Source organism: Eptesicus fuscus, chromosome 15 (assembly GCF_027574615.1).
Source record: "Eptesicus fuscus isolate TK198812 chromosome 15, DD_ASM_mEF_20220401, whole genome shotgun sequence".
Lineage (NCBI taxonomy): Eukaryota > Metazoa > Chordata > Mammalia > Chiroptera > Vespertilionidae > Eptesicus > Eptesicus fuscus.
The window spans coordinates 5,129,462-5,201,550 of record NC_072487.1 but is presented as its reverse complement, the minus strand read 5'-3'; the positions used below and the strand labels follow the sequence as shown (position 1 = coordinate 5,201,550).

At 43.7% G+C, this 72,089-nt stretch overlaps 2 pseudogenes; both read left to right on the top strand.

The window, feature by feature from the left end:
- The first annotated feature begins 21,741 nt into the window (after positions 1-21,741).
- On the top strand, positions 21,742-43,879 carry LOC103297905 (protein SET-like; annotated as a pseudogene).
- Positions 43,880-64,585: 20,706 nt separating this feature from the next.
- LOC103297904 (peptidyl-prolyl cis-trans isomerase A-like) lies at positions 64,586-65,398 on the top strand (annotated as a pseudogene).
- The last annotated feature ends 6,691 nt before the right edge of the window (positions 65,399-72,089 follow it).

Below are 72,089 nucleotides of genomic sequence, written 5' to 3'. Positions count from 1 at the left end.
CAACATAAAATAATGAACAAAAATAGATCCAGAGACATAGAAGCATCAAACAGACTGTCAAACCTCAGAGGGAAGGTGGGGGAGGGTAAGAGATTAACCAAAGGACTTGTATGCATGCATCTAAGCATAACCAATGGACAAAGACAGTAGGGGAGTGAGGGCATGTGCTGGGGGTTGGGAGTGGCCAGGAAGAGGTCAATGGGGGGAAAAAGGAAACATATGTAATATTTTAAACAATAAAGAATTTAAATTAAAAAAAAAAAAACACACACACACAAACGTCTCAACATAGAAAAGCCCAGAACAAAATGATTTCCTGGTGAATGCTACCAAATATTAAAAGAAGTAATACTAATCCTTCTCAAACTCTTCCAAAAAAACTAAAGAGGAGAGAACACTACCAAACTCATTTTATGAGACCAACATTACCCTGATGCCAAAGCCAGATAAGGACACTACAAGCAAAGAAAACTACAAATATCCCTGATGAACATGGATGAAAATATCCCCAATAAAATACCAGGAAACAAAATTCAACAGTACAGTAGAAGAATTGTATACCATGTTCAAGTGGGATTTGTCCCAAGGTTGCAAGAATAATTCTATATATGCAAATCAATAAGTATACACCATATTAATAGAATGAAAGATCAAAATTATATGATCATCTCAATAGATGCAGAAAAAGCATTTGACAAAATTTACCAGCATTTTATGACAAAAACTCTCAACAAACTGGGTGTAAAAGAAATATACCTTAATACAATAAAGACCATGTCTGATAAACCCACAGAAAACATCATACTCAATAGTGAATGACCAAAAGTTTTGCTGCTATGATCAGGAACAAGACACCACTCTTATCTGACATAGTACTGGAAGTTTATTCAGAGAAATTAGGTAAAAAAAAAAAAAAAGGCATCCAAATCGAAAAGGAAGAAGTAAAACTTTCTATTTGCAGTTTTTTATATGTGGAAAACCCTGAAGAGTCCACCAAAAACTATTACAACTAATAAATAAACTTAGTAAAGCTGCAGGATATAAAAATCAATATGCATTCAAATGGAAACAAAAAGTAAGTTGAGGTAGCAACACTTCAGACAAAATTGACATCAAAACAAAGGCCATAACAAGAGATAAATAAGGTCCTCACATGACACTAAAGGGATTGATCCAACTAGAGGATAGAACCCCTGAAACATCTATGCACCAAAATATATGAACACAAATATATAAAGAACATCTTGGTGGACTTTAAAGGAGAGAGCAATAGCAATACAGTCGTGGTAGGGGATTTTAACACCCCGCTGTCATCACTGGATAGATGTTTCAGACAAAAAAATCAACAAATATCGACCTTAAATGACACATCAGATCAAATGATTTAATTAATATTTGCAGAACATTCATCCCAAAGGAGCACAATATACATTCTTCACAAGTGCACATGGAACATTCTCAAAGTAAGGCCACATGTTAAGACACAAAAAAAGTCTTAACAAATTCAAGAAGATTGAAATCATATCAAGAATCTCCTCAGATCACAATGGGCATTAAACTAGAAATCAACTACAATAAAAGAAAACCCTCAAAAACATTCAAACACATGGAGGCTAAATAGCATGTTATTAAATAATGAATGGGTTACCAATGAGATCAAGGAAGAAATAAAAAATTACCTGGAAACAAATGAAAATGAAGACACCACAATCTCATATCTTTGGGACACAGCAAAGTAATCCCAAAAGGCATTTCATAGCATTACAGGCCTACCTCAAAAAGAAGAAAAAATCTCAAATAAATAATATAATTCTACACCTAAAAGAACTGGAAAAAGGACAACAAATAGCCCAGAGTAAGTACAAGAAAGGAAATAATAAAGATCAGACTGGAAATAAATGACATAGAGACTAAAAAAAATAAATAAAAAAAAAGACAAAAGATCGGTGAAACCAACAGTTGGTTCTTTGTAAAGATTAACAAAATTGATGAACCTTTAACTAGACTCATCAAGAAATAAAAAGAGAAAACCCAAATAAATAAAATAAAAAATGAAAGAGGAAAGGTAACAACTAACATCATAGAAATACAAAGGATTGTAAGAAAATAGCACGAACAACGATATGCCAACAAAATGGACAACCAGGACGAATGAACAAATTTCTAGAAACAAACAATCTTCCAAAATTCAGGAAGAATCAGAAAACCTAAATAGACTGATTACAACTAAGGAAATTGAAGCAGTAATAATAATAATTTAAAAAAACCTCCCAGCAAACAAATGTCCCAAACTGGATGGCTCCACAGGAGAATTTTACCAATCAAAGAAGAACTGATACCTCTCCTCCACAAACTATTAAAAAACAACAACAACAACAACAAAAAAACATGAGAAGGGAAAACTTCCAAGCTCTTTTAACAAGGCCAGCAGTTTTCCTAATTCCTAAACCAGATAAAGATACTACAAAGAAAGAAAATTATAGACCAATATCTCTGAACATAGATGCTAAAATCCTCAACAAAATACTAGCAAATTGGATCCAGCAACCCATTTACTAGTAAAAAATCATACACCATGATCAAATGAGATTTATTTTGGGGATGCAAGGTTGGTACAATATTGGCAAGTCAATAAATGTGATACATCATATAAATATAATGAAAGATAAAAATCATATGGTCATATCAACAGATGCAGAAAAAAACATTCAACAAAATCCAACACCCATTATATATATATATATATATATATATATATATATACTCTCAGCAAAGTGGGAATAGAGGGATCATACCTCAACATAATAAAGGCCATATATGGACAAACCTACAATGTCATACTCAACGAACAAATACTAAAACCATTGCATGTAAGAACAAAAGCAAGACAGGGATGTCTGCTTTCACCACACTTATTCAACATACTAGTAGTACTGGAAGTCCTAGCCACAATGATCAGACAAGAAGAAGAAATAATAGGCATCTAAATTGGAAAGAAGGAAGTAAAACTGTTATTATTCACAGATGACATACTATTGTATGTGGGGAATAAAAACCTAAAGACTCCACCAAAAAACTACTAGATCTAATAAATGAATTTGGCAAAGTAGCAGGATAAAAAATTAATATCCAGAAACTGGTGACACTTTTATACACCAAAAATAAACTACCAGAAAGAGAAACAAGAAAAACAATCCCATTTACTATTATAACAAAAAATAAGGTACCTAGGAATAAATTTAATGAATAAGGTAAAAGACCTATACTCAGAAAATTATAAAGTATTGAAGAAAGAAACTGAGGAAGATACAAATAAGTGGAAGCATATACCATGTTCATGGATTGGTAGAATTAACATCATTAAAATGTCCATGCTACCCAAAGCAATCTATAGATTCACCACAATTCCTAACAAAATACCATTGACATATTTTACAGATCTTGAACAAATATTCTAAAAATTTACAGGGAACCAAAAAGGACCCCAAACAGCCTCAGCAATCTTGAAAAACAAGAACAAAGTTATCAAAATATACTACAGGGCCATTGTAATCAAAACAGCCTCCTATTGTCATAAGGAGAGGCATAGAGATCAAAGGAACAGAATAGAGAACCCAGAAATTGACCTAAGCCATTATGCTCAATTAATATTTGACAAAGGAGGCAAGAGCATGCAATGGATTAAGAGTCTTTTCAATAAACGGTGTTGAGAAAATTGGATGGATACATGCAAAAACTTACACTATATACAAGATCACCAACTTACACTATACACAAGAGTAAACTCAAAGTGGACAAAGGGCTTAAATGGTTAAGTGACAACACCACAAAAATCCTAGAAGAAAACATAGGTAGTAAAATCTCAGACATGTCTTATACCAATATTTTTGCCAATATATCTCCTAGGGCAAGGGAAACAAAGGAAAAAATAACCAAATAGGACTACATCAAATTAAAAAACTTTGGCACAACAAAAGAAACCATCAACAAAATGAAAGGTAGAACATATTTGGTAATGATAAATCTGATAATTTATTAATATAATTTCCAAAATATATAAAGAATTTACACAACTCAACAAAAAGAAGACAAACAACCCAACTTAAAAAAAGGTCAAAGGACCTAAATAGACACTTCTCCAAAGAGGACATACAAAGACTAGTAAAAATAGCTCAATATCACTAATCATCAGAAAGATGCAAATGAAAACCACAATGACATTTCACCTCACACCAGCTAGAATAGCTACCATCAATAATCAACAAACAACAAGTGCTGGTGAGGGTGTGGAGAAAAGGGAACCCTCGTGCACTGTTGGTGGGAATGCAGACTGGAGCAGCCACTGTGGAAAGCAATATGGAGTTTCCTCAAAAAATTAAAAATGGAACTGCCATTTGACTCAGCGACCCTAATTCTGGGACTATATCCTAAGAATCCTGAAACACAAATTCGAAAGAATATATACACCCCTATATTTATAGCAGCATTATTCCAACACTGGTTTCATGTGAACTAACTCTATTTGAAGTGTTTCTGCAGTGTACAATAGCCAAGATCTGGAAACAGACCAAGTACCCATAAGTGGATGAGTAGATAATAATAAAGCTGAGGTACATTCACAATGATCTGCTATGTGGCAGTTAAAAAAGAAGAAACTCTTACCTTTTGCAACATGGATAGACCTGGAGATTATTATGCTAAGTGAAATTATCTAGTCAGAGAAAGACAAATAAGTATATGTGGAATCTAATGAACAATATAAACTGACGGACAAAATAGAACCAGAGGCATGGAAGCTTGCAACAGACTGAGAGCTGTCAGAGGGTGGGAGAGGGAGTACTGGATGAAAGAAGGTGAAGGAATTAACCATGAACACCAACAACAGTGTAGTGATGGCCAGAGGGAAGGAGTTGGTGGAGGCTGGGTAGAGGAAGCACTGGGGGAAATGGCTACATCTGTAATAGTGACAACAATAATAATAAAGGGAAAAAAATTTTGCCAACCAAAATGTTAACTTTCATAAAATATATTTAGCAACTAAGCAATAAATGTTAACATGGTATTTTTTAAAAATCAACATCCAAATGTTAGTTGTTTTTCTATATACTAACAATGAACTACATGAACAAAAGATAAAGAAAACAATTCCATTTACAATAGCATCAAAAATACTTAGGAATAAATTTAACCAACAAGATTATCTATACATTAAAAATTATAAGACATGAAGGAAATTGAAGAAGACACAAATAAATGTAAAGATGTTCTGTGCTCATGGATCAGAATTAATATTGTTAAAATATCCATACTACTTGAAGCCATCTATCCCTATTAAAATTCCAATGATATTTTTCACAATAATAGAGTGGGGGAAATCTTAACATTTGTGTGACACAATAAAAATCTCAGAATAGCCAGAGCAATCCAGAAAAAGAACAAAGTTTGAGGCATCACAATTTCTGATTTTAAACTTTAGTACAAAGCTATAGTAATCAAAACAGTATGCTACTGGCATAAGTAGACACATTTATCAATGGAACAGAATCGAAGGCTCCAAAATAAGCCCATTGCATATACAGTCAACTAATATATGACAGAAGAGCCCAGAAGACTCAATGGGGGAAGGAGTGTCTCTTCCATAAGTGGTGATGGGTAAAGTGGGTAACCATAGGCACAAGAATGAAATTGGAACCCTATCTTGCACCACTCACCAAAATTAACTTGAAATGGATAAAAGACCACATGTAATATTCAAAAATTATAAAACAACTAGAAAAATATACAGGGAAAATGCTCCTTGACATTGGTCTTTGCAAATATATTTTTTTACATAACACTAAAAGTGGAAGCAACAAAAGCAAAAATAAACAAGTAGTGCTGCATCAAGCTAAAAATCTTCTGCACCACAAAACAAACAATCATCAAAACAAAAAAGCAACCTACAGAATGGGAGAAAATATTTGAAAACCATCCATCTGGTAAGGGGTTAATATTCAAAATATATAAGAAACTCATATAACTTAATAGCAAAAACACAACAACACCAATGTGATTTAAAAAACGGGCAAAGGACTTAATAGACATTTTCCTAAAGAAGACATAAAAATGATCAACGCAGTACATGAAAAGGTGTTCAACATCACTAATAGTCAGGGAAATGCAAATGAAAACCACAATGAGAAATCACCTCACACCTGTTAGATTGGCAAGACAAGAGTTTATAAAAAAGACAAGAGAAAAGTGTTGGTGAGGTTATGGAGAAAATTAATGTTGGTGGGAATGTAAACTGGTACAGTCACCATGGAAAACAGTATGGAGTTTCCTCAAAAATTTTAAAAATAGAACTACCATATGATCTAGCAACTCAACTTCTGGGTATATATTTGAAGGAAATGAAAATACTATTTTGAGAAATGTCTGCATCCTCATGTTTATTGCAACATTGCTTACAATAGCCAAGACTAACAAACAACCTACATGCCTATTAATGGATAAGTGAATAAAGAAATGTGATATACCTATAATTCAGCCATAAAAGAAGGAAATTCTGTCTTTTGAAATAACATGGGTGGACTTTGAGGGCATTATACTAAGTGAAGTAAGTCAGACAGAATGGGCCTGAAGGGTGGGATAGATGGGGAGATATTGCTCAAGGGTACACATATCCAGTTATAAGATAATTAAATTATTGGGACCTAATGTACAGCATGGTGACTATAATTAACAATACTACATTATATACTTCAAAGTTGCTAAGAAAGTAGATCTTAAATATTATCACCAAGGTAATTATGGGAGTGGATAGAGGCGTTAATTAATCTTATTGTGGTGATCACTTTGCAATGTATACATGTATCAAATCATCACATTGTACATCTTAAACTTATATATGCTATCTATCTATATATATAAAAGCCTAATATGCAAATTGTCCCCATGGGAGTTCAACCAGGAGACTGATCACTTGCTATGATGTGCACTGACCACCAGGGGTTGGCGCGGAATGAAGGAGGGCCCCGGTAGGTAGGTGGAAGGCCCTGATTGGCTCTGATTGCCGGCCAGGCCTAGGGACCCTACCCATGCACAAATTTCATGCACTGGGCCTCCAGTATGTCAATAATCCTATCTAATAAAGACAGAATATGTAAATTGACCGTCAGTCCATGACAAAGATGGTGGCACCCATAGCCACAAGATGGCGGTGCCCAGTCCCCTCAGCAACACTGGAGTTCCCCACTCCTTTAAGCCCTCGCCGCGGGGGCAAGGGGCAAGCAGTGCCCCAGTTCCCTGCGGCAAGCACACAGCAGGGTGCTGCTTGCCCCCCTTCGTGGTGGCGAGGGGCAAGAAGTCCCCTGTAGCAAGCACACAGCAGGGTGCTGCTTGTCCCTCACCGCCAAGACAAGGGGCAAGCAGTCCCCCACGGCAAGCAGACAGCAGTCTCCCACGGTGAGCACACAGCCAGGCCCAGCTTGCCCTTGCCGTGGCACCGAGGGGCAAGCAGGCCCCCGCAGAGAGCAGACAGCAGGGCCTGTGGTGGCATTGAGCAGGCAGGTCCACAGAGAGCAGAGAACCACAGGGAGCGGGCCTAAGCCATCAGTAGGACATTCCTGAGGGCTCCCAGATTGGAGAGGGTGCAGGTCGGCCTGAGGGACAACCCTCCACCCCCCCCCCCCCGGCACGAATTTTGTGCACCGGGCCCCTAGTATCTCTATAAAGCTGGGAGAAAATTGCAAGGCATACAATTGATGGATCATATGGTAAGAAAATGTTAGCTTTCTAAGAAACTACCAAATTGTCTTCCAAAGTGGCTGTATTATTTTGCATTCCCACCTGCAAAGAATGAGAGTTCTTGCTCCTCTACATTTTCATCAGCATTTAGTGTTGTCAGTATTTTGTATTTTAGCCATTCTAATAGGTGTGCAGTGAAATCTCATTTTCTAATGTGCAATCCAGTAATTATGTATGATTTTGATCATCTTTTCATATACTTACTTGCCATCAGTATGTCTTATTTGGCAAGTTGTCTGTTCAGATCTTCTGCCCATTTCTCTTTTTTAAAAATTAACTTCTTTATGTTTGTTGTTGTTAATCCCCACCCCAGGATATCTTTTTCCATTACTTTTTTTTAGAGAGTGTAAGAGAATTGAGGGAGAGGGAGGAAGAGAGAGAGAGAGAGAAAGAGAGAGAAAGGAAGGGAGAGAGTGAGAAGCTTCGATGTGAGAGAGACACATTGATTGGTTGCCTCCCATATGAACCCCAACAGGGGCCAGGAATCTAACCTGCAACTGAGGTTCATGCCTTTGACCAGGAATCAAACCCTCAACCCTCCAGTGCACAGGTTGACACTCTCTAACCATTGAGTCACTGGCCAGGGCTTCTACCCATTTCTAATTTGAGTTGTTTTCTTATTGAGTTTTAAGGGATTGTTGTGTATTCTAGATGCAAATCCTTTATCATAAATTTTTCACATATTCTCTCCTAAGTCTGCAACATGTCTTTTCATTCCCAGAATGGTGTCTTTCACTGATCAAAAGTTTTTTACTTTAATGGAATCTAACATAAATTTTTTCTTTCATGTATCATGCATTTAGTGTTGTTACTAAAGAATCTTTACCAACCTAAAGTCATCTAGATTTTCTTCTATGTTATTTTCTAGAAGTGTTATTATTTTTCATTTTATATTTAAGTCTATGTTCTATTTTGAGTTAATGTTTGTGAGAGGTATAAGGTCTGTGTTTATATTATTTTTTTTGTAGGTGGATGTACCATGTGTTGAAGACTGTTCTTTCTCCATTGAATTGCCTTTGTTCATTTATCAAGGACCAGTTTACTGTATTTGTGTCAGCTCATTCTAGACTTTCTATTTTTTCCCATTGATCCATTTTTTCTATTCTCTCATCAATACCATACTGTCTCAATTACTGTAGCTTTACAATACAGGGTGGGTGTAAAATTGTTCACATGGAAAATACTACAATAATCCTATATAATAAAAGCCCAATATGCTAAGTGTCTGACCATTAGTTCAACCGTTTGACCAGTCACTATGACGTGCACTGACCACCAGGGGGTAGACACTCTAACCGGTAAGTTAGCTTGCTGCTGGGGTCCGGCCAATGGGGACTGGGCGAGATGGGCTGGACCCGCCCTGAAGCCCTCCCGCAGTCCCTCCTGGCCTCTAAAATATTTCTTCTAATTAATTTCCTTAAATGTTCACGAATCTGTGCACTGGGCCTCTAGTAAATAAATAATAATACAAGAATAAACTCACGTTTTGTGTATTCACAACTGTAAACCTACTTTTGCCCCACCCTCTATGTCTTTAAGTTGGATACTTTCAATTTTTTATTCATTATTGTACTGGCTACCAGGGGTCTCTTGCCATTCCATATAAGGTTTGTCAGTATCCACAAAATAACTTGTTGGGATTTGATAGGATCCCAAAATTGGATCTAAAGGTCAAATTGAGAAGAACTGACATTTTAACAATATTGAGTCTTCCAATTCTTATACATGGAATATCTTTCCATTTATTTAAAACTTTTTTGAGTCTTTCATTAGAGCTCTGTAGTTTTCCTCATATAGGAATATGCTGTTTTCCTCTTATAGAAATATTTTATATACTTTGGTTAGATTTACGCCTAAATGTTTAATTTTATAGTGCTGATGTAAATGATGCTGTTTTTAATTTGAATTATTCATTGCTGGTATATAATAATGCAATTGACTTTTACGTATTAACTTCATATTTGGAACACTTGTTATTATTGCTTATTGGATCCAGGAGTATTTTTGTTCATTCTTTGGGATTTTGTATATTATCTGTGAACAAATGCAGTTTATCGTTATCCCTTCAAAACCTGTATATTTTTATTCTTTTTCTTGTTGTTTTTGTTTTTTGTTTTTGTATTAGTAAAACTCCAGTGTGATGGAAAAGTGAGAGAGGACATTCTTCCTTGTCCCTGATCTTATAGGAAAGAATCTAGTTCCTCACTCTTAAGTATAATGCTAGCTAAATTTTTATTCAGATGTTCTTTAGCAAGTTGAGAAAGTTCCCCTCTATTTCCAGCTTGCTGAGAGTATTTTTTGTCATGAATGGGCATTTAATTTTATTAAATTGCATTTCTGCATCTATTAATACAATTTTATATTCATTATTTAGCCTGAATTACATTAATTAATTTTCAAAGGTTGAACCAATCTTTCATTCCTGGAATAAATCACACTTAGTCATGGTGTATAATTCTTTTTATACCTTGTTGAGTTTGATTTGTAAATGTTTTACTGAAGAATTTTACATAGATGTTTGTGAGAAATAATTGATTTGTAATTTTCCTGTCTGTTAATATTGTTATCTGGTTTTTTATTTAGGGTCATGCAGGCCTCAGAAAATGAATATGAAGTGTTCTCTTTGCTTCTATTTTCTGGAACAGGTTGTAAAGAATTGGAATTATTTATCCCTTAAATGTTTGGTACAATTCACCAGCAAATCCATCTGAGCCTGGTGCTTTCTGTTTGGGAGGTTATTATTGATGCAATTTATTTAATAAATTGTCTATTTCTCCTTGTGTAGGTTTTGATAGAATGTGTATTTCAAGAAATAGGTCTCTTTCATCTAAGTTATCAAATTTGTGGGCACAGAAGTGTCTATAGTATTTCTTTATTACCCTTTTGATGTCCACGGGATCAGAAGTGATGGTACTTCTTTCATTTATGATATTAGTAATTTGTGTCTTTTCTCTTGTTTTTCTTCTTTACACTTGCTATAGATTTATTCCTTTCATTGATCGTTAAAACACACACACACACAAACAAACAAAAAAACAGCATTTGATCCTCCTCAAACTATGCCAAAAATTTAAGAGGAAGAAAGACTTCCAAAATCTTTTTATGAGGCCAGCATTATTCTACTTCAAAAACCAGATAAAGACACTGCAATGAAAAAACTTACAAGCCCATGATGAACATAGATGCTAAAATCTTCCACAAAGTGTTAGCTAATCAGGTTCAGCAAAATATTTAAAAGATCATACATCATGACCAAGTGGCATTTATTCCAGGAATGTGAGGCTAGTACAATATTGGCAAATCAATAAATGTAATATATCAGATAAACAAAATAAAAGATAAAAAGCCCACGATCATATCAATAGGTGCAGAAAAAATTTAACAAAATCCAGCACCCTTTTAAAAAATATTTTTTTATTGATTTTTAGATAGAGATGAAGGGAGAAGGAGAGAGAAAAATTGATGAGAAACATCAATCGACTGCCTCCTGCACGCCCCCTACTGGGGATCGAGCCAAGAGCCAGGGCATGTGCCTTGACAGGGAATCGAACCAGTGACCTGTTGGTGTATGGGACAATGCTCAATCCACTGAGCTGCACCAGCCGGGCCCAACACCCATTTTTATAACAATTCTCAGCAAAGTTGGAATAGAGTGATCATATCTCAGCATAATAAAGCCCATATATGACAAACCTACAGCCAACATCATACTCAATGGGCAAAACTACAAGTGTTTTCCTTTAAGATCAAGAGCAAGACAGGGATGTCTGCTTTCACCACTCTGAATCAATGTAGTAATGGAAGTCCTAACCACAGTGATCAGACAAGTACATGAAAGAAAAGACATCCAGATTGGATAAGAAGAAGTAAAATGGTTACCATTTGCAGATGACATGATATTATACCTAGAAAACCCTAAAGACCAAAAAAACCACTAGATTTAATAAATGAATTCAGCAACATAGCAGGATACAAAATTTATGGCATTTTATATGCCAATAATAAACTCTTAGGAAGAGACACAATCTCATTTACCATTGCAACAACAAAAAAATAAGATACCCAGGAATAAACTTACTCAAAGAGATTAAAGACCTGTACTCAGAAAACTACAGGACATTGAAGAAAGAAATAGAGGAAGATACAAACAAGTGGAAGCATATACTGTGTTCATGGATTGGAATAATTAACATCATTAAAATGTCCACACTACCCAAAGCAATCTATAGATTCAATGCATGTGTCTCATGGTTCAAACATGTAGGCATGTGTTTCATGCCTACTAAAATACAAACAGGATATGTCACATATCTAGAATACTCCAAAAATTTACATGGAATCCACAAAGACCCCAAATAGCCATGGCAATCTTGAGAAAGAAGAAGAAAGTTGGAGGGATCATAAGAGTGGGTATCAAATTATACTACAAAGCCATTGTAATCAAAACAGTCTGGTACTGGCACAAGAACAGGCATATAGATCAATGGAGCAGAACAAGAAAACCCAGAAATTGACCCAAGCCATTATACTCAATAATATATAACAAAGGAGGCAAGAGCACACAATGGAATAAAGACTCTCTTCAATAAAAGGTGTTGGAAAAATTGGAAATGTACATGCAAAAAAAGAAAAAAAACTAGACCACCAACTTACACCATACACAAGAATAAACTCAAAATGAATAAAAGACTTAAATGTAAGTCATGAACCCCAAAAAAATTCTAGAAGAAAACATAGGCAGCAAAATCTCAGACATCTTATGCAGCAGAATTTTTGCTGATACATCTCTTAGAGCAAGATAAACAAAGGAAAAATAAACAAATGGGACTACATCAAACTAAAAAGTTTCTGCACAGCAAAAGAAACCGTCCTCAAAATGCAAAGGGAACTCACGGGATGTGAGAATACATTTTCCAGTAAAACATCTGATAAGGGATTAATTTCCAAAATACACAAATAATTCATACAACTCAACAAAAGGAAGACAAACAATCCAATTGAAAAATGATCAAAGGACTTGAATAGACACTTTTCCAAAGAGGACATACAGATGGCCAAGAGACATATGAAAAAATACTCAATGTCATTAATCCTCAGAGAAATGCAAATTAAAACTACAATGAAGTATCACCTCACATCTGTCAGAATGGCTACCATCAACAAATCAACCATCAACAAGTGCTTGTGAGGTTTCAGAGAAAAGGGAATCTTAGTGCACTGGTGGTGGGAATGCAGACTGGTGCAGCCACTGTGGAAAACAGTATGGAGTTTCTTCAAAAAATTAAAAATGGAACTGCCATATGACACAATGATCCCACTTCTAGGAATATATCCTAAAAATCCCAAAACACCAATCGGAAAGAATATATGCATCTCTATGTTCATAATAGTATTATTTATAATAGCCACTTTCTGGAAACAGCCCAAGTGCCCAGCAATAGATGAGTGGATAAAAAAAAACTGTGGTACATTTACCCAATGGAATACTAGGCAGTTGTAAAAAAGGATCTCTTACCCATTGAGACAGCATGGAGGGACCTGGAACATATTATGCTAAGCAGAAAAGCCAGTGAGAGAAAGACAAATATCACACGATCTCACTTATATGTGGGATCCAATGAACAAAATAAACTGACAAAGTAAATAGATCCAGAGGCATGGAAGCATGGAACAGACTGAGGAATCTCAGAGGGAAGGGAGGAGGGAAGGTGGGAAGAGATTAACCAAAGAACTGATATGCATATATACATTGCCCACAGTCACAGACAATAGTGCAGTGAAGGCCTGGGGTGGAGCAGGAACCAGGTGGAGGGAGGCTATGCAGGGGGGGTGGGGGGGAGCAGGAGGACCTCTGTAGTACTCTCAACAATAAATATAAAAATATAAAATAGAATAAAATATAGGGAAAAATCAGAAAGTTTTTGGTTTTGATTTTTCTCTATTGTTTCCCTTTTTTCAATGGTATCGGTTTCTGCACTAATATTTATTATTCTTTTCTTTTGATGACTTTGGATTTAGTTTGCTCTTCTTTTTCTAGTTTCCAGAATGGAAGTATATTGATTTTAGACATTTTCTAATATATGTATTTAATGTTATAAATTTTCCTTTGAGCATCCCACAGATTTTGATATTTTGTTTTTATTTTTATTTAGTCTAAATATTTTTAAAATTTCTCTTGAGACTTCTTTGACCATGTGTTATTTAGAAGTGTGTTGTTTAATCTCCAAATACTTGTAAATTTTTCAGCTTTGTTTCTGTTATTGATTTACTAGAGGCCTGGTGCATGAAATTCATGCACGGGTAGGGTCCCTAGGCCTGGCCGAGATAGGGCTGATGGGGCCTTCCGGCTGCCCGGGGCCTCCCTTCTCTGGCTGCTGGTTGCCGGCCTGGGGGCCTTCCTTCCCAGGCTGCTGGCTGCCGGCCAGGCCTTCCTTCATTCCGCGCCACCCCCTGGTGGTCAGCACATGTCATAGCGAGCGATCAAACCTGTTCTCCCAAACTCCTGGCCAAGGGGACACTTTGCATGTTAGCCTTTTACATATATGGATAATTAATTCCATTGTTCTCTGGCCACATAATTTATATAATTTTTACTCTTTTAAACATGTAGAGGTGTGTTTCATGGCTCAAAATATATTCTATTTTGATTAATGTTTTACGTGAGTTTTAAAAGAATGTGTATTCTGCTCTTGTAGGGTCAAGTAGCCATTAGATGCCAATTATATCCAGTTGATTGATAATACTGTTTTGTTCAACTATATCCTTATGATTTTCTTCCTACTGAAGCTGTGAATTACTGATAGAGGAGTAAATGTTTTTAATTCACCAAATATAATAGTGGAATTGTCTATTTGTCCTTTCAGTTCTATCAGTTTTTGCCTCACATATTTTGATGCTCTATTTTAAAGTGCAGACGCATTAAGGATTGTTATGCCTTTTTGAAGAATTGACTCCTTCATCATATGTAGTGTCCCACTTTATCCATGATTATTTTCTTTGCTCTGAAATCTGTTTTTCTTTAATTAATACAGAATTCTAGCTTTTTAAAATTAGTGCAATCACGGCATATCTCTCTCCTTCCCTTGGTTTTTGCATCTGTATCTTTATGTCTGCATCTCTGTATTTCAAGTGGGTTTCTTGTAGACCACATATAGTTGGGTCTTAATTTTAATCTTCTCTGATACTTTCTACCTTTTAAATGGTATATCTAGACCATTCATAGGTAAAATAATTATTTATATGTTTGGATTAACAAATACCATATTTTGTAACTGTTTCCTATTCATCGTCATTGTTTTGTTTTGTTTTTGTCTTCCACTCTCTTTCTACTTTCTCTGGTTGTAATTGAGCATTTTATATAATTCCATTTTCTCTCCATTTTTAGTATTTAATTATACTTCTTTTGAAATAAATTTGGTAGTTTCCCTAGAGTTTGCAATATACATTTACAATTAAATTAAGTTCACTTTCAAATAACACTATACTGTTTCATGGGTAGTGCAGGTACTTATAAAATTGCTGTCATTCATTTCATTTTTTCATAGGGTATACTCAGTTGTTGCTATTATATTTTAAACAAACTGTCATGTGTTACATCAATTAAGAATAAGGAAAAAAGATTTCATTTTAACTTCGTTTGTTTCTTTTCTAACAGTGTTCCTTTCTTCATGGAGATCCAGGTTTCTGAACTATATCAGTTTTCTTCTCCCTGAAGAACTTTATAAATATTTCTTGTAAAGCAGAACTACTGACAACTAATTCCCTCAATTTTTGTTTGTCTGAGAAAGTTTTTATTTATTTTTTACTTTTGAATAATATTAGTCTGGTGTTTTTTCTTTTAATACTTTGTGTAGTTCACTTCACTCTCTTCTTGCTTGTATGGCTTTTGGGAGGGAAAAAACACAAACAGTGTAATTCTTATCCTTGTCCCTCTACAGATAATTTGTGTTCCTCCCCTTCTCCGTGACTTCAGTATTTTCTTTTTATCTTTGATTTTTTGAAGTTTGAATATAATATGCCTAGCTGTAGATTTTTTTTTTGGGGGGGGGTATTTGCCCTATTCGGTTTTTTCTAGCTTTCTGAATCTGTATCATGGTGTTTGCCATTAATTTTGGGATAGTCTCAGTTAACTATTACTTTAAATATCTCTTCTGTTCCTTTTACTTTCTCCCCCTATTCTTATTAGGCAAAAGTTACAGTTTTTGTAATTGTTCCACAGTTCTTGTATATTCTGTTCTATTTCTTTCATTCTTCTTTCTCATTGATTTTCAGTCTTGGATACTTTTATTTTCATACTACAGGCTCACTGCACGAATATGTGCACAGGTGTGGTCCAGCCGGCCCACCCCCAATTGGGATGGGGGGGGGGCAATCAGGGGCGGGGCTGGCCAGGGGGAGTTATTAGTGTCAAAGATCTTTGCAGGGTGTATGCATGTTTGCTGTTGGCTTTCAGATGAGTTGAAACTTCAAAGGCGCTTTAGTGTCAGGGACACTTACAGCTTCCATTTCTAAGCCTCTCCCTAGACAGGTAATGTGGTTTAGTTCCCTGCTGACAAACCCTCTTGAGAGAGGCTGTGGTGTGATGTGGCTGCCCTCTTTGGTAGTAAGCAGTGGAGAGAGAACACAGGAAGATGGTGGTTGTGCTGGGCACCTCTCCTGGACACCTGATTGACTGTCCAGACTGTGAGCAGTTTTCCTCCTGATCACTCGTCATTCAGGTTCCTGGTCTATGAAGGCTGGAGAGCGTTTACTTACTTAGAATCACTGAAGGGCACACTTCAGTGATGTGGTTGAGGGGCCGATTGTGGTTGAGGGGCAGGGGGGAGGGGCCTCGGGTGGTTAGCTGGCTGGCCCCGCCCCCAGTCTGACCGGTTGGCCATTGCAGTGTGCATCATAGCCACCTATCGTTCTAGTTGTTCCACCATTCCATTGCTTGGCTTTTATATATATAGATTTTCACACTCAGTAATATTTTTCCTCAGCCATGTTCAGTCTAATGAATCCATCAAAGGCATTTTTTTTTGTTACAGAGTATTTGATTTCTAGATTTTTCTTTTGATTTTTTTCTTTGAGTTTTTTTAATCTCTCTGCTTATATTACACATCTGTTCTTACATGGTATTCACTTTTTCCATTAAATCCCTTAACCAATTAATCATATTTACTTAAAATTCCTGATCTATAATTCCAAAATCTCTGCCATATCTAAGTCTGATTATTATGCTTCTTCCTTTCTCTTCAGACTGTATTTTTTTGTTTTTAGTATGCTTTGTAATTTCTTATTGAAAGTTGAACATTATGTTCAGGGGAAAGGAACTGAGATAAGTAAGTCTTTAGTGTGAGGTTTTAAATTTATCTGTCTAAATACTGGGCTGTGTTTACTGTTGGTTCTAACTATAGGTGTCAGAGGCTCACATTTTCACTGTTGTCCTTGTTTTTGACTCCCCCATTGTTGTCATTTTTTTGTAGTTTTCTTAGAGACTTACTTCTTAAGTAGATCTGAGTCTTGCAGTTTTTTCAGCTGTAATCCCATGTTACTATACAGGAACCCTACTGATTAGTGATAAGGTGTGGGGATAGGGGAAGCATTCTATAGTCCTTTGATAGATATCAGCTGTTTAGCAAGTCCATGTCCCCAGGCTGTGACCTTCACTAGGCCTTCTCAGCTTCACCTCTTTACCTGAAACGGGAAGCCTAAAATGGGCTGCAACTGGGTATTTCCATTCCCTCAAGTTTGTGAGTCTTGAAAAAATCAAGTTGGCTAAATTCTGGTAAATAGTTTCCTTTGAGGGAAATCCTTTGTTGGGGAAAAAAGAATGCCCTGGGTTGCATTTACCCTTTCCCTGCTAAAATTATGAGGGTATTTTCATCCTGAGAACCTGGTAGGGCTCCTACAGATAGAATTCATAAAAGTGAGGCTCCGCCTACATCTGGACCTCCAGGAGTTTTTTTGTTTGTTTGTTTGATATATGCTTATTGATTTCAGAGAGGAAGGGAGTGGGAGAGAGACAGGAACATCCATGATGAGAGAGAACCACTTTCTGCTGCCTCCCGCGCGCCCCGCACTGGGGACTGAGCCCACAACCTGGGCACATGTCCCGACCGGGAATCGAATCGTAACCTCCTGGTTCCGAGGTTGACGCTCAACCACTGAACCACGCTGGCTGGGCACCTCTAGGAGTCTTAATCTCTCAAGCTAGTGCATGCCCAGTCTCTACTAATTAATCACTTCCCCCAAGTGTTCCTACCAGCTGCTGACTCCAGCTCACAGTAAGCTATGAATCACATATCTTCCTCACCTTCCAGTTCTCAGGGCAGCCATTTTTCCTGTGACCACAGATCTTTTTACTGATCCATAGTTTCACCTTTTCCAGAGTATCATATAGTTGGAATCATACAGCAAGTTATTTTTTCAGATTGGCTTCTTTCTCTTAGGGTTTGCATTTAAGTATCCTCCATGTCTTTTTTGGGCTTGACTGATCATTTTTTCTTCTTTATAACTGATTCGTATCCATTTAGTGAATGTACCACAGTTTGTTTATCCATTTACTTATTGAATGGCATCTTGGTTGCTTCCAGTTTTGGGCAGTTATAAATAAAACTGCTATACACATTGGTGTGCAGGATTTGGTGTAAACATAAGTTTTACATTTGAGTAAGTACCTAGGGAAGTAATTGCTAGACCATATGATAAGAGTATGTTTAATTTTGTAATAAACTGCTAAACTGACATCAAAGGTGGCTGTAACATTTTGCATTCCCATCAGCAATGAATGAAAGTTCTTGTTGCTTCCCATCCTTGCCCTCACTTGATGTTGTCTTTACCTTCATTTTCAACAATATTTCTCTGGGTATAAAATTTTCCTGGGTTAAAAAGTCGTCTTATACACCAGAAAATATGGTACCTTTTGGTTTGAAGAGTTTTTGACAAGAAATCTGCTGTTTTTCTTAGCTATGTACTGCATGCAATGTTTCTTTTACTCTTATGATTTTTCCTTTACAATTTTTTTTAAAGATAAGATTATGATATGTGAAGATATGTTTTGAAGTTAGAGCTATCAGGTTATTGATGATGGATCAGATATGGGGATTCAGGAGAAAAAGCATCAAAGATGTTGCCAAGAGTTTGATCAACTGGAAGGATGACATTCAATTGTTGAGAAGGGGAAGACAGCTGGTGCAAGACATGAAAAATCACAGTTTGGCTGATTCAGAGATAAAGAAACCATGCCCCTTTGGCTGTCTCAGAAATAGAGCCATGAACAAGGAACAGTGCAAGTAACATATTTAAGAGGTGATCTCAGGCAGCACCAAAAGGGGAGAGGGACATGAGACAGGGAAGGGAAGCAAGACAAACAGAGGACATGTTTTCAAGAAAGTTACCAGTATAGGCACCTGACTCTTACTCCCACTGGAAAATTCTGGGAGCCAGTGTAGAACATGCTCCTTCCTCAGAGGTAGCCAACCCAAGGGAGAGAGGAGATGGTGTATTGATCCCCTAGCTCCCATCATTCATTGATTGAGGGCTGATCCTGAGGGTTAGTAGTCTTCAGACACTTCTGGCCTGCCTCACAAAGACAGAGCAAGGCTCTCAGGGCACACAGCCTCAGGTGAACACTCAGATGCTGGCAGTGGGTGTGAGCTGTTGAGGTCTAAGAGGGTAGGGGCAAAGATGAGCGGTGAACCAGAGGACAGTCCCCTATCAGCCACTCATGAGCCAGGTTTTCCTAAATTTGGGAGTGAAAGAGATCACCCACGATACCTTCTGATGGTGTGGCTGTTTGCCTCAAAGCTCCTCTGCCATCTCTTTTAACCCTTAGTGTGTACTGCGACTCTTTGCCAAGAACAACAGCAGCCAGCATGGCAAGGCTCTCAGCCCCCAGCCCCACTGCATCTGAGAGATTGCAGGCAGAGAGATCTGCACTCATCATGACATCCCATCTTCACCATGCACTTGGGAGTTGGTGGCATTCCCATCTACATTTCATAAATTGTCTTCTGAGGATCAGAGAAGTACAGTGACTTATGCAAGACCAGACAGCGAGGACGCTAGAATCAGCACTGACATTGACTTGCCTTTCCCCTACCTGGGTCACTGCCCCTCAGGAACCCAACCCCGCTTACACTGTCCAGAAATGAGTGTTAGACACAGCGGTGGCTCCTATTCATCACCACATCTTATGAATTAAAAACAATGTTCATGAGGTCATTTCCATGGGCTTTGGGGTTGGCTTTGTAAATATTTGGCCGTTAGGGCTCTTCACAGCCAAGCTCCTCAAGGTGCTGATGTTAAACACACTCCTTCAGGAAAAATGCAATTGGTCTCAGGAAGCCCCTGGGGTCCAGCTCTCAGAGGGTGTCTGCTCAGGCTAATGTTTGACAACACAAAGCCCATTTTTCCTATGACTTTTTCTCATTTAAGACAAGAAAGATTGCCCTCTGCTCGCCAACACACGTACTCACCAGTCATTAATACGCAGGCATTTAAAAACATTTGTGATCAGAAAGGTCTGTGTTTTCTCATTTCTTTACAGAGTCAGGGGGGTTGAAAACGAGTGGGGAGGGGTGGGGGAGACAGAGAAAGACAGGGAGAGAAGGACAGGGACAGAGACAGAGACACAGAGACACAGAGAAAGAGAGAGAGGGGGAGAGAGAGAGAGAAAAAAAAAAGAGACAGAGACAGAGTCACAGAGAGACAAAGATGCACAGAAAGACAAGGGTGGGGGGGTGGAGAGAGAGAAAGAAAGAGGGAGGACAGAGAGAAGTAGAGAAAGCAATCTTAGCACCCACCAACAGGAGCTTTGTTAAGTATGTTCTTATCCATGCCTGGGATGCTAAAGACATTTAAGACAATGCTGCAGGCCCATGTTTTAATGTCCACATTTTGTCCTCAAGTGTCCAAGCAGGTCTCCCAGCAGTCTAAGAAGCCATACATCAGTGCCCAACAGTGTGCACAGAAACTTCTAGAAGAGGTGGTCATCAGAAGCTTAGCGGCAATTTCTTCTGGCTTTCAGGTGGATTTACCTTTATTCTGTGATGATGCCCCATGTGTTTATTTCCTACAGCTGCAAGACCCAGGCACCAAGACAACAGGCACTTTTTATCTCGCAGCTCTGGAAGCCAGAGGTCCAAGATCAATGTGTCAGTAGGCTGTGTCCCCTGTGGAGGCAAATGAGGGACTCATCCTTGCCTCCCCCAGCTTCCATGGCACCGTGAATCCTGGGGTTTCTTGGCTAGCAGCTGCAGCACTCCAATCTCTGCCTCCATCGCCACTTGCCTTCTCCCTCTGCCTTTGCGGCTGTGTCTCCTCTTCTTATAGAAACACCCATCATGTCGGATTAGGGCCACTCTACTCCAGTATGACCTCATCTTTACTAACTGCATCACTAACGACTCTATGTCTAAATAAGGTCACATTCTGAGCTCCTACGGGTCAAGACTTAAACATAAATTGGGGAGGAGGTACAGTGATGAGGAATGGCCATCAGTAGATTGTGACCCATCACTGAGGACAGACCCTCCATGTTTCTGGGGAGTCAGAGCTTCCCCCAGTGCTGTGGGAAGCTCCCTAGATAGACTGTCCCAACTGCAGAGCTACCCCACAGGGAAGATTGGGCCTGGACCGGGGAAGAGAAGTTGTCTGTGCCCTGGATGGAGTCTGGGCCCCTGGCAAGACACCCAAGGACATCAGGGAGGGATCTGAAGGCTAGAGAAGCTTGGCCTCCTCGTTAACCTTGAGCCCCTGGGAGTTTTCTTAACAGATGCACTGTGGTGTATGGGGAGGGTTCCAGGTGCATGCCAGAGGGAAAGGTGCAGGGAGGGTTGGGACATCCATAACGAAGTGATGTGGCAGGGGTGACACACTAGAAATAAGAAACCAGACATTTTATCATGAATCCTTCATTTCTTCTGAGAATAGATCTAGAGGATGCAATCATAGTCTTGCCATGGTGGCATGGGGAAGACTCAGCTGGTGAAAGAGGCCTATGCGAAGGAGAGAGACTGGGAAGTGGGTCGGGGACGAGGGTGCCTGGTGTGTATGTGACTGAGTGGAAGCAGGAGGGAGTAGAATCCCTGAAGTGTGGAGAATTTTCCACATATATCTTCAAAAACTCCTTTTTAATAACACTGAGTTCATAGAAGTGATTATTTATAACTCGTGTGTGAGGCATAGGCAGACCCAGAAATGAGGGCTATATTTCCTGTAGGGCCTCCCAGTCCCACCTCCTGTCCTCCTGCCCAGACATGACCATCCCCCACCCCGAATTCTGTGAGACCCTCCCCTAGTTTGTTCAGACATAATCATGCAGCCTTTCTATAAATACAACCACGCGATCTATATTCTTTTGTGATTCACCTCTTTGCATGGCTATGTTGCTGAGTTAATTCTTCTTCTATGTTTCGTTGTTTTTATTGTACAAACTAGAGGCCCAGTGCATGGATTCGTGCACCAGTGGGGTCCCTCTGCCTGGCCTGTGAGGATTGGGCCAAAACCGGCTCTCCAACATCCCCCGAGGGGTCCCGGATTGCAAGAGGGTGCAGGCCAGGCCGAGGGACCCCACCGGTGCACCAGCTGATTGGCCAGTAGCTATGACACACACTGACCACCAGGGGGCAGACACTCATTCATGAGCGGAAACCACAGGCATGGAAACATGGAACAGACTGATGAATCTCAGAGGGAAGGGGGAAAGGGAAAGGGCAGGAAGAGATTAACCAAAGATCTTATATGCATACTAGAGGCCCAGTGCACCGTTTCATGCACTGGTGGGGACCCTCGGCCTGGCCTGTAGGGATCAGGCCAAAACTGGCAGTCCAACATACCCTGAGGGGTCCTGGATTGCAAGAGGGCACTCTGCAAAGTTGTCTCTTGGCAGATCCTGTATTGAACATCTGCCCCCTGGTGGTCAGTGCACATCATAGCTATCAGTCGGCCAGTTGCTCAGGCTTTTATATATATAGACTAGAGGCTCGAAGCACAAAGATTCATGCAAGAATGGGCCTTCCTTTCCCTGGCTGCTGGCACTGCCTTCGCTCTGGCCGGAGCCACCTTTCCGACTTCCCATGCTGCCCAGAGGCCTGGAGCTGCTGGGGTGGTGCGGAATGCCTGCGTCGTCACTATGGCGACGACACAAGCATCCCTCCCACCCCTGGCTGCTCAACGCCTGTGCATGCAAATTAACCTGCCATCTTTGTTGGGTTAATTTGCATGCTCACTCCTGATTGGCTGGTGGGTGTCGTGAAGGTATGGTAAATTTGCATCTTTCTCTTTTATTAGTGTAGATATGCATCATTGGACCACTCTCTTGCCAGGGGACAACTTTGCGGCTATGAGAAGTTTTCTGGGGACACTTTTGTGCCTGACTCCTGGTGTCTGTGAGTGGGCACTTGCCCAAGAATGAATTTGCAGGATCTCAGGGTGGGCATCTGTCAGCCTGGCCAGCTAATGCTAAATTGGTTTTCCAAGCACTGAGTAGCTCCACATGCCTGGTTTCGGGATCCATACTGTCCACACCCTTACCCACCCTGTCAGACTCCGTTCTATTTCTCATACTTTGCAGAATTGTCAGAATGTTGTTTATAAATGCTACAAAAACAAAAAGACACAGGAAAAAAAGACAATAAAGCAATTTATAATTCAAGATAAATTAAAACTAAAAAAAGGGTAAGTTGAAAAACAGGAGAAGTATTTGTTTCAAGGCAAGAAAACTGAGACCCACCCCCCATCCTTGAAGCAGCAGATGTTCTAAAACAAGATTATATTTTTGATGTTTGTTCTTTCCATAAAACCCATGGCCACGGCCTTTCTCTGGTACCACAGCTTCATTCTCTGAGACTGAGAGTGGGCTCCCCCGGGGTGGCCGCCTCCTGGCCTGGCTGCCCATCGTCAGTGGTGCCAGTGCTGCGAGGAGCTAAAGGCTCATCTTGCAGATGAGGAAGCTGAGGACCAGGGGCTACAGGCTGGAACCTGAGCAACTGGCTGCCTCATGCAGGGCTGGGGATTCTGGCTGGCCGGCTGGATTGTGGGTTCTCTCTTTGTCTCTTGGAAGAGGCAGTGACTGTGTTGCTCTCAGATTTGGGGGAGCACTGGTACAGAATAGGGGCTCAGTCAATATTGTGGAATCAGTTCAGCAGATTCCCCATAGTTCTTGCTTGGCAACAAGGAGCTGAAATTGTCATTATCTGGGTCTGTCTGTGGGGAGCCCTTTGCTCTCTGTGCCCTCAGACGCTCCTCTGTAAGCCCAAGGGTCACGCAGAGCTGGGAGGTGCGGTCCATGGGTCTCCAGGCATTAAGAGTGGGGCTTGACCCCGAGCTTGGCTCAACCTGGCTGGCCTCAGTATCCTCATCTGCTGGTAGAAGCTCAGTGACCCCACAGGACACACAAGCCTGCTCCACACATAGCCCTAAAGCAAGAAATCTACCTGTGAATCAAGGGAAGGGGCCCAGGAGGTGGACACAGGAAAGGAAGTCAACCCTGAACCTGGGCAGCAGAAGCTGCAGAGGGATCTGGAGGCTGGAGAGAAGGGAAGAGTAGGGCAGCTGGAAGGCCTCAGGGGAATGGGGGGAGAGGGGAGAACTTAGGGCCACACCTGTGAAAGCTAAGAGGAGAGAGCAAGGTGGCAACCAAATGTTCAGGGCACTCTGGGTCTGCACCCCGCCCAGGCCAGGAGAGCCCAGGACGGGTGAGGAGGAGAGGCCCCTGACAAGAGTGGGCAGCTGTCCGCACTCCGCCAGGAGGCCCTGGGACCAGGGTCACTAATATCCCTGGGATGGAAGCCTGCGGCCTCTGGAGCTGCTTCTCCTCAGAGCAGAAAGCTGGAGTTTACCCCGCCTCGGAGCAGTGCCCGGGACTCCAGCTGCTGCTGAAATCAGCCTGTGCGCCCAGGGACGACGGGGCACCAGGTAGCCAGGTGGCATGAAGGAGAAGGCTGAGAAGAAAGCACAGGAGAGGAGGTTCCCTGCCCTCGGAGGCAGCAAAGGGGATGATCACACCCATGGCTGATATGCCCACAGGCTCTAGAGACTTCTAGAGACTTCTGCCTGCTCAGCACCTTGGCCTGACGAGCCCGGGGCAGCCAGGCTCAGAGAGTTCTTGAGGCTGGGAGGGAGCCTGGGCGAAGGTGCGTGCAGACTCCGAGGTTAGCTCGGCCGCCTTACTCCCGTGTGGCTTTTGCTGTCACCACCTGCCTGTCAGCCTTGGTTCTCTCAGGGCAGACAGGCTACAGAGCTCACCTCCCAGTGCCCGTGGCAATGCCTGCTAGTGCCTCCCCGGCCCTGTGGGGCATCCAGGAGATTTCCGTGGGCTGCCCGGCCCCTCGGCCCTAACCTGCCTCTAACCCCGGCCTCTCGCTGTTTCTCCTCAAGGGCGTGAAGAAGTCATAAACTGTGGAGCCTGCCCAGGTATTTATTTTAGTTAGTAAAAATGCCTTGGACTTTGCCAAGAGCCATTTGACTTTAATTGGAAACTTTTGAGGCATTAAGAATGTGCCGAGGTTTAAGACGGCCGGTCGGAAGGCTCTGCAATCATCGATCATGTGAGCGCTGCTTTGGACCAGGTGGAAAGAAGACAGCCTTTTAGCAAATTCACCTCCTTAATGGACTCATTTGTAACTTTCGGCAACACTGGGCAGCGTCTCTCCCCAGCACTCCGTGAACACGGGCCAGTGCGTTTAAAAGCAGCGAACATCTGGTGACTGTAAATGAGGAACCCAGAGAAAACAAAACACGACATAAACAAAAGGCAGCTGGGGGAGAGCCAATAGGACACCCCATTCTGTGGTCAGAGCAGCCGTCCGTCCCCGTGGTGTGCAGGAAGCGGGAAGAGGCAGCGTCTGCAGTTACTGGAGAAATGTTACCCAGCAGCTTTGTTTACAGAGCATTTACTGGGAGCGAGGACTGGAGGCCATGACCCAGGGCTCAGGCCCAGCTCAGGACCTCTTCCCCCCCCCCCCCCCGCCCCCGCCTTTCTCAGCCCCACCCTCCCCATCACAAGACCTTTGCTCAAGCTTTTCCATGCGCCTGGAGCACTCCCCTCCCTCTCCTCATCTGTACAGCTAGCTATGGCTGTGTAACAAGTTACCCCCAAACGTAATCACTTAGAAATACAAACACGTATTCCTGCACAGCTTCTGAGAGTGAGGAAAATGAGGAGCACCTTAGCTGGGTGGCTCTGATTTAGGGTCACTTGTGAGGGTGCAATCAAGCCGACTCAGTCTCATATGAAGGCTGAACTGAGGGACCGCAGGTCCATTCCTAAGCTCAATCGTGGCTGTGGGCAGAGGCTCAGCTCCCCACCACATGACCTGTCCCAGGGCTGCGTGAGTGCCTTCAGAATGTGGTGACCGGGTCTCCCAGAGCAAGCGACTCAGGAGAGAGTCAGTACAGAAGGCCCAGCCTTTTCTGGCCTGATTTTGGAAGCAGTCTGCTATCACCTCTGCCACGTTCTGTTGTACTCTGCATGGAATGATGTCCTCAACATTCATGTATACCCAGAACCTCAGAATGTGAATTTATTTAGAAATTGGGTCTTTGCAGATGTAATTAGTTAAGATAAAGTCATTCTGACAATGGTGGGCCCTCAATCCAATGACATGTCCTTATAAGGCCATGACAAGGCCATGAGCAGACACTGAGACACAGAGGAGACACAGGGAGGAAAGCCATGTGACGACTCAGGCGGAGATTAGAGTGATGTGCCTATACACCAAGGAGCGAGCCATGGCACGATTCTCCTGCAGGCCCTGCAACAGCTTGATTCCAGACTCCCGGCCTCCGGAACTGTTGCTGTAAGCCCCCTGGTTGGTGGCACTTTGTTACTGTAGCCCTAGGAGACAAATACATGTTCGTCACACACATTCCTGGTCCACTAGGAGGAACCATGAGGCCAGGAGTAATAAGAGGTGGGGATGCCAGGGCTGCTAACACATTGGCTAAGCTACTCCACTTATTCTTCAGGCCTCAGCAACTATGGCTGTTCCAGGACGCGTGCCCTGACCCCATGTGCCCAGAGCAGGTTCCTGGAGAATCCAAATCGCCTTGGTAACACATTCCCACTTGGATTATTTCCAATCTTTCTCTCCTACTGGATTGTAAGGTCCAAGTTGAGGGCGGTTGTATCTTGATTGCTCCTGCTCACCTCTATCCCCGGTGATAGGGCATGTCCAGCATGCAGTAGGTGTTCAACGAATACATGAGTGACTGTTAGATGTGCTGTATATCTGCTACTTCTATGACCCCTCCATCATCAGTGACCCTCCCCTGAGGCTCAAAATGATAGAACTCACCCAGACCACTCAGCGTAGCAGTGCAGAGCTGGGATTCAAACTAGGTCTGTCTGTCCAAGTTCTGGCTTTTTCCCACTGCACTGACACCACCTCACACCATTGCCAGAGGTGGGTGGGGCTTCAGAATTGAGTAGAGCCCTGAGGAAAGGTGCCTGTCTCAGGGCAATGCTGGAGAAACACTCGCCTACCATAGCGGTGGCCAGCTGAGGCCTTTCCCTGGGAATCACTCACTGGCCACCACTGCCAGCACCCGCTGACCACAGGGCCTGCTCCCACTGACAGGCTCCCATCAGTGACTCACAGTGGAGGCCAGGCCAGACACTGAGAACAGGTTCACTGATGGCTTAGGAATGACAGCAGGGAAACAGAGCCCACCCAGGCTGTAGGAGCAACAGGTGGCTGTGTCCCATGACCCACGGTTATTCCTCTCATCGAGAATCATGTAGTTGGGGTCAGACACAGACATTTCCCAACCTCCCTATGGCTAGGCATGGTCGTGTGACCACCTACTAGTAATTCTAGCCAATGGGATCATAGCAAAAGTGTCACATGAGACTTATGGAAGTGACTAAAGTGATAGAAGTGAGTCCTTCTTTGCCCCTTGTAGTACTTTCAACTTCCTGGAATGGCAGATGTGAAGGCTGGCACTCAAGCATCCATTTTTGACCATGAGATGAAAGCCATGTGCTGAGGATCGCTGTGGAGGAAGGCCAAAGAGCCAGAGCCCTTTGATATTGACCTCTGTGCTTTTCATATGAAAGAGGAATAAATGTCCATCTCTCTTAAGCTACCTGGGCTTCTCTGTCAATTATAGCCAAACCTAATCCCAATTGTTGGAGGAGACTGTGTCTTCTTTGCCTTTAAGCCAAGGTTCTGCATGGTTAAGCATTCAGACTCTACGAAGGCTCAGTAGCAGGCCACGAGCTGTTTCTGAAAAGGAAAGTAGTTACCAGGGTGTGATGGCAGGGCCTTGTTCCAAAGTCCCAAGGGCCCACACTGCAGGTCACCTATAGGGACTGCCCAAGGCTCTAAACGACATCTTTAACTGCCATTGCCCCTCTGAGCACATTGGACCTGTGGGTCCTACGGAGCAGCGCAGGGCAGCTTGCACAGCAGCCTGGACCTGTTGCAGAGCTTTCTCCTATTCTGGAACCCACTCAAAACTAGCAACTTTTTGGGTCACCCAATAAATGGGCCAGAGTAACACACCCACATGAGGAATATTCTGTCTCCAAGAGCCATAGCGGCCCACTAGGCTCTGAGCCTTTTTTGAGTTGTAGGAGGGGTCAGATGCGATGACGTATCTTTTGCCTTAGAAGGGATATCTCACATGCCTCCACACAACGGTACCCCTAGAAATTTCACTGAGGTGGAAGATCCCTACATTTTTGTCGATTTATTTCCCATCCTCTGACACGCAAATATCTTACCAATAATTCTAGAGTGGTTGCTACTTCCTGCCCTCTAGATCCAATCTGCATACTATCACTAATGCAATGGGCCGATGCGCCATTTGTGGAAGGCAAAAGGGATCCCGATTCCTGAAAACTACTGTGCCTAGGGCTGGAGAGTGGATGCACCCTGAGACAGGGTAGTGCAGGTGTATCACTGGCCTTCCCAGCTGAAAGCAAACTGCTCTGTCTTATCTAAAGGAATAAGAAAGAGGCACCTGCCAGACCAATAGCTGCGGACGCGGCACCAGGGGAAGTGCTAATTTGCTCAAGCAGTGAAACTGCACCGGGGCCAGCAATTGCAATGGGAATTAAGCTCATGAAAGTGCACTGTTATTCTCCAAGATGCACCTGCCTTCGCCCAAACCAAATAGGAGACCTGAATGGGGGTGTTGTGAGAGTCACCACCCCTGCATCTTTCAAGATCGTGATGGTGGCATTACTCTCTGCAATCTCTCAAAGAATTGCTTTTGCTTTACTATTTTATGGGTAAGGACAGTTTTAGTGGCTTCCACGTGGCCTTTCCCACCATAATAGCCCCTACTTTATAGGTCAGGGAACTTAAATGGGGATTTGTCAGCTGCTAAGTGTATCTATTCCAATCAAGCACTCTGGACATGGAGAAGCAAGCACAGGACAGGCCCAAGGAACCACTAGCCCCACTGTCAGATGGAACTAAGCTAAAGCTCCACTGACCGCCTGGCCTCCGTAAGTCCCTACCTGACTGGTGGGTCACAGTGACACCTGGGGATTCATGGAATTAGTGTCAGTCCAGAACTAGTGTCCAGAATTCCCCAAAAAGTCTGATTATTCCCTTTTCCCCAATGCATAGTCAGTCATCCAAGTGAATGGCCATAGGTATCTTTCAAGGAGGCTGATAAAAAGATTAACAGTGTGCTGTGTGCTCAGTCCTTCCTGAAGGGGTCTGTCTGGACAGAGAGAATTTTTATAGGAGTTTATTTGAGCCAAACTGACAATAATTGCTGGGAAGCAAGATCTGAAATGCTTTAGGAGAATAACAGTTTTGCCATTTCTCTTATGCATTTGAAATTAAGGAGGGAATGGAAGGAAGATTACATGAGGGTGTGAGACAGCAAGGCAGGGATTCAATTACAGCATAGTTAACAAATTATGTGCTTTTCTAAGCATGGGTATACTTACTTCAAAGGTGTATGATCCTAGATGCACACAAAAAATATATGGTGACAGAAGATTTGCCTTTGGGTGGTGGGCACACAATGCAATATCCAGATGATGTATCATAGAATTGTACACTCAAAACCTATATGACCTTATTAACCAATGTCACCCCAATAAATATAATTAAAAATAATATTACAAAAGTGAAAAGAAACAATGAAGAGGGCTTGCTTAAGGCAAAGATAAACATTTACTAAAAGGTTATGTACCCGGGGCATGACTATCCACCATGACCTGCCCAGTTAGGGAGTTATGATCAGGTTGCCTGGAAGGTTACTTTCTATAGAGCCCCCTTTTTGTCCACAGGACCTGAGACAGGCTAGTAAGCCAGGACAAGTGAAATAGGGAAACTGAGACAGATAGTTAAGCAGCCAAGCAGTTTACAGTCTCTAGTAAATCACAAATTCCTATCTTCCCTAATCAAGGACACTTATTAGTAACAATAAATGGTTTACACTTCTCCCCTACCAGAGGGTAAATAGCTTAAATCACCCTATTCAGAGAGACAGATTGCAGGAATCCATTTAGTGCCATTTGCCAGTCACACCCAAGGACAGATGAAGTAAAGGGAATGAATCTCATTTTGACACATCGGCATAAAACTGATGAATATTCTACTGAGATCCTCCCCTAAGACCTCCCCTAAACTCCCAGCCTTTAAAAACCCTCAAGCCCTGGCAGGTGTTGCACGTTGGTTAGAGCGTCAGCCCATGAACTGAAGGGTCACGGGTTCGATTCGATTTCTGGTCAAGGGCACGTACTTCGGGTGAAGTTTGATTCCCACCACCCTCCCCCCGTGGGGGTGCATGCAGGAGGCATGTCTCATTGGTGTGTCTCTCTCACATCAATGTTTCTCTCTCTCCCACTTCCTCCCTCTCTTCCACTTTCTCTAAAATTTAATGGAAAAAATATCCTCGGGGGAGGATTAATTTAAAAAAACAACAGCAGCCTCAAAACAAAGGACTCCACGAGCACTCTCCCTCCCAGCAGCATGCCTGTGCCCTTCCTTTCCCTCCTTCCCCCACAGGTGGGCACCTCCCAAACTCTAAGGGACCCCATGAGCCTTGCCACCAGGGAGCGATGGGGCGGTGGCAGCTCCTCCGGGGCTAGCTCCCTGACCCTCACCCCAAGGCCCCCTTTCCTCTGACTTCTTAGTGAGCCAAAGCAGCCCAGCCTGGGCTCATTTCCCTGCCCAGTCCCCCTCCTGGTGCTTTTCTCCTATCCTAGGCCCTTCCTGTTTCACTGTCCTCAGCTTTAGTAAATGTCCTCTCAATATCACCTGGACTTGCCCTGCACGAAGTCAAGAACCCACACACTACCGGCCAGCCCTCGGCAGATCCGCTCAGGGCCAGGTCCCTTTTCCGGTAACAGACCCAACCTGTCTTTATTCAAGGGGTCTGGGTCTGCAAACTGGGTCAGCTCTGGGAATCGAGGGGTGTAACTCTCTGCTGTTTTGATCCAGGTCAGACTTTAATTCACTTCACTTAGAACCTTTTGGCTCATACAGATCAAGTATTTAGTAAACTGCCCATCTGCTTCACTTCCTGGAGCACCATGATCAATTAGTCAACAGGCAGGTCTCTGCAAGTCAGACTATTTTGATGGCTGCCTTGACTCTGAGATCTTTTATGGTAACCACACCCACCTTGCCTTTGGCAATTAAGAGCTGTCACTTGGCCTTTGTCACCCCAGGACTCGTTATCCCCATTGCATTTAGGTTCACTAAGGGATAGTTACAGCAATTTCCACTGTAATTTCTGACCTACAGAGAAGCGAGATCACAGAACTCTTTAAGGATGCTGCAACTCCCTGCACAGATTTATTTCTCTCAGTCATGATAAAAAGAATATCCTTCCAGGGTGGTGAGATCTTAAATGACAAATCCACTCTAATGTGCTAATCCCCCTAAGCCTCTGGATTCCTTCCTTTACAGTAAACCAAGGCAGTTCTGGCACCGATACCTCATTTACTGTGGGCCACCTCAGCAGCCAAACGTACTGTCAGAGCCCCCTTTCCCCAGCCAACACCCCAACTTGCAACATTAAATCCAGAATCTCTGTTTAGTGGGCCCATAAACTCCTGATTCAACTTGATATTCCTTCCACCATTAATCACACCCTTTATATTCATTCTCACACATGTTCCTTGGATTTCTGTTTGTATAAATTAGAAAAAGTATGTAATTATGGGAGGTACATTGGACCTTATGGGTCACACTTTGTACCTCACCTCTTGGGGCCTTTGGGACTTGAGTCTAGTCAAAAATCTGCAAGCAAAGAGGGGTGGTGTCATCACAGGTTCTTTAGGTAAAGGAGGGCTAACTTCTCAGGCAGGGATAGGAGGGCTCTTCTCCTGGCAAAGTTGGTCCTGCAGAATAGCGGTTCCACGTTCCCAGTTTCATCCACACCCACCTGGCCCTTGTGCTACATATGAATAGGGAGGCTCCCTTATTAGGAGAAGAAGAGATAAAAGAAGGAGGAGGAAGAGGATAAAAAGAAGAATAAATAGAATCCAGAGACATATTATAATTAAATTGGCAAACACCAACAACAAAGTACGAATCTTAAAGGCTGCCAGAGAGAGACAGAAAGTTACCTACAAAGTATCCCCCATCAGACTAGTGACTGATTTCTTAACAGAAACACATCAAGAAAGAAGGGAATGGAATGAAATATACAAAGTCATGCAAAGGAAGGGTCTGAATCCAAGAATACTGTACCCAGCAAGGCTATCAATCAAAATTGAGGGTGAAATCAGGAGCTTCACAGACAAAAAAAGACTAAGGGAGTTTATTACCACCAAATCAGCAATGCAAGAAATGCTAAAGGGTCTCCTGGAAGAAGGAACACAGGCATAAAGAATAAAAATGGCCCTAGCCAGTTTGCCTCAGTGGCTAGAGTGTCAGCCTGGGAACTGAAAAGTCCCAGGTTCGATTCTGGTCAAGGGCACATGACCAAGTTGTGGGCTCAATCCCCAGTGGGGGACTTGCAGGAGGCAGCCAATCCATGATTCTGTCTCATCACGGATGTTTCTATCTCTCCCTCTTACTTCCTCTCTAAAATCAATTTTATATATATAATGGCAACAAACAAGAACCTATCAATAATAACTTTAAATGTGAATAGATTAAATGCCCCAATCAAAAGACATAGGGTAGCTGAGTGGGTAAGAAAACATGACCCATATATCTGCTGTCTATAGGAAACCCACCTCAGAACAAAGGACTCACACAGACTGATGGTGAAGGGATGGGAAAAGGTTTTTTAGGCAAATGGAAATGAAAACAAAAAAGCCGGGGTAGCAATATTTATATCTGACAGATTAGACCTCAAAGTGAAGGCCATAACAAGAGATAAGGAAGGCCACTTCATAATACTAAAGGGAGCAATTCAACAAGAAGATATAACTCTGGTCAACATATATGCACCCAATACAGGAGCACCCAAATACATAAAAAAAACTTCTGGAGGATATCAAGAGAGACATTGACAGCAATACAGACATAGTAGGGGACTTTAATACCCCACTAACACCATTGGACAAATCCTCTAAACATAAAATCAGCAAAGAAATATCAATCCTAAATGACTCACTAGATCAGATGGAATTAATTAACATCTTCAGAACATTTCACCCCAAAGCCACAGAATATACATTCTTCTCAAGTGCACATGAGTCATTTTCAAAGGTAGTCCACATATTGGGACACAGGCAAAGTCTCTTCAAATTCAAGAAGATAGAAATTATATCAAGCATCTTTTCAGATCACAATGGCATAAAACTAGAAATCAACTACAATAAAAACAATTTTAAAAAATCAAACACCTGGAGGCTAAATAGCATGCTATTAAACAATGATTGGGTTACCAAAGAGATCAACGAAGAAATAAAAAGCATTATGGCAACGAATGACAATGAAAACACAACAATCCAAAATCTATGGGACACAATAAAAGCAGTCCTGAGAGGGAAGTTCACAGCTCTACAGGCCTACCTCAAAAAACAAGAAATAATGGTAGTAAATTATCTAACCAGACAACTCAAAGAGTTAGAAAGAGAGCAACAAGAAAAGCCCAGCATAAGCAGAAGGAAGGAAATAACAAAGATCAGAGCAGAGATAAACAACATAGAAGCCAAACACACACACACACACAACAACAATAACAACAATAACAACAACAACAACAACAACACAAAAGATCAACAAAACCAAGAACTGGTTCTTTGAAAGGATAAACAAGATTGATGAACCTCTAGCCAGGCTCACCAAGAAGCAAAGAGAGAGGACCGAAATAAACAAAATCAGAAATGAAAGAGGTGGAGTAACAACCAATCCCACAGAAATACAAATGATTATGAAAAAATACTATGAACAACTCTATTCCAACAAAATGGACAACCTCGATGAAATGGACATATTCTTAGAAAAATACAAGCTCCCAAAACTCAATCAGGAAGAATAAAAAAACAAACCTAAATAGGCTGATAACTACTGAAGAAACTGAAGCAGTGATCAAAAATCTTCCAACCAACAAAAGCCCTGGTCTGGAAGGCTTTACAGGGGAGTTCTACCAAGCATTCAAAGAAGAACTAAAACCTCACAATACCAGACATCAAAATATATTACCAAGCCACGGTTCTCAAAACTGCCTGATACTGGCACAAAAACAGACATATAGACCAATGGAACAGAACAGAGAACCCAGAAATTGACCCAAGCCATTATGCTCAATTAATATTTGACAAAGGAGGCAAGAGCATGCAATGGAGTCAAAACAGTCTCTTTAATAAATTGTGCTGGGAAATTTGGACAGATACATGCAAAAAATTAAACTAGATCACCAACTTACACCATACAAAAAAAAAACCTCAAAATGGCTAAAGGACTTCAATGTAAGATATGAAACCATAAAAATCCTATAAGACTCCATAGGCAGCAAAATAGCAGACATATGTCGTAGCAATATCTTTACAGACACAGCTCCTAGAGCAATGGAGACTAAGGAGAAAATAAACAAATGGGGTTACATCAAAATAAAAAGCTTCTGCACAGCAAAAGAAACCATCAACAAAACAACAAGAAAGCCCACTGCATGGGAGAACATATTTGCCAATGATATTTCAGATAAAGGTTTAATCTCCAAAATTCACAGAGAACTCATACAACTTAACAAAAGGAAGATAAACGATCCAATCAAATAATGGTCAAAGGATCTAAATAGACAGTTTTCGAAAAAGGACATACAGAAGGCCCAGAGACATAAAAACATGCTCAAAGTTACTAATCATCCGAGAGATGCAAATCAAAAGAACAATGAAGTACCATCTCACGCCTGTCTGAATGAATGACTATCATCAACAAATCAACAAATGACAAGTGCTGGTGAGGATGTGGAAAAAAAGAAACCCTTGTGCACTGCTGGTGGGAATGCAGACTGGTGCAGCCACTGTGGAAGACAATATGGAGTTTCCTCAAAAAGTTAAAAATGGAATTCCCATTTGACCCAGTAATCCCACTTCTAGGGCTCTATCCCAAGAAACCAGAAACACCAATCAGAAATGATATATGCATCCCTATGTTCATAGCAGCACAATTTACATAGCTAAGATTTGGAAACAGCCTAAGTGCCCATCAGCAGGTGAGTGGATTAAAAAACTGTGGTACATCTACACAATGGAATACTATGCCACTATAAAAAAAGGAGGAACTTTTATCATTTGCAACAACAGGGATGGAGCTGGAAAGCATTATGCTAAGTGAAATAAGCCAGTTGGAGAAAAATAAATATCACATGATCTCACTCATATGTGGGATATAATCCTACCTAATAACAGACAAATATGCAAATTGACCATACCTTCGCTATGCCCGCGATTGGCCAGGAGGCACGGGGGGGCGGGACTCGGGGGGGCCGGGGTAGCCGATTGGGCCCGCAGGATGCTGAGCTCGCGTCACCAGCGGCAGCTCGAGCTCAGCGTCTGCGCCATGGCTGTGCTGCAGCACAGAAGGGGTCTCTGGGGCAGCGAGCTCACATCCCACCGCGGACCATCAAAAGCGGGGGAGCTGGGTGCCTGTCCGCTCAGGCACCAGGCCTTTCAGAAGCCTTCGCCGCGCTGGAGGCTTCTGAAAGGCCTGGTGCACCAGCGGACAGGCACCCAGCTCCCCCGTGATCGAAAGCGAAAGCGTGTAGGGGACCCTACACGTGCATGATTCAATCATGCACTGGGCCTCTAGTGATCAATATAATTTGATGAACAAGAATAGATTGATCTAGAGACAAATGGTAGGGGAGAGGGTTAGGGTTACAGAGCAACTAAAGGTCTTGTATGCATGCATATTAGCATAACCAATGGACACAGACACTGGGGCAGTGGGGGCTTGCCTAGGGTGGGAATGGCATGGGAGGGGTGTCAATGGGGAAAAAGGAGACATATATAAAACTTTAGACAATAAAAAAAAACTTGTCACATGAATGAGAAAAGGCAATCAACATACATCAACATTGAGATAAATCAGATGTTGAAATTACCTGACAAGGTGAATAGTGAGGCCACATCACCCGGATACCAAAACCAGACAAAGACACAACAAAACAAAACAAACAAACAAAAAACAAACAAACAAAAAACCAATATCTCTCATAAACTCAGATACAAAAATCCCCAACAAAATATGAGAAAAATGAATCCAATAGTATAAAAAATTATACACCAAAACCAAGTAGGATTTATTCGAGAAATGCAAGGCTAGTACAATGTTTTGAGATTAATGAATGGAATTTATCATATCCACAAGTTAAAGGAGAAAAATTCGTATGGTCATCTCAATCAATGCAACAAAACATTTGACAAAATGCAAAACCCATTCAAGATTAAAAACTTCAGCAAACTAGGTTGGATCAGAGAAAGCCCCTAAACTTTATAGTGTCTACTAAATTCCTACAGCTAACATCACAACTGCTGGGAAAGGACTTGATGCTTTCCCTCTGTATGTCCACTCTAACCACTCTTACTCACATAGGAATGATGTTCTAGCCACTGCAACAAGGCCAGCGGGGAGAGCACATTTTAAAGGAATAAATTAAACTGCCGTTATTTACAGGTGAAATGATTGTCTATGTAGAAAATCCAAAGGAATCTACAAAAAAAAAGAACTCCTAGAGGTCGCAAGGTTGCAAACATACAATTGATCACATGTCTATCCTATGTAATAAAAGAGTAATATGCAAATTGACCATACCTCCTCTACACCCACAAGCCATGCCCACCAGCCAATCAGGAGCGAGTATGCAAATTAACCCAACCAAGATGGCTGCAGCCACAGAGAGAGCAGGAGGCTTGGGTTTCCCTGGCAATGGAGGAAGCCAAGCTTTCCGCCTGCCCTGGCCTGCCTTGGCCTCCACTTAAGGCTACAAAGTTTCAATTATAGAAGATAAATAGATCCCAACAAAAATGGCTGTGGCCACGGAGCGAGCAGGAGGCTTGGCTCTGCTCAAGGCTACGAAGTTTCAATTATAGAAGATAAATAAATCCCAGATCCCAGAGAATCCACTTGGGTCACTGGGGGCGTGGCGAGCCTGCAAACCACCACAGGCCCCTAACCCAGGCCGCCCCACGCCCCAAGGGAACCCCCACCCTGATCTGGGACACCCTTTAGGGCAAACCAGCCAGCCCCCACCCATGCACCAGGCATCTATCCTATCTAATCCTCCTACCTAATAATAAATATGCAAATTGACCATCACTCCAACATAAGATGGCTGCCCCCATGTGGTCAAAGATGACTGACCCCATGTGGACACAAGATGGCCACCACAAGATGGCCAGCAGGGGAGGGCAGTTGGGAGGGACCCAGGCCTGCAGGGGAGGGCAGTTGGGGGGGACCAGGCCAGCAGGGGAGGGCAGTTAGGTGTGACCAGGCCTGCAGGGGAGGGCAGTTAGGGGCAAACAGGCTGGCAGGGAAGCAGTTAGGTATCAATCAGGCTATCAGGAGAGTGGTTAGAGGGTGATCAGGCTGGCAGGCAGAAGCGGTTAGGGGCAATCAGGATGGCAGGCAGGCAAGCAGTTGGGAGCCAGCAGTCCTGGATTGTGAGAGGGATGTCCGACTGCCCGTTTAGGCCCGATCCTACCATCGGGCCTAAACGGGCAGTCGGACATCCCTTGAGGGGTCCCAGATTAGAGAGGGTTCAGGCTGGGCTGAGGGGCACACACCCCCGTGCATGAATTTCGTGCACCGGGCCTCTAGTATATTAAGAAAATGAACATGTACAGAACTGAAATGCTGACAATTACAAAACCATTGTATGAAAAAATTCAACAACAACCTAAATAAATACCATGTTCATGAATTGCAAGACTCAACAGCATGGTAAAGAAGTCAGTTCTCCCCAAATTGATTTAGGTTCAATACAAGTCCCACCCCAATCCAAGAGTGTTTTTGTTACACTTACTAGTGGATAAGCTCATTCTAAAATTTATGTGGGAAAGCACAGGCAGGGTAGCTAAAGCAACTCTGACAAAAAATAGATGAAGAGGGAGGAGTGACTCTTCTGATATTAAGGCTTCCTCTGTAGCCACAGCAAAAAAGAAGTGCGGTGCTGGTGGGAAGGAGACACTGAGATCAATGGAACAGGCCAGAGGACCCAGAACACCTACCAAGTACAGCCATTGGTTTTGACAAAGGTGCAGAAGCATTTCAAGGGAGAAGAACAGACAGCCGTTGAACAAATGGTGGTGGAGCGATTGGACATCCATAGACAAAATGATGAACCTCAATCTAAACCTCACAACTTACACAAAAATTAATTCCAGTGGATCACTGACATAAATATAAAATGTGAAAGAAACAAAAACACTTTTAAAAGATAGGAGGAAATCATTAGGATCTAGTACTAGGCAAAGAATCCTTAGATTGACACCAGAAATGACCCATGAAAGCTATATTGATAAATTGGATCCATCATATTAAAATATTTTGCTCTGTGTAAGACTCATTTAAGAGAATGAAAAGGAAAAAGAAAGATGGAAGAAAACATTTACAAACTACTCTCAAGAATACATAAAGAGCTCTCGAAACTCAATAAAAAATTCCCAATAAATCAATCATAAAATGGGCAAAATATATGAAAGACATTTCACTGAAGATACTAGTTGGCAAATAAGCACATGCAAAGCTGTTTGACATCCTTAGCTATTAGAATAACGCAAAATAAATAACCATTGGCTGTATCAGCACCAAATGCCCTGAGATGGTGGAGAAACTGGATCCCTTATATCAGGGGTCCTCAAACTTTTTAAACAGGGGCCAGTTCACTGTCCCTCAGACCTTTGGAGGGCCAGACTATAGTTTAAAAAAAAACTATGAACAAATTCCTATGCACACTGCACATATCTTATTTTGAAGTAAAAAATCAAAATGGCAAAAACACCCGCAGGTGGCCCACGGGCCCTAGTTTGAGGACGCCTGCCTTATACATTCTTGGTGGAATTACCAGAAGATCCAGCAATTGCATTCTTATGCATTTATCTCAGAGAAATGGAGGTAACATCCACAAAAAAAATGGCACATGAATGTTCATATCGGCTTTATTTGTAAGAGCTAAAAACTGGAAATGGCCAGTTAGATGAGTGTGTGGATAAACTGTGGCACATTACTGTGGCACATTCCTACCATTGAATATTACTCATTAGTGAAAAGAAATGAACTAGTGATGTCCACAAAACCATGATGAATCTCTAGGGAATTATGCTGAGTGGGAAGAAAAACTGATCACAAAAGGTTCCATTTAAATGACATATTTGAAATGAGAGACGTATTGAAAAGGAGACCAGTTGCTGCAAGGCTCAGGGGTGGGGTGAAGAAGGGAAGGAGATGGGTGAGGCTGTTTAACATCCTGTGGTGATGGATGTTCTGTGGACCATATTCACGTTGTTATCCCGGCTGTGAAACCGTGCTACAGTTTTGCAAGCTATAACCACTGGGGGAAACGGTGTACAGGACACACAGGCTCTCTCTGTGTTGTCTCTCACAATTGCTTGTGAACCTACAATTATCTCAAAATAAAAACTTATGCTGGTGGTCTGCTCCCCGCTGGTCTGCTGTGCTCCAGTGTTCCAGCTCCAGTGGAATGAGCGGCAGGGCTCCTAGAGTCAGAGGGGAGCTGACTTATATAGCAGCAGTCCCCGCCCCTGGTCCCTGATTGGTTCATCCTCATCCAAATGAGGACTCCAAGTCTTCACAGTTTGATTGGTCCAAAAGGCACTGTCCTAATAGGTCAGCAAAAAGCCACTCTGATAGGTTTATGAAAAAGATGATGGGCAATGGACGCAAAACACTGCGGGGAGAGGGCATGTATGGGAGTGGGGTAGTGGGGGGGCAATGGAAATATATGTACACATATAATACCTTAATAAAAAAAAAATGGAAAAAGAAAAAAAAAAAAAGATGGGGGAAATAGTTGTGCAGCTTGATTGGATGGGGAAAGCCTCAGTCCTATTGGTTGAAATAGGATCCCAGGAACTTCTCCATAAGGGCTGGCTCAGTTGGCAGTTAGTTCAGTGCAGGCTTTTCCTGAAGTGCAATTTGCATGGAAGGCCCTTGTGTAGAAATGGCTGCTGCATTCTGGTTTTCTGGTTTTGTTTTTTAAATTTAAGCCCAGTTAGCGCAGGAGCCCTTCTTAGTAGGTGTCTTCTTTCTTAGAATCCACAGACAGACAGCTAGATAACAGTGCACCATGAGGAGAGGGAGCCGGGGAGATCATGAACAGTGACACCAGAGATCACAATTCACAAAGCAAGCCCCTGACAAGTCCCTGCCCCAGAGCAGGGTTTCCACCTTTGCTGGCAGCCTCCTCCGTGGTCCCCATCCTGTGCCCCAGGGCCCACAGGCAATGGCAGGCACGGGCACTTCTGGTCCTGTCCTTGTTGGAGCCTACACCATCTTCCTGGATGCCCCCTGGTTTTCCATCGAAAAGAGCATGTGAGGCTGTGGCTGAGAGGCAGGCCTGGGCAGGGGTGAGAGTGACAATCATGCGGTGTTCTGGCCTCTGTCCGGTTCCGGTCTGTTGGGTGCAGTCAGGAGGTTCCTGGTTATGATTGTATCCAGTTTCAGGGCTGCTGCCACTACAGCCTGGCTGGATTCTATCCTTAGACTTCCCAGTAAGCCTTGTAGGGAGGGACACAGAGAGAAACTCCAAAATGACCACCCGGCACTGTCCAGAGGCTGGCAGAGGTACTGGGGGCAGCAGGGGTGGAGGGAATAGGGGCAGTCTCTGGTTTATGACGGGAAGGCACATGGAAACCACCAATTTCCAGGTTCACAGAGCAGAGGCAGGATCGACACCCCTCTCAGCAGCCGCCCAGGATCCAGAGGCAACTTGGTCATAGGCAGCCAGCGTTGGCCGGACCACTTGAGGGCCAACAGCAAGGAAACTGAGGAGCCAGAGAGGAGCCAGAGAAAGCCAGCGCTGGTCATCACCGCAGCTGGCCACTGGTCCGTGAGAATTGATGCAGTGGCCTCGATGTGGTCACAAGCAGTGGTGTGGTGGGGACATGGCACTCCCCAAACTTGGGGGGCCACAGCCTTTGTTTTCTGTCTTTAAATGACATTTACAGGGAAAAGCAATTCACAGAGCCTTCCTTGGGAAACATGAATAAAGAATGGTAATGCCACTAATAATGGGCACTAATGTATCCCAGACTCTGTCCTGCTCCTGTTATATGTCCCATGATGCACACACCCCCAGCCCCGCCGCCAGGATTGCTATAATGTGTTTGGCACAAAGTAGGTGCTTAATAACTAAGAGTTCCATCTCCTTCTTTCCTTATGATTTCTCAGAAGAACTTCACACCCCCTGGCTCAGAGTCACTAGTTCTCTCAGGAGGGTGTTGCCAGCATAGGGCAGGCAGAACAGTGACCCTGAGTGGGGCCACTGCACACGTTCCTGTCTTGCAGCTGGGTAGCCCCATCAGGAAGCTGGTACCATTGCAAAGAATGCAACTTCTATTTTAAATATGGCTGCATACGCTCTGACACGCCTACATCAAGAGGGGGATCTGTGCCCCCTCTTTGAGTGCGGGTGGTCTGTGGCTGCTTTGACCAAGGAGAAGGGAAGTGACACTGTGACTTCTGAGGCTGAGCCACAGAAAGCAGTGCCATTTCACCTGAATTGTTGGAACACTCATCCTTGGCGCCCTAGCCTGACCTGTGAGAAGTCCCATTACTTTGGGGCCACCATGCTGGGGGGAAGCCCAAGCCATGCCGGTGGCCATGAATGAGCACTCCAGTTGACAGCCCCACTGGGCCTGTGCCCCAGCCATCCACGCACTGCTGACAGAGTGAAGATGCCCTGTTCTTATAAGCGGCCCTCATGCCCAGCTATGATAGCTCTTAGCCGTTTGGTTCACATAAAAACCTTGGAGTCTTCCCAGCTGAAGCACTAGACACTGGCTGCATTGGTTGATTAGAAGTGTTGTTTATTTTTCACATATTTGTGAATTTTCTAGTTTTTCTTTTGTTATTGATTTCTAGTTTCATTTCTTGTGTCAGAAAAGAAACTTTGTATGATGACCGTCAAACCTCAGAGGGAAGGCAGGGGAGGGTGGGGGGGAGGGTGAGAGATCAACCAAAGGACTTGTATGCATGCATATAAGCATAACCAATGGACACAGACACTGGGGGGTGAAGGCAAGAGTGGGGGCGGGGGTGAATAGGGGGATAAGGACACCTATGTAATACCTTAATCAATAAAGAAAATAAATTTTTAAAAATGAATAAAAATAACTAGGAAATTGATCAAACATCTTGAGATAAATAAAAACAAAAATACAGCATGCCAAAACTTATAGGACACAGAGAAAGCAGTCTTAAAGGAAATTTTATAGCAGTAAATACATATATTAAAAAAAAAATCTCAAATTAATAACCTAAGTATATATCTAAGGAACTAGAAAAAAAGCACAAATTAAACCCAAATGAGAACAATAGCTATAGAAAAACAATAGAGAAAAGTTAACTCAAAATATATTAAAAATTAAGCCTAAGAGCTTAAAACTCTCAGAAGTCTCTGAGACACTTGTAAAATAAAATTCTCTCCTAATGAAGAAAACATAGAGGATAATCTTCATGACGTTGGATTTAGCAATGATTTGGGGGTCAGGGGTATGACACCAAAAGCACAGCTAATAAATTGTACTCATCAAAATCAAGTCAGTTCTCAGAGCTTCTCCTCGCCTTGCAACTTCCCTTTGGTCTGCTTCTCAGACTTCCCTCACAGCATGGCCCCCAACACCTGTCTTCACTCCACTTCAAACGGAGAAAACAAAACTGCCTCCTGCCCCCAAGCAGGAGAAGTCAACCCCTCAGGACTTGCCAAAGGAAGAAAAAGAACAGCAAAAAGCAGCTGAACAGATTGAGAAAGTACAAAACGAAATAGACAGACTTAATGAATAAGCCAGTGAAGAGATTTTTGAAAGCAGAACAGAAATATAACAAACTCCGCCAATCAGAAGATGTCAGAATTGATCCCCAAAATCCAAAATTTTGGGGTAACAACATTTGTCAACCATCTACAAGTGTCTGCACTGCTTGGGGAAGAGGGGGAAGAGGCACTGCATTATTTGACAAGAGTTGAAGTGACAGAATTTGAAGATATTAAATCAGGTCATAGAAGAGATTTTTATTTTGATGAAAATCCTTACTTCAAAAATAAAGCTCTCTCTAGAGAACTGTATCTGGATGGGAGTGGTGGTGCATCTTCAAAGTCCACTGAAATCAAATGGAAATCTGGAAAGGACTTGGCAGAAACATTCAGGTCAAACACAGAATAAAGCCAGTAGGGAGGGGCAGCACGAGGAGCCAGAGAGCTCCTCTACCTGGTTACTGGCCTTTCTTAGGCGGGTGCGGATGAGGTAGGAGAAGTCATTAAAGAGGATATTTGGCCAAATCCATTGCAGTACTACATGCTTCCTGACATGGATGATGAGGAAGGGGAAGGAGAAGGTGATGATGATGATGATGATGATGATGATGATGATGATGATGATGAAGAGGAAGGGTTAGATGATATTGATGAAGAAGGGGATGAGGATGAAGGTGAAGAAGATGGAGATGATGACCAGGGGGAGGAAGGAGAGGAAGATGAAGGAGGAGATGACTAATGGAACACTGATGGATCCTTTTCAAATTTTCTCCAGTCCCTGGGAGCAAGTTGCCGTCTGTTTTTTCCTCTTGTGCTCAGTTGCCCTGTATTTGAGGTCTCTTTTCTCTCCTTTACACCATGGTTCTCACCTTTGGGAGCAGGCAGTGGGGGCAGTGGGGAGGGAGAGGAGTAGAGGGGAGAGGAGAGGGGAGAAGGGGATGTACCTTGAGCAGAATACAGTGGGGAAAGAATACCTGCCCCTTTCTGTTCCAAATTCATTGTTACCCCTCCCCGTCTCAACCAAAGCTTTATGGAGTCAACACCACTGTGCTCTGCAGGGAAAAAAGAAAAAAGAAAACCCTTCTGCTCCCTTAGGTCTGCTGGGAGCTGGAGGGTGCTGGCCCTGGGTAGGAGCGCACAGAATTCTAGCTTTTCCCTCCTTCCTCTGTGTACTGGGCTCAGAGGTTACACTGTGTCTCGTGAATATGGACAGTTAGCATTTACCAACCTGTATCTGTCTACTTTCTCTTGTTTAAAAAAAGAAAACACACACACAGTTTTAAAAAGGGGGTAAAGAAGGTCCACAAAGGGTGGGTTTGAGAAGTTTGGGTGGGTTAAGTGGGCATTTTGACAACAAGGCTTCTCCTTTGTCATGTGTAATTGTGATGTTTAATGGACATTCTTGCAGTTTAAGATGACACTTCTAAAATAAAATTCTCTCCTAATGATGAAAAAAATTAAAAACTTTTACGCATCAGAGGATACACTCAGGAGAGTGAACATACAACCACAGAATGGGAGAAAATATTTGCAAATAATATATTCAGTTAGGAATTAATTAATAACAAAATAGATAAATAACTCCTACCACTCCACAGTGAAAATCAAATAATTCAATACAAAAAGGACAAAGAATTGAGTAGACTTTTTTTTCCAAAGAAGATATTCAAATGGCCAACAAGCACATAGAAAGATGCTTGATATTATCAGTCATTAGATAGGAAAATTCAAGTCAAAACCACAACCAGATGCCACCTCACACCTACTAGGATGGCTGTTGTTTGTTGTTGGTTTTTTTAAGGAAAAAATAACAAGTGTTGCCCTAGCTGGTTTGGCTCAATGGATAGAGTGTCGGCCTATGGACTGAAGGGTCCTGGGTTTGATTCCAGTTAAGGGCACATGCCCAGGTTTCAGACTTGGTCCCTGGTAGGAGGTGTGCAGGAGGCAGCTGGTCAATGTTTCTCTCTCATCATTGATGTTCATATCTCTATCTCCCTCTCCCTTTCTCTCTGAAATCAATAAAAATATATATTTTTTAAAAGTGTTATTGAGGCCGAAACCGGTTTGGCTCAATGGATAGAGCGTCGGTCTGCGGACTGAAGGGTCCCAGGTTCGATTCCGGTCAAGGGCATGTACATTGGCTGTGGGCACATCCCTGGTAGGGGGTGTGCAGGAGGCAGCGGGTCAATGATTCTCTCTCATCGATGTTTCTAGCTCTCTATCCCTCTCCCTTCCTCTCTGTAAAAAATCAATAAAATATATTTAAAAAAAAAAAAAAAAAAACCAAAAAGCTTTTTAAAAAAAAAAAAAGTGTTATTGAGGATGTGGAGAAATTGGAACTATCACACATTGCTGATGGGAAAGTAAAATGGTCCTGTTGCTATAAAAAAAAGATTATAATTGCTCTTAAAAGCATTAAACATAGAATTACCATGTGTCTCAGTAATCCCACTCCTAAGTATATACCTCAAAGAATTGAAAGCAGGGATTCAAACAGATGCTTGTCCACTGTGTTCATAGCAGCTTATTTATAACCAAAAGGTAGAAACAACCCAAATATCCATCAACATATAAATGGGTAAGCAAAACATGATATATACATACAATAGAATATTATTCATCCATAAAAAGAAGTGAAATTCTGACACATGCTACCACAGGGATGAAACTTGAAGACATGATACGTAAAATAAGCCAGACACAAAAGGGCACCTATTGTGTGATTCTACTTAGATGAAGTTCCTAGAATAGGAAAATTCAGAGAGTAGAGCAAAGGTTACTACACTCTGGTGGAGGGGGAATGGGGAGTTGTTGCTTAAAGGCTAAAATGTTTCTTTTGGGGATGATGAAAATCTGTTCTTGAGATAGATAGTGGTGACAGTTACACAAGATTGTGAATATACTAATGCCATCACTTAATTGTACACTTAAAATGATTAAATGGTAAATTTTATGGTATGTATACAGTATTTTGCCACACACAAAAAAAAAAATCAGAAAAAGGACAGGAGGGAGGGAGGAAGCTCAGCATCCTGGCCAACCTGGCTGCTTACGGGCCTGACTTGACTTGCACCGTTCCCAATCCAACCTCCATACAAATATTTCTCTTACGCTGGGGTATGCTCACTTCCAAAATAAACAGATGGATATTTTAATCCCCAAAGAAGGAAGGTGAAGGAAGAAAACGTTTCCCCAAGTTTTGCCATCTTAATTCTTCAGATGAAGGGGAAAGGCTCATTCTAGGTCCAGAGTAGAATCCCAGATTTCACAGCTGGCCTCTACCTTCTATGCCCAGCAGCTCTAGAAGTGACCTGGGTGTGAGTTGGCAGTCATAACTAATCATTGCCTGAGCCGCATCCAGTCATAACTAACCCCCCCACATATTGAATGCGGTGTGCTTGCCCCACGTTACACACGAGGAACCCCAGGCTCAGAGAGGCGCTGGATCGGCTCCGGGTCTCATGGAAGAGTCTATAATGGAATCCCGGTCTGGGTGAATATTTCCTCCCAATTTCTAGGAGGGGAAAAGACGCTTCCTCCGGCCAGAGGCAGAGGAAAGGCTGTCTTTGGAAGTAGAAGGCTTAGTTCCAGTGTTTGCCCCCGGATCCCTGGATATCCCGGTGCAGTCACCCCACATCTTTGAGTCCGGTTTTCCTCACCAGCAACAGGAGGGTCAGCATCCCTGCCTCCCGGGCTTGGGACCTGCTCCAGAGGAGTGCTTGCGTTGAGGTGATGGAGAGCCTCGTGACCATCCGGGGAGAGTTTCCGTGGCTGGCCTGATTGCTTCTGTGTGTTTGAGGTGGATGCCCTGAAAAAGGTGTCCTCTCTTGGTCTGATTTTTTTTTCTTTTCAGAAATGTTAGGATGGAAGTGTAATGAAGTAGGCTCCCCAAAGCGGAGTGAGCACCCCTGAAAGAGTGGGACATGTGCCACTTGGTGGCAGTGTACAGGTGACATGGCTTCTGGAGAGGAGGAAGACTCACTATTCTTTGAAGACCCTCGGAAGCGTGACGACCTTTGAGGAAAGTAGTAGAGAAGCGAGAGAGCTTGATTTCTCTCTGAGAAGCCACATGAGAAAACCCTGTGAGCTAATGTGGGCACTGGCTTTGGGCCAGCCACTTCCGCCCTTCATGAGCTGTGTGACTTTGACCAGGTTACCTCCCCTCTCTGAGCTTCACTGGCTTCCTTCTCCAGGCCCCTACCACCTTCTTCTGAGCCCTTAGAATAAAATCTCCCGGCCTGGCAGACAGAAATCGAGTGAATGGCCCTGAGAGTGGGCAGACTTCCATGTGGGGGCAGCTCCCACCTGCTGACAATGTCATCCCATGAGTGTAGGGGTTTGTGAGTCAGCAAATGCATTATGAACACCTACCACTCCTAAGCTTCGTGCCCCGTATTGGATACAAAAGTCCCTAGCGGGCAGCAGTGCCTCATACACCAGGTGGCTGAGTCTCAGAAACTCTCCTTGGGGTAGGAGTTCAAGGCAGTGGTGAGACTCAGAGACAGAGGCCCTGAGAGGCCCCTGGGGCAGCGAATACCAATGTCAGAGTGGTCGCATGAGTGAGTGAACGCACAAGGACAAGCTGGCAAAGTGGAGAGGCCCTGCCCCCAAATAAAGCCGCCGCTCGGCCCATCCGCTTGCTGCCATGTGGAAGCTTGAGCCTCATGTGGCCAGAGCCCCTAATTTTTTCTAGAAAACCAGAGGTCCAGATTCTCATGTGCAATGTCTCTAGCAGTCAGGATCGTTTGGTTCTGCTACAGTAAAAGCAGGCCCAGATCACGGTGGCTGAGAACAGCAAAGATCACTTCTCGCTCATTCATGCTCTGTGCCCCACGTCATCTGCAGGGGCCCCTCATCACTGGCGTCATTTACTGTGATTGATGTCCTATGTGACGCATGGGGAGGACTCATAGGGGCCGGCCTGATTCAGCACCAGCTGGAGGACTGCCCAATCCCAGATGCCTCCATGCCAAGGAAAGAGATCTGGAGGGCCTCCCCCACGCAGTGGAATGCTCAGGACTGAAGGGACACGGCACCTCTGCTTATCCCAGTGGTCAGAGCTGCCCACAAGGCCAGGTGGCCCCTTGCAGTCCGAGGTGTGAGCTAGCCATGGCCTTGGGAAGAAGGATGCCCACACAGCCAGCCACCCCATCTCCTGATTAGTTGGGAACTGATGCTAAGCCATTGTAATCAGTGTGCAGGCCACACAAAACCTTTCTGCAGGTAGGATGCGGCCCAGGTGCCAGGGTCGTGTCCTAGGACTGTGAGCCAGATGATGAGATGTGATGGGGACCAGACGGGACAGAAACAAGCCAGCTCTGCTCATGGGCAGGGACTGGCAACGCCGCCACCCACACTGCTCACCCTGTCCTGGAGGCGGTGCCTCTGCTGAAGCCTCTGCCCCCTGGTCGGCCCCTGTGTGCTCTCTGCCACCTCATTTCTGCCCTTTGACTTTTCTGTCTGCCATGTCTCATTGCCACTGCTCCCCCACCCAGCCTGCAACCACCAGCAAAGTCTGGCCCCATCCCAGGTCTGGGCCTACAAGACAGGTACTCAGTAGGTTATTTTATTCTATTTTATTTTATTTTTAAGTTATCTTTATTGTTGAAAGTATTACAGATGTCTTGTGGGTCTTTTCCCCATTGACCCCCTCCACCCAGGACCTGCCCCTCCCAGGCCTTCACCACTCTATTGCCTGTGTCCCTGGGTTATGCATATAAGTTCCCCGGTTAATCAATCCCCTCCCACCATCCCCCCACCCCTGCCTTCCCTCTGCAATTCATCAATCTGTTCCATGCTTCCATGTCTCTGGTTCTATTTTATTCATCAGTTTATTTTATTCATTAGCTTCCACAAATGAGTGAGAACATGTGATACTTGTCTTTTTCTGACCTGCTTATTTCGCTTTTCATAATACTCTCCAGGTCCCTCCATGCTGTTGCAAATGGTGAAAGTTCTTTCTTTTTTACAGCTGCATAGTATTCCATTGTGTAAATGTACCATAGTTTTTTAATCCACTCATCTGCTGATGGGCACTTGGGCTGTTTCCAAATCTTAGCTATGATAAATTGCCCTGCTGTGAACATCGGGGGGGCATAATATACTTTTTGATTGATGTTTTGGGTTTCTTGGGATATATTCCTAGAAGTGGGATCATTGGGTCCAATGGGAGTTCCATTTTTAACTTTTTGAGGAACTCCATACTGTTCTCCACAGTGGCTGCACCAGTCTGCATTCCCACCAGCAGTGCACAAGGGTTCCTTTTTCTCCACATCCTAGCCAGCACTTGTCGTTTGTTGATTTGTTGATGGCAGCCATTCTGACAGGTGTGAGGTGATACCTCATTGTCATTTTAATTAGCATCTCTCAGATGATTAGTGACTTTAAGCATTTTTCCATCTGTCTCTTGGCCTTCTGTATATCCACTTTGGAGAAGTGTCTGTTTAGGTCCTTTGCCCATTTTTTATTTGTATTGTTTGTCTTCCTTTTGTTAAGTTGTATGAGTTTTCTATATATTTTGGAAATTAACCCCTTATCGGATTCAGTTGATTATTTTAAGCAAACAAATAAAGACACAGGACCCCGTTTTTCAGGTACAAATTATCTCAGCCATCACTGCTGCCCAGTTGCTATGTCGGGTGCCGCCGCAAGTACCGGCCTGACGAACAGTGGCCAGGTGCCGGGAGCTTCCTGCGCGGGGGCGACTGCTCTTGCTCCGTCCTCATGGCACCTCTCAGGTTGGCACTTACGTGTCACTGCCCTGTCTACAGATGGGGAAACTGAGGCGTGGGAAAGTTTGAAGCTTGCCACTAACAGTGTCCCCCACGCGGGGGCTGTGTCCCTCCTACCTCCAGCTCAGAATTCCACCTGGTTCTTCCTTCATCCCCTTGGAAGCTCCCCATGTGTGGGTGCCTACAGGGAGGACCTGGCTCCCGGAAGCCAGACCGGTCCAGAGAGGGCGTCAACCCAGCTCGGCCCCTCACTGTCCCTGTCAATTTCCCCAATGGCCACCATGCCCTGGATACCTGTTGGGGGGCACATTTGCCTCATCCTGGGGAGAGCCAGTGTCCCCTTCTGTAGATGAGAAAACCAAGGCTCCCCGGGATGGGAAAGGTGGAGCCACATGGCAGCCAGGTCTGTCTGGGTCACAGCCCCAGGGGAGACCTTGAGTAGGGCCTGTACCCCGGAGAGGACAACTGGTTTGACAAGGAGGGGGCACATATCTCAGATTTTTAAAAATTGTGATAAAATATCCTATCTAATAAAAGAGTAATATGCAAATTGACCATCACTCCAACACACAAGATGGCTGCCCCCATGTGGACACAAGATGGCTGCGACAAGATGGCCAGCACGAGAGGGCAGTTGGGAGGGACCAGGCCTGCAAGGGAGGGCAGTTGGGGGCAATCAGGCAAGCAGGGGAGGGCAGTTAGGGGTGACCAGGCCGGCAGAGGAGGAAAGTTGGGGGCAACCAGGCCTGCAGGGAAGGGCAGTTGGGGGGGACCCAGGCCTGCAGGGGAGGGCAGTTAGGGGTGACCAGGCCAGCAGGGCAGGGCAGTTAGGGGCAATCAGGCTGGCAGGGGAGCAGTTAGGTATCAATCAGGCTGTCAGGGGAGTGGTTAGGGGGTGATCAGGCTGGCAGACAGAAGCGGTTAGGGGCAATCAGGAAGGCAAGCAGGCAAGCAGTTTGGAGCCAGCAGTCCTGGATTGTGAGAGGGATGTCCGACTGCCCATTTAGGCCAGATCTTACCTGGGGTGTGAGTACACGGCTCCAGGTAGGATCGGGCCTAAACGGGCAGTCGGATATCCCTTGAGGGGTCCCAGATTGGAGAGGGTGCAGGCTGGGCTGAGGGACACACACCCCCGTGCACGAATTTCGTGCACCGGGCCTCTAGTACAAAACATAAAATCGATCATTGTAACCATTTTTAAGTGGCATTAAGTACATTCACATTATTAACCCCTCCCCCCACCTCCACCCCCCGCCATCCATCTCCAGAGCTCTTTTCATCTTACAAAACTGAAACTGCACCCACTAAACACAAACTCCCCTGCCCCTCCCCAGCCCCTGGCATCCACACTCCACCCTCTGTCTCTCAGTGTGACCACTCCAGGGACCTCATGTCAGTGGAACCACAGTGTTTGTCTTTCAGTGACTGGCTTATTTCTCTCCGCATAATGTCCTCAAGGCTCACCAGAGTTGTAGCCTGTGTCAGAATTCCCTCTGTAAAGGCTGAGTAATATTCCATGGTATGACTATGCCGCATTTTGCTTACTCGTTCGTCCATCGGTGCACACTTGGATTGCGCTCCTGTGTTAGCTGTTGTGGATGATGCTGCTCTGAACATGGGTGTGCCAATATCTCTTCAAGTCCCTGCCTCCAATTCTTTGGGGTGTCTACCCAGAAATGAAATTTTAGGTCATACGGTAATTCTATTTTGAATTTTTTGAGGAAGAGAGAAAGATATATATTTTAAAATGGCCTTTTCAGTAACTTATATTGATTATAGGAAAGTGAAGGCAGGACAGTGAAGAAAAAAGAAAACCAAAATGCCTCTTTCGCGCTGCAGGAGAACCCAAGGAGTGACCATCTCCACCCACGCAGGTTCCCGTCCCGTCCAGGCCCTATTGCCAAGCCCCGCGCCCAGACTCAGCTGGACCCTGGGATGGATCTGCCCCCGGGATGGGCATTGGGAAGAGCACCCCCAGCTGCAGGAGCCAAAACAGGCCTCCCCTAGGCAGAGCCCAGAGCCCCACTGGCATGCCCAAGGCCCCAGGGTGCCCACCCCAGCTTTCTCCGCCCCTTCACTGCCCCCACACACCCCGCTCAGCGAGGCGCCGGCCGGGTGCCTCACAGGTGCTGGGGCCCAGCAGCTCGGCCTCCCCGTGGCTCCAGAGTCATCTAGAGAATGTATTTGAGCTTCGTGTGGAGTTGAGTTTCTTTTGGCAAACGCTGGAGACTGACAAAAATACTCACGTCAAAACATTTCTGGGGCAAAATTTATGAAAGCATTTGAATTTGGCCTGGGCATTTTTTTTCCTTTTTCCCTCTCCCCCTCCCCCTTGTCCCGAGTGGGAGGCAGGGGGAAGAGATAGAGTCCAGATGTTGGTGGGAATTACTTTCTCGCTCCCTCCCCCAAGCCCCTCTGGCCAGAGGGATGTCGGAATCAATGGCCGCTGTGTGTCCACCGAGCACAGAGGCCGTTGGCCGGGCCCAGGGCTCTCCCGTGTGAGCACCGAGGAAGTACCCCGGCCTGGAGTTTGCCCCCTAACCCCAGGGTCTGGGGTAATTGTCTGCAGAGGCAGCCTGGGGCTGGGCGGGCCATAATGATTTAGGCAGGATCTATTTCACTTCAAGCCTTTTCTACTCCGAAGAGGCCTAATCGAAAGTAATCTGAAAATTAGAGAAAATAAAAACCATGCCCACCGTTACATAAATACCCATTTCCTTGCATCGGCTGCTCGAAATCACCTCATTCCAGAGCAATGTGATGTTTCCCTGATGGGGCCGAGCCCTGGGGCCTTTTGATCCACACCGCGGGCCGCTGCTCCCTGGCAGCAGCAGCAGAAGGTGGGGGACCAGAGCAAAGAGCGGGAGCAGGAGGGGGAGCACTGCCACGGGGCTGGCCTCGCACTAACTGGCCAGGCCTTGCACACAGTGGGGTTTGAGTGGCCTTATGGGACTTTCGTTCACCCCTCGGTTCCACTTCCTACTCCCGACAACAAAGGCCATCAAGATAGCTGCAGGTGGCCTCTCCCTCGCCCTTCCCTCTGCTCCCCAGGCCCTCCTTCCAGCGCCCAGACACCAGCTCAGTCCCACCCCAGGCCCTCCTTCCAGCGCCCAGACACCAGCTCAGTCCCACCCCAGGCCCTCCTTCCAGCGCCCAGACACCAGCTCAGCCCCACCCCAGGCCGCACAGCTGCTCCTGCTGCCGTCGTGCCCGCCTGCACTCATCGTGGGTCTTCTTAGCCCTGCCATGAGGACTGGCCTTCGCTGGTCTCCTATAGGACCCCTCCTCACTGCCCCTTCACTTCTCACCCAGTCGGACAGGTCCTTATTAATGTCTTGTCTCCCAGGAAACAGGGCTACATCCAGCTCGGTCACCATGACTCAGTAAGCATTTGTTGACAGAATGAAGATTTTCATGCAATAAGGAAGTTCCGTGGTTTACAAAAAAGGAGGGAGCTGTCGAGCCAGGGCGGAAAGCTGCACCACCCTCCCGCCTGCCTCCGCATGGGCCGGGGTGGCGGCGTCTGAGAAGGCAGAGGGGCAGGTAACGGGAGAGGTGGCTGAGTAAATCTCCAGGCTGCTGTGTGGTGCAGTAAAGGGGGTGCTCAGCATGGCTGCAAACCCTCAGGAGCTCCATCAGAAGGTGGGTGTCCACCTGGGGTGTGGCCTATGAGGAACAAAGCTTCTGGATGCCTCTGGAAGTCCCCAGCCATTTAAGCCTCCGAGTCAGGCTCCAGTTAGTATGTGTGGACACCCTCTCTGGCCACGCCGAATGCCAGGAGTGGACATGTGCCAGGTTTGTGTGTCCTTGAAAGACGGACTCTCCGTGTGTCCCGGCTGTGTTAGCCACTCAGTCTGGCCTGGGACCCTTTGTTGAGCCTCTGCCTTTATTGGGAACGTAGGACTTGCCCAGATGAAGTGCCCTTGGCAGAGTCCTTACCCAGCTGCTGACAGGAGTGGTGGGTAGAGGCCTCGGCTAACACGGATGGGGAAGCCGAGGTTTAAGTCCTACAGGAGCTCCCAAGGGTGGCCGGCCGGCTAATACTCGCTTTGCTTAGCTCCTTCCTTCTGTGCCTCATTTCCCGCCCCCGACCCCCAGCAAGTCCCAGGGCTCCTCCCCAGCACACCGCTGCACTTGAGCTCTTGTCTTGGGTCTGCTTATGGGGCAGCCAGCCTGTCTGGGCCCCTCGTTGGAACAGGGACAACTGTTGATGGTAGCAGACAATGAGACCTTCATTGGCCAAGGTGAAGAGCAGGGACACCACGGCACTCTCCTCCATGCGGCCGGGCGGTCGGCTCTTTGTCTCCAGCACAGAAGTCTAGCTGGCTTGCATTTTCTCTCAGCAACGCTTACAACTAGAATGGGGTGATGGAGGCTCCCCATGGTGGAGTCATGGCTGCTCCCCTTAAGCATATGCACCCCAGGCTGTAGAGGCCCCAGGACACTAGAGTGCCAGGGCCTCCGATCACCCAGGGACTCCAGGCCGGCCAGTCTCTGAGTGCAGAGTGGGGGTGAGGTCGCACCCCTCAGGCTTTCCATGGCTTTCCAGCTGTGTCCACGGCTGACCTGGGGGCAGGGCCCTGGCTAACGAGTACAGAGGGTGTTCTCGATCTACAACTGTCAGTCACTCATGCCCAGCAGAGGAGTTCCGAGTTTCACAGACATTGCTGTACTTGACCCGGGTTCTAGACCAGCCCCCATCTTCACAGACAAGGAGACTGAAGCTTAAAGAGGTCGAGTGGCTGCCCAGAGCCCACACCTGGCCGAGTGTGGTTGCACCAGGTTTGGTGCTGGCAGCTTCTTTTCTGCCCCACAAGACCGTCCCCTGCTGGTCCTGTGGGCCTCCCTGTTAGTCCCCCCACCAGCCTAAGGACTCACCACTGGGTCAGAGTGATGCTCGGCATTGGGCCTGGCACCAGCAGATGCTGGGAGAGTGACAAGTGAATGAGTGAATGAGTGAATGAGTGAAGTGAAGAAGGACATGACACAGCTGCATACCCCCTTCTCTGGGTCTTGGCCTCCAACTCTTCACGTCACATATGGGGGTGCGAGCACATGGCTCCTGGGAGGCCACTCAACCAGCACACGTTTGCCCCGCTCTGCCACTTTCATGTGCTCAGCGGTCCCTGTGCCTGCGGGTGATGGACACGGCTCATCCATGCTTCCCCGCACCCATCCTACAGCCACTCCTGCTTGTTCTCGGGAAACGGATCTGCATTCAGCTCCAAGGGCGGGCTCGGTGGCAGGGCGGCATGGACTCTAGGAAGCTGAGTGGATGCTGTGCCAGTTGCTATCCCGGGCCTGGAGGTGAATGAGGCTCAACCTTATTTTCATCACCAGGGATGGCCCCTCTGCTCCTCCAGGCAGGGGCCTCCCAGCAGCAAAAACTAGCCCCTGAGGGTCCTACAGAAGCCCCAGCCCCTTTTTCTGGACCTCGCTGGGCTGCGTTGTATGAGTTCAGAACCCGTCTTCAGGACGTCCTGTCTACTGTATCTGAGGGTGTGGGCTAAGATGTCCATGTCAACGTCCCGCCCCAAGCCAGTGCTATCCAGGCTGCCGTGCACTCCAGCCCAGAGCCCAGACACAGTCCGGTCTGGGGAGAGCAAGCGGTACCCACACCCACCTCTGAGGACCCAGAAGGTTGTGCAGCCAGAGAACGCTATCCTGCTGGGAGCTTCGGGGAGGCTGCTGGGAGGTGCCCAGGGGCACCAAATAGGAATGCAAATGGAAGGCCCAGGTAATGGCCCCCCAGGAGAGGGGACAGGTGTGCTGAGCAGGCTGGGAGGGGGAGGGGGGATTGTAGGAAAGGCTGGCCCATATGGCTGGAGGGGAAGGTCCAACTGGGTGGATCAGCAAGATGGGGGCCGGAGCGTGGACACCATGGGGGAGCCAGGAGGGGCTAGAGCTGCTCAGACCTGAGCGGAGTCATGGCAGGCTCCCAGAACGAGGCCTCAGGGATCAGAGCTAACCAGGATCCACATGACCCCAAAGGCCAGAAGCCCCAGGAAGCTGGGAGCTCCCTTTCCCGGCAGAGAAAACCCTGCCAGAAGCCCCGCCTCTCTCCCTGGAATGAGGGCCCACCTAGCATGTCTTAGACCCTGAGGCTTTGGGGAGTGGGTGCTGCGGCGGGCAGGGCTCCCGGGGGCAATGTGTGTTTACCTGCAGTAGTCGGGGAGGGAAGGCCACGTGAGGGCTCCCCGAGCAGGGCTGGTGTTCTGTTGCAATTACCCCTAAGCCTGGTGTTTACACGGGGGTTTTACAGAGAATTCAAAGCATATCTTCCTGTTGCTTTGGCAGTGAAGGCATATCAAGTGAGTGTTCAAAAGGGCCGAGCCACGTTTGCAAAAATAAAAACCAAATGGCTGAGTAATTTCCACCAGAGAAGAACTTACTCTTGCAATTGCACGGTCTATTTAGCATGTTTTCATAAAACCTTTAACGAATCAGCCCTGAACCCTGAGCCAGGCCCACCCCACCTGTCAGGCTTGCATTTCCTGATGTGCCAGGTACAGCTGCTGGGGAGACTGGATGCCATGTTCTGTCCCACCCTGAGCAGAAGTCCCCGGCGCCCTCCAGGTCAGCCCTGGGGAGGAGATGCTGTGCTACCCTCCGAAGGAGGGCTCCCCAGGAGAAATCCCAGGGGAGCAAGGGACAAAGCAACGTTTCAGCTCCGGGACACTGTGGCAATAGCCAAGGACCCACAGGAGACCCAACTCAGTCTGGGAACCAGGGAACGCTTCCTGGAGAAGGAAGTGCCTAAACCAAAAACCGGAAGGAAAAGGTAGGAGCGAACGGCCAGGGTGAAGGAAGTCGTGCGGGGAGCGTGCCCTGTGAGAAGCCTGCGTAGTCCCAGGAGATTCTGCGGGCTGTATGTAGTTGCCCAAAGGAGACAGGAGGAACAATTCTTTCACATGGAAGACCAGTCCGGAAGCAAACGGTGAGCCATTCAGCCAAGCAGGGCTGTTGGGGGGTGGGGGGGTGGGGGGTGGGGGTAGGGGCATTAAAGGGGCAGGGCTTCTGCCTCAGATGATGGGGAGACATGGAAGATATTTTAAAGTCAACCTTATTTTCTACTGAATACAGTAATGCTTTGTGTTGCTTTTTCATGTTTTCAATTTAATATCTTATCCGATACCCACACAACCTTAACAAGAGATAATTCCTATATTTTTTTTTTAGAGTTTATTTTTTCCCAATTTTTATTTATTGATTAAGGTATTACATGTGTACAAAATGTACCAAACTCCCACTAGTCTAACTGATCTTCAAAGTAAAACTTTTAAGTATTTAGTGTTTGTTCCAAAATATGAATTCGATAGGAATTCCAGTAAAGAATCTCAAATTTATCTAAATAGAGTCTGGCCCAGCTGGTGTGGCTCAATGATTGAGCATTGACCTCTGGACCAGGTGGTCACAGTTCAACTCCTGGTCAGGGCACGTGCCCTGGTTGTGGGCTGGATCCTCAGTAGGGGGCATTAGGAGGCAGCTGATCAATAATTCGATGTCATCATTGATGTTCATCTCCCTCTCCTTTCCTCTTTGAAATCAATAAAAATATTTTTAAATAGAAAATAATAATAATAATAATAATAATAATAATAATAAATAAAGTCAACCTTATTGATTTCCATACTATAACACTCACCCATTGTTCCTGTAGAGCTGGATGCATCGTGACCGCACCTGGGCAGAGCATTTCCGTCACCCTGTAAAGCTCCCTCCGGCCGGCCCCTTGGTCCCCGCCCCGCCCTGCCCCACACTGGCCTCAGGCAGCCAAGCCTCTGGTCACTGCTAGGCTAGCTTTGCCTGCTGGAGAACTTCACACCCCACATACTGTACTAGTATATGTTGGTTTCAATTCAGCAGAATGGCTTTGAGATCCGTGCCTGGGATTGCATGTGTCTGTGCTTCACTCCACTTACTGCTGGAGAGGGATTCCATGTCGTGGGTGCACTAGAGTTCATGGGCTCATTTGCCTGTTACGAGATATTTGAGCTGTTTCCAGTTTAAGAAAATCATACCTAAAGCTACTGTGGCCAGGTCTGTCTGCGACCATAGGCTTCTGGGTAAGTGCTAAGAACTAGGAACCTTGGCTGGGTCTTATGGTAACTGTGTTTGGTTTAACAAGTAAGTGCCAAAAGGTGTAAACCTGTGGAGTCCAATTTATTTTATTTTTTATTTTTTAACTAGAGGCCCGATGCACAAAATTCGTGCAGGGGGGGGAGGGGCGGGGGGGCAGGGGGGTCCCCTCAGCCCAGCCTGCACCCTCTCCAATTCGGAACCCCTCAGGGGATGTCCGACTGCTGGTTTAGGCCCAATCCCCAAGATCGGGCCTAAACCGGCAATCAGACATCCCTCTCACAATCAGGACCACTGGCTTCTAACTGCTCACCTGCCTGCCTGCCTGATCACCCCTAACTGTCCCCCCTGCCGGCCTGGTTGCCCCACGCTCGGTTGTTTCGGTTGTGATGGTCACTTAGTCTTTTATATATATATAGATTACAGTTTACATTCAATAGTATTTTGTATCAGTTTCAGTTGTACAGCACAATGGTTACATAATCATATGCTTTGCAAAGTGGTCCCCAGATATTTCAAGTACCCACCTGGCACCATACATAGTTATTACAATATTACTGACTATATTCCCTGTGCTGTACATATGTCCCTATGGCTATTTTGTAACTACCAATTCATACTTCTTAATTCCTTCACCTTTTCCACCCCGCCCCCCAACTCCCCTCCCCTGTGGCAGCTATTAATCTGATCTCTGTATTGATGCATCTCTTTCTGTTTTGTTTACTCATTTATTTTGCTCTTTAGATTCCACATATAAATGAAATCATATGGTATTTGTCTTTCTCTGACTGACTTATTTTGCTTAGCATAATATCCTCTAGCTGCATCTATGCTGTTGCAAATGATATGTGTTCATTCCTTTTTATGGCTGAGTAATATTCCATTACATATATATATATATCACCACTTTTTCATTCACTCATCTACTGATGGATACTTGGGTTGTTTCTACTTTTTGGTGATTGTAAATAATGAATATAGGAGTGCATATACTCTTTCAAATTACTGTTTTGGGTTTCTTTGGATATACACCCAGAAGTGGAATTGCTGGGTCATAAGGCAGTTTAATTTTTAATTTTTTAAGGAACCTCCATACTGTTTTTCATAGTGGTTACACCAATCTGCATTCCCACTAACAGTGCATAAAGGTTCCCTTTTTCCACATCCTGACCAACACTTCCTGTTGTTGATTTATTGATGATAGCCATTCTGACAGGTGTGAGGTGATATCTCACACCTGTGGTTTTAATTTGCATTTCTCTGATGAGTAATGATGTTGAGCATCTTTTCATATGTCAATTAGCCATCTGTATGCCCTCTTTGTAGAAGTGTCTATCCAGGTATTCTGCCTATCTTGTTCATTGAATTGTTTGTTTATTTTTTGGTGTTGAATATGACGAATTCTTTATAAATTTTGGATATTAACCCCATATTGGATGTATCAATGGCAAATATGTTCTTCCATCTATTGTGTTGTCTTTTTATTTTTTAATAGTTTCCTTTGCTGTGCAAAAACTTTTTAGTTTGATGTGGTCCCATTTGTTTGTTTTTTCCTTGCCTAAGGAGATATGTCAGAAAAAAATATATTGCTAAGAGAAATGTCTGAGATTGTACTGCCTATATTTTTTTCTAGGAATTTTATGGTTTCAAGTCTTAACATTATAGTATTAAATACATTTTGAGTTTATTTTTGTATGTAGTGTAAGAAAGTGATCTAGTTTCTTTTTCTTTTCTTTTTTTTTTTTTTCATATATCTGTCCAGTCTTTCCCCCAACTTTGTTCTTCTTTCATAAGATTGCTATGGCTATCAGGGTTTTTATTGTGGTTCAATATAAATTTTAGGATTATTTGTTCTAGTTTTGTAAAATACGCCATTGGTATTTTGATAGAAATTGCATTGAATCTATAGATTGCTATGGCTAGTATGGACATGTTAATGATGCTAATTATTGCCATTGTTGAGCATGGCATATGCTTCCATTTATTTGTGTCTTCTTCAATTTATTTCTTCAGTATCTTGTAATTTTTCAAATATAGATCTTATACCTTCTTGGTTAAATTTATTTCTAGATATTTTTGATGTAATTATAAATGAGATCAAATCACTGATTCGATCCTCTGCATCATCAAACCTGCTTTTAATTCCTTCCAGTGTATTCCTGATGTCAGATATAGTAATCTTCATTTCTGACTGGTTCTTATTCATGGTTTCTATGTTCTTTTTGATGCTGATACAGTTCCCACTAAGCTTCTTATCATTCCCATTAATTCCTTAGAGTTCTCACTAAGTTCCTTATAACCATTACTCTGAACTCTGTCTAATAAATTGCCTCCTCTATCGCATTTAGATCTTTTCTGGAGCTTCTTCCTTTTCTTTCATTTGGGGGTTGTTTCTTTATCTCCCCATTTTAGTTTATTTCTATGTGTTTGTTTCTATGACTCCCAAGCTTCATGGAGTGACCTTTTGTAGTAAATGTCTTATGGGACCCAATGGTGCAGTTTCCTTGAACTCCTGGACTGGATGCTCTAGGAGTGACTTCTTGTGGTTTACTTAGTCTCTCCTGTTGTAATTGGGATTTTATTGTTGTTGTCCCATTAATGGGTGTGATCTCCTCTCAGGCTGGCTAACTGTGAGGCTTAACCCCACCACTGTGAGCTGTTGAACAGGTACAAGTGAAATTCATTTCAGCAGATTTTAGTGTCTGCTAGAATTTCTCTTTGGATCCTGTTCTTATCTATCTGTCTGAGGCTGTTCCGAATGCTGATTTTTGAGCCTCCTGGAGGTACTTTTGTGCTAGTCAGTGTGGGAAGCTGTCCATGTTTGGCTCTCGGTGCCCTGTTCAAAGCTTCAAGTGATCCACAGTTTGTGGCTGCCTCCACTAGGCTTGGCTGCCTGTAGGTCCTGGCTGATTTATTTATTTATTTATTTATTTATTTATTTATTATTATTTTTTAGCAGCACCAGGACCTAAGATAGATCAGCAAATGTTCACACTTCTGGGAAGATGGTGGCTGTGTTCTGGGATTATTTCCCTGTCCTTTGCTGGGTGGCATCCCTCTTAGGCAGGCTGGTGGGGTCTCCTGGAAGCCAGGAGTTTCTATCAGCTCTCCCATGAGAGGGAAGCACCAACCAGGTTTTGGGAATGTGGGGGGAATATCCCCATCCCAAAGCCAGCCACTGATGCTCCCTGAGACTGCTGCCTCTTCCTTATTACATTGCAAATGGCTGTAGAATCTCTTATGATACCTCCTGTTTCATTCTTGCTATTGGTAATTTTGGTTTTCCCTGTTTACCTCAGTCTTAATAGAAGAATATCAACTTTACTGATTTGTTAATTTTCTCTATTATTTTCCTCCTTTCAATGTCATAGATTTCTGCTCTTATTTTTATTATTTTCTTTCTTCAGATTATTTTGGTTATATTTTGCTTCTTTTCATAATTTCTTGAGGTATGGATATAAATTATTATTTTGAGACTTTTCTCGTTTCTAATATAATCATTTAAAGCTATAAATTTCCCTCTCAAGATGGCTTTCGCTGTATCCCACAAATTTTGATATGTCATGTTTTTTGTATGTTTGTTTTTTGTTTCTTGGTTTTTTGTTGTTGTTGCTGTTAATACTCAATCAAGGATTTTTTTCTATTGACTTTTAGAGAATAGAAAGGAGGAAGGGTAGAGAGAGAGAGAAAGAGAGAGAGACATCAATGTGAATGAGACACATCAATTGGTTGCCTGCTGAACAACATACCCCAATCAGGGCCAGAAATCTAACCTGCAACTCATGTATGTGCCCTTGACCAGGAATCAAACCTGCCACCCTTTGGTGCATGGACCGATGATGCTCTATCCATTGAGCACACCAGCCAGGGCTTGATATGCCATGTTTTGATATTTACCTAGTTCTATTTATTTGTTTACTTTTCATTCTTTTTAAAAATATTTTTAATGATTTCAGCAAGGAAGAGAGAGAGGGAAAGAGAAACATCAATGATGAGAGAGAATCATTGACCGGCTGCCTCCTGCATAGCCCCCACTGGGAATTGAGCCCACAACCCAGGCATGTGCCCTGACCGGGAATCAAACCGTGACCTCCTGGTTAATAAGTCAATACTCAACCACCGAGCCATGCCAACTAGGCCCTCGTTCTATTTATTATTGTATTTTCTTGGACACTTCTTTTCTATCTCATGGATTATTTAGAAATGTGTTAATTATTTACCAAGTGTTTGAAGATGTTCCTTTTGTCTTTACCTTATTGATTTCTAAGGTAAATAAATTATGGTCAGACACATTCTATGTATGGTTTCTATTCTTTTAAGTTTGTTAAGGTTTGTTTTATGGCCCAGAATATAGCCTGTCTTGGTAAATGCCCCATGAAAAGAATATTTATTCTGCTGTTGTCTAGTGGATCATTCTGTGTTCTCTCAGTGAGGTCTTGAAATCCCAAGCATAATGGTGGCTTTGTCTGTTTCTCCTTTCAGCTCTATCAGTTTTTGCTTCATGGACTTAGACAAGTTGTTGTTTAGTACATAAGCATTTAGGATTAGAATTGCTATATCTTCTTAGTGAACTGATGCTTCTATCATTATGTAATCTCCCTCTTTTTCTCTAGTAATTTTCTTTGCACTAAAGTCTACTTTGTGTGATATTAACATTAGCACTTCTTCTTTTAAATATTAACTAGAGGCCCGGTGCACGAAATTCGTGCATGGGAGGGGTGTCCCTCAGCCCAGCCTGTACCCTCTCCAATCTGGGACCCCTCGAGGGATGTCCGACTGCCCGTTTAGGCACGATCCCTGGGATTGGGCCTAATCGGGCAGTCGGACATCCCTCTCACAATCCAGGACTTCTGGCTCCCAACAGCCTCCTGCATGCTCCACTGGCAGCCATTTCTGTTTGAGTTAATTCACCTTCTATAATTGAAACTTTGTAGCCTTAAGCAGAGGCCTGAGCCCAGCCAGGGTGTGCAGAAAGCTTTGCTTTCTCCATTACCATGGGCAACCCGGGCCTGCTCTCTCCAGCTCCGTGGCTGCCGCCATTCTGTTTGAATTTGTTTACCTTCTATAATTGAAACTTTGTAGCTTGAGTGGAGGCTTATGCCTGTCAAGGGCAGGCGGAAAGCTTGTTTCCCTCTGTTGCCTGGGAAACCTTGCTCTCGGTGGCTGTAGCCATCTTGGTTAGGTTTATTTGCATACTCGCCCTGATTGGCTGGTGGGCGTGGCTTGGGCTGTGGGCGTGGCTTGGGTGTAGCGGAGGTATGGTCAATTTGCATATTTGTCTATTATTAGGTAGGATGCTTGAAATGTATATAACGTTTTCCATTCTTTCACTTTCAAGCTAATGATGTCATTATGTTTGCAGTGAATTTCTTAATGACAGCCTTTATTTGTCATCCAATAAAAATTGAAATATTTTTAAACCCACTCCACCAATCTCTGTCTTTTTATTGATGTACTAGAGGCCTGGTGCACAAATTCATGCACCAGTGGGGTCCCTTGGCCTGGCCTGTGGGATCAGGCTGAAATTGGCTCTCCAATATCCCCTGAGGGGTCCCAGATTGCAAGAGGGCACAGGCCAGGCTGAGGAACCCTGCTGGTGCACGATCGGGGCTGGGGAGGGATGCGGGAGGTTGGCCAGCCATGGAGGGACCGTGGGAGGGCTCCTGGGCATGTCCGGCCTGTCTCCCTCAGTCCCAATCGGCTGGACTCCAGCAGCAAGCTAACTTACCAGTCGGAGTGTCTGCCCCCTGGTGGTCAGTGCATGTCATAGTGAGCTGTTGAGCGGCCTTAGCGTATCATTAGCATATTACACGTTGATTGGTTGAACGGACAACTGGGCACTTAGCATATTAGGCTTTTATTATATAGGATTGATATCATTTACATTTAAAACAATTATTGAGATTTTAGGGCTTACGTCTGCTATTTTACTATTATTTTCTGTTTGTTCCTTTGGTGTCTATTCCTTTATCTCTGTTTTCTTGCCTTTCTGTATCACTTGAACACCTTTAAGGTCCCATTTAGATTTATTTGTTATAATTTTATAAATAGATATAATAAGCCCTAACCGGTTTGGCTCAGTGGATAGAGCGTCGGCCTGTGGACTGAAGGGTCCCAGGTTCGATTCTGGTCAAGGGCATATACCTTGGTTGCAGGCACATCCCCAGTAGGGGGTGTGCAGGAGGCAGCTGATCGATGTTTCTCTCTCATTGATATTTCTAGCTCTCTATCCCTCTCCCTTCCTCTCTGTAAAAAAATCAATAAAATATATTTTTTTAAAAATAAATAGATATAATAATTTTAAAATAAATAAAGCCTATCACTTTGCGTGGTTGCTCTAGGTGTTACCATATTTTGACATTACTTTTTACAGCCTAGTGTATAGTTGTTTTCCCAGTTTGTGTCAGCTGATGGTCGCTGGCACCAATTCAACACCAACAGGAATCCCCAACTTAGGGTGTGGTCAAAAAGAAATTTTATTCAGTGCAAAACAGCTCAATTGTGATATTGCACAGCTGTGAAGACAGTATAGCTGTTGAAGAGTTCAATTTGGATACAGCACAGCTGTGAAAACAGCACAGCCATGTGGCAGCCAGCGCCAGGCCCCTTCTAGCTAGATAGCCCTGCTCTGCTCAATGGTTTACTCTGCTCTAGGCCAGTCTGCTTTGCACTGCACTGGTCTGCTCTGCTGTGACGAGACAACTTCAGTGTTCCAGCTCAGCCAGGCAGGTACAGCCTTCAGTGGAAAGGGACTGTGTTCCCCAAGCCAGAGGGGAGCTGGCTTATATGGACAGGAGTCTCTGCCCCTAGTCCCTGATTGGTCTGTCCTCATGCAAATGAAGACTCAAAATCCTTGTAGTTTGATTGGTCCAAAATAGATCAGCATGGAGTCACTCTGATGGGTCAAAGAAGAAGATGACTGGGGGCTTTGCAGATGCTGCCACCCTGGAGCCACCGGTGACCAGCCCCGGTGAATTCCACCATGTCTTTAGACATTGCTGTTGATGGTGAGCCCTTGGGCCACATCTCCTTCGAACTGTTTGCAGACAAAGTTCCAAATGTAGCAGAAAAATTTCCTTCTATGAGCACTGGGGAGAAAAGAATTAGTTATAAAGGTTTCTGCTTCACAGAGTTATGTGCCAGGTGGTGACTTCACACACCATAATGGCTCAGGCGGCAAATCCATCAATGGAGAAAAATTTGAGGATGAGAATTTCATCCTGAAGCATACAGGTCCTGGCATCTTGTCCATGGCAAATGCTGGACCTAACACAAATGGCTCCCAGTTTCTCATCTGCACTGCCAAGGCTGAGTGGTTGGATGGCAAGCATGTGGCCTTAGGTCAGGTGACAGAAGGCATGCATATTGTGACAGCCATGGAGCACTTTGGGTCCAGGAATGGCAAGACCAGTAAGAAGATCACCATTGCTGACTGTGGACAACTCTAATAAATTTGACTTGTGTTTTATCTTAACTACCAGACCATTCCTTCTGTAGCTCAGGAGAGCACCCCTTCACCCCAATCTGTTTGGAATTTCTATAATCTTTGTGCTCTCGCAGCAGTTCATTGGATTCCATATTTTCCCTTCTAAGTCTAGCTAGATTGCAGAGTTAAGTTTATGATTATGAAATAAAAACTAAGCAACAATGAAAAAGAACATGATGGGAATGTAATTGAACAGCTTGATTGGATAGGGAAAGCCTCTGTCCAATTGATTGATTGACTGGACCGATTCCAGGAACTCCTCCATAAGGGCTGGCTCAGATGGCAGAGCACAGTGCTGGCAGGTAGTTCAGTGCTTTTAAAAATTTGAGCCCAGTTAACCACCAGGAGCCTTCTGGTTGTTGTCTTTTTTTCCTCAGGGTTCACAATAGAAACCGTACTTCCCTCTAGATATATCTTTTCACTCTCCCAAATTTTAAAGTACAATTTTCCTAATTATTTCATCTACATATGTTGAGCACCAAATCCAAGGGTACTACTACTTTTGTTTCAACTACAAAATATAATTAGCCCAGCCAGCGTGGCTCAGTGGTTGTGCATCAACCTATGAATCAGGAGGTCACGGTTCAATTCCCAGTCAGGACACATGCCCAGGTTGTGGGCTCAATCCCCAGTGTGGGGTGTGCAGGAGGCAGCCTATCAATGATTCTCTCTCATCATTGATGTTTCTATCTCTCTCTCTGTTTCCCTTCATCTTTGAAATCTATAAAAATATATTTTAAAAATATGATTAAAGAAACTCTTGAGATAAATAGATAACTTCTATATCTATCTATCTCATTTACTTTTATTTTAATCTTTTCTTTTTTTTTCTTTTTTTGCCTATTCTGCTGTTCTTGCCTGTCTAAAGATCCCAGTATTTTACTGTTATCATTTTACTTATGTTGGAGAGCTTCTTTTAGCTATTTTTAAGAATAGATGTGCTAACAACAAATTCTTTTAGCGCTCAATTGTCTGAAAGTATGTTTATTTCCCCTTTAGTCATGAATGATAGTTTTGCTAAATATAGGATGTGAGGTTGACAGTTTTTGTGTTTGAAAGTCATTCTGCTACTTCCTTCTACATGCCATGGTTTCAGATGAAGAATCTGCTGTCACTTCAATTGGTGCTTTTTTTTTTTGTAGATGATGTGCCATTTCTCTTTGAATGTTTAAAAAATTTTTTCTTTGTCTTTATTTTTTCAAGTTTTACTTTGATGTGTCACGGTTGGTGTGGATTTCCTTGGGTTTATCTTACTTGGAAGTTGCTTAGCTTCTTGAATGGGTAGGTTTATGTATTTCATGTATCAGAAACTTACAAAAAACAAGGCATTTTTATTTTGATGAATTTCAATATGTCAACTTTTAATTTTGTTTTGTTCTTTTTTGTCCATTCTAAGAAATATTTGCCTACACAAGTTCATGACATTTTCTCCTATGTTTTTCCCCCCAGAATATGTGAAGTTTTAGCTTTTGAATTAAGGTCTCTGATCCCTTTAACTTTAACTTTTGTGTATGAATGAAGTTAGAGCCAAGGCTCTTTTTTCCCTTAATTATCCAGATGTCTAATTCTCCCAGCACCATTTGTTGAAAATATTTTTCTTTCTATATTGGATTATCTTGGTAACTTTGTTGAAAATCAATTGATCATATACATGTGGATTCATTTCTGGACATTCCATCCAGTTCCATTTTTCTGTGTCTACTATATTGCTTTGTTTTTTAGCTTAATAGCAAGCCTTTAGAACTTTGTGTCATATCTTGAAACCAACCAACATAGATCCAATTTTGTTCTTTTTTTAATGTTGTTTGTTTGACTTGTTCTAGGTCCTTTGCAGTTCCATGTCAATTTCTAACAAAAAGCTTGCTAAGATTGGAATTGCAATAAATGTATAAATTGGGTTGGGGGAAATTGACATCTCACCATCAATCATTTCAATCAATAAATGCTATTTATCTCTCCATTTACTTAAGTCTTTAATTTCTCTCAGCCGTTTTTTTAGTATTTAGCGTATAGTTCTTGCAAATAGTTTTGTTAAACTTACCCCCTTTTATATTTTATGCAGTTTTGCAAAGTATTGCTTTATCATTTCATTTTTCAGTTATTCATTGCTAGAATATAGAAACAACTGATTTTTTAATGGTAATCTTGTATTCTGTGACCTTGATAAACTGGCCTTTGCCAATCTGTCCAGTCTTAGCACTTTTTTCTCCTTCTCCTCTTCTCTAGTCACTACACATAAAACTCATATATGCTCTGGATCTTTGCTCAAATCAGCTCCAGCATCCTGTTGTAAAATCCTTAGAAATGGTTACATGCACAATAGTGCCATTTGTGAATGTCATCTAATTTATAGGCCTTTTGTTTCTCTTTCTTTCCTTATTGCACTGGCTGAGCATACTATTGAATAGAAGTGCTAAGAGTGGATATCCTTATCTCTATTCTGTTCTTGGGGTAAAATATCCAGTTTTATCACTATAAGTAGATGCTTTTTATGAGATATCAGATTGAAAATATTCCCTTCAATACCCAATTTCTTGAAAGTTTTTGTTTTGAATATGTGCTTAATTTTATCAAGTGGTTGGTTTTTTATTAATTTTTAGTCTATTGAAATTATCATATGGCTTTCTTTTTTACTTAATATGGTGAGTTACATTGATTGATTGATTTGAGAATGTTAAACTAACCTTGCCTTTCTGAGCTAACCCCCACTTAAACATGATCTTTCTTTATATTGCTGGATTTTATTGTCAATATTTTATAGAGAATCTTATGTTTTTATTCATAAGAGATATAGATTCATAGTTTTATTTGTAATTCCTTTGTAATATCTCTAGTTATTATATCAGGGTAATGCTGGCCTCATAAAATAAGAAGCATTGTCTCATCCTGTATTTTCTGAAAGAGCTTATATATTATCCTATCTAATAAAAGAGTAATATGCAAATTGACTGTCACTCCAATGCACAAGATGGCTGTCCCCATGTGGACACAAGATGGCTGCCACAAGATGGCCAGCAGGGGAGGGCAGTTGGGAGGGACCAGGCCTGCAAGGGAGGGCAGTTGGGAGAGATCAAGCCTGCAGGGGAGGTCAGCTGGGGGGGACCCAGGCCTGCAGGGGAGAGCAGTTGGGGAGGACCAGGCCTGCAGGAGAGGGAAGTTGGGGGTGACCAGGCCTGCATGGGAGGGAAGTTGGGGGTAACCAGGCCTGCATAGGAGGGAAGTTGGGGGCGACTGGGCCTTCAGGGAAGGGCAGTTGGGGGAGACCCAGGCCTGCAGGGGAGAGCAGTTGGGAGGGACCAGGCCTGCAGGGGAGGGCAGTTGGGGGGGCCCAGGCCTGCAGGGGAGAGCAGTTGGGCGGGGGGGACCAGACCAGCAGGGGAGAGCAGTTAGGAGCGATGAGGCTGGCAGGGGAGGGCAGTTAGGGGTGACCGGGTCAGCAGGGGAAGGCAGTTGGGGGGGACCAAGCCTGCAGGGGAGGGCTGTTGAGGGGGACCAGGCCGGCAGGGGAGAGCAGTTAGGGGTGACCAGGCCAGCAGGGGAGGGCAGTTGGGGGGGACCAAGCTGGCAGGGGAGGGCAGTTAAGGGTGACCAGGCTGGCAGGCAGAAGTGGTTAGGGGCAATCAGGAAGGCAGGCAGGTGACCAGTTGAGAGCCAGCAGTCCTGGATTGTGAGAGGGATCCCAGATTGGAGAGGGTGCAGGCTAGGCTGAGGGACACACCCCCCCATGCACGAATTTCGTGCACCGGGCCGCTAGCATCTTTATAAAATGTTGGCTAGAATTCACCAGTAAAGCCATCTGGTCCTGGAATTTTCTTGTGTGTGGAAAGGCTTTCCCATTATGAATTTTTCTTTAAAAATTTTTTTTGTACACACAGAAGGTTAATCAGATTTTCTATTTCTTCTTGCATCAGTTTGGTTATTTGTGTCTTTCAAAGAATTTGTCCATATTATCAAAGTGGCAATATCTATTTACATAAAATTGATGGTAATATTTTTTGTTATTCTTTTTTTTTTAATATATATTTTATTGATTTTTTTTTTTTTTTTTTTTTTTTTTTTTTTTTTTTTTTTACAGAGAAGAAGGGAGAGGGATAGAGAGTTAGAAACATCAATGAGACAGAAACATCGATCAGCTGCCTCCTGCACACTCCCTACTGTGTATGTGCCTGCAACTAAGGTACATGCCCTTGACCAGAATCAAACCTGAGACCCTGGAGTTCGCAGGCCAATGCTCTATCCACTGAGCCAAACCCGTTAGGGCATGTTATTCTTTTAATGTCAACAGGATCTGTAGTAATGACCACTCTTCCATTTGTGATACTGGGAATTTGTATCTTCTCCATTTTTTTCTTAGTTTGTCTAGCTAGAGATTTATCAATGTTATTTACCTTTTCAAAGAACCACATTTTGTTTTCATTGATTTTTCTCTATTGTTTTTCTACTTCATTGATGTTTTTCATATGACTTTTAAAATTTTTAAATTAAAGTAATTAAAAATATATATAATTAATAATTCAGAACTCAGTCACATTAGCCACATTATAAATGTTAATTTCACTGTATAAACATTTCCATCTTTGTAAGCAGTTCCATTAGATGTTTTTGTTCCTGGGATGGGATGTCTTTTCTCAATTGGTCTCATCTCTTGTAGGCATTTTCTCTAAGCTTCATAGAAGGGCCAAGAGGCTCTCAAATCCACCCTGTCCTCTTGAAGACCTTGGATCCAGCTCAGAAATTATGGCTGCCTCCTTCTACTGGTATCTCTGCTTCCTCCCAGTCTGGTCTGCTAGTTTTCCATCTCTGCTTCCAGAGGGGGATTCCACCACAACTGTCTGCCCCCGCACCACCTGCTCAAAGAGCAATGCTCCCGTTACCTTGAGTCCCATGGGACGTCCCAGCAGGGCACGATTGGTCTCCCCCACAAGCCTGAGCCATGGTTTTATTTATTGTTTTTCTTTTTTGTTGAATTTATTGAGGTTACATTGCTCAATAAAATTACATAGGTTTCAAGAGTACAATTCTGCATATTGCATTGTGTGCTCCCCATCCAAAGTCTAGTCTTCTTCCATCAACTATTTATCCCCTGTTTACTCTCTTCTACCTGTCCCCGCTTCTTCCCTCTGATAATTACCATGCTATTGTCTGTGTTCATGAAGATGCTTTTTTCTTAATCCCTTCAACTGTTTCACCCAGCCCTCCAAGCCCCCATTCCCTCCTGACAGCTGTCAGTCTGTTCTCTGTAGTCATGAATCTGTTTCCATTTCATTTGTTTATTTTGTGCATTAGATTTCACATATAAATGAAATCACATGGTATTTGTCTTTCTCTGACTAGCTTATTTCACTTAGCATAACATCATCTAGGTCCATCCATGCTGTTGCAAATGGTAAGATTTTCTTCTTTTTTACAGATGGGTAATCTTCCACTGCATGAATGTACCACAGCTTTTTATCCACTCGTCTGCTGATGGGCACTTCTACCTACAAATCTTGGCTATTGTAAATAGCACTGCAACACACATGGGGGTGGATATATTCTTTCAAGTCAGTATTTCAGGTTTCCTCGGATATATTCCCAAAAGTGCAATTGCTGGGTCATAAGGCAGTTCCATTCTTCATTCTTTGTGGAAATGACATACTGTTTCCCATGTGGCTGCCTCAATCTGCATTCCTACAAGAATGCACCAGGGCTTCCTTTACTCCACATCCTCGCCAACACTTGTCATTTGTGGATTTATTAATGATAGCCATTCTGACAGGTATGAGGTGATGTCTCATTGTGGTTTTAATTTGCATTTCTTTGATGATTAGTAATGTTGTTCATGTCTAATAGCCGTCTGTATGTCCTATTTGGAGAAGTGTCTATTCAGGTCCCTTGCTCATTTTTTAATGAGATAGAGAGAGAGAGAGGGGGAGGGAGAGAGGGAGTTTGGTTGTATAAGTTCTTTGTAGATTTTGGATATTAACCCCTTATCAGATGTATCATTGGTGAATATGTTCTCCTATTCAGTGGGTTGTCTTCATTTTTTTTTTTTTGATAGTTTGCTGTGCTGTGCAAAAACTTTTAGTTTGATGTAGTCCCATTTGTTTATTTTTTCATTTGTTTCCCTTGCCTGAGGAGATATATCAGAAAGAAAAAAAAAAAAAGATTGCTCTGAGAAATGCCTGAGATTTTATGGCCTAAGATTTCTTCTAGAGTTTTTATGATTTCAAGTTTTACATTTAAGTCTTTAATCCATTTTGAGTTTATTCTTGTGTATAGTCTAAGGATGTGGTCTAGTTTTATATTTTTGCTTGTATCTGTCCAATTTTCCCAACACCATTTGAAAAATATGTTTTTATTGATTTTAAAGAGAGAAAGGGAGAGGGAGAGAGATAGAAACATTGATGAGAGAGAAACATCTATGGGCTGCCTCCTACACGCCCCCCACCAGGGATCAAGCCTGCAACCTGGGCATGTGCTGTGACCGGGAATCAAACTAGTGACCTCTTCTTGGTTCATGGGACAACACTTACTAGTAGTCCACTGAGCCCCACTGGCTAGGCCCAACACCATTTATTAGACTGTCTTTACTCCATCGTATGTTCTTGCCTCCTTTGTCAAATATTATTGCCCATAGAATCGTGGATTTATTTCTGAGTTCTCTTCTGTTT